Source organism: Coptis chinensis, chromosome 2 (genome assembly GCF_015680905.1).
Source record: "Coptis chinensis isolate HL-2020 chromosome 2, ASM1568090v1, whole genome shotgun sequence".
In the NCBI taxonomy this organism is placed as follows: domain Eukaryota; kingdom Viridiplantae; phylum Streptophyta; class Magnoliopsida; order Ranunculales; family Ranunculaceae; genus Coptis; species Coptis chinensis.
In genome coordinates, this window is record NC_141457.1 from 44,449,481 (window position 1) to 44,510,428 (window position 60,948).

Genomic DNA, 60,948 nt, shown 5'->3' on the forward strand with positions numbered 1-60,948 from the left:
CCTCTTCTACATGGAGATCTTTTAAAATCTGACTTGGACTTGCATTCTTCTTCTCTTGATTCTCTTTAAGTAATATAGCATTCTGTTTTTCCACTTCCCCCAACCGCTTCAAGACTTCTTGAAGTGAAACTTCTACTTCAATGTTTTCCTCCTGATATTTCTTACTTACTGAAGCTCTTGTATTCCTTGTTTGCGATTGATTATCATTATCCACTCACTTTCTATTTGCTCTTTTCTTTGGAGCCATTATGATTCAATTCTCAATTCACTACTCACTCTTCTTTCACTCAAACTCAGAAAAACTATAGATTCGAAATCAAAGAAAAAGAAAACTTCAAATTTTCTTGTTCTCGACCCACAGATGGCGTCAATGTGATGTGTAAGAACAACTTTACTTAATTGTTCTAAGATCACTAAGATTCAGTAATGGTTTGAATGAATAAATGAAATGAACTGAAGTGAAATGAAGCTTTTTATTTATCAATAATGGAATTTTTACAATTGCTCTGTTTCTCTCTTTCTCTTTCTTGTTTTCTAACATTTTTTGTGGGAATGATCGAATGAATCTTTTTTCTACTCCTTCAGTCTTTATATAGTATCTTCAATTAGCTTTGACCAAATCAACTTATGACATGTGTCCATTGTCTTCCTCCTTCCTTTCCCGCTCAATACCTGCAAATGTTTAAAATAACCACCAAACATACCGAGATATTGATCCTTATGTCAATATCTCGAGTTTTGAAATGTCAGATAAAATATCTAAAGGTACGATATTTGCCCACTACAATAACTATGTATTAAAATCAAAAAGACGTACAGAATAGTCAAGGAGGGTGGTAACAAAAGTGTAGTCTTCTTCGTAACTTCATTCTGTAAAGTGCAAGCAGTCATTTTGCAGTAAATTGTCTCTGAAAATTGCCCTTCATTTTTGCTTGATGGTGCAACTGGGAAAAATTGAACTTGCAAAAATTCATTTAAAATAAAAACTAAAAAATTTCAGTATGAGTTGTTAGAATAGTAACTGCAATTGGCATCTTAAATATCATTCTGTGTTTGGTTAGAAACTTGATGACTTTGTCCTCATAAAGCATTAAGACAATTACAAAAAAGAATGCTCAAAACTTAGACTTTCCCAAAATGCACCTAAAAAATTGCTCACGCTATCTGTTATGTCATAAGCAACACCCTTTAGATTATACCAATTACATAACATGAAAAATGAGGAAACCCCCTCAATAACATATGAAATGAAATACATCAGTCAATGATACTGAGATAGCACTAAGTCTCACTAAAACTATACGCCTTCAGCTTAGCTTAGCGGTTGAATGATTTAAATTAATTTTTCATATATTGTTCTTACGTTAACATTAACTTCTTGTAGCACTGGATGGTTGAGATTCTCCGGGAGTGTTACACCTTTATTAATCACGGTCGCTGATAAACCGTAAAAACACAATACTAGATTTCTCTAACTTATTCTTACGTTATCAATTATTTATTTCCTACTCTCACATATATATTCATGCAATATATATAGTACGGAATCGTTCCACTCTTAACTCTCTAGACTTAACGAATTCAACTAATCAAACACAAGGAAACAATGGTAAGAGCAATATTTATAGATGTGAATTTATACTACGAAACTAAATATATTAATTTAAATTATAATAATTTAATTAAAACAATTGAATATGACTTGAATAAAATATAGAGAAGAATAGAAAGAGATTAAAATCCACTTTTTAATTTCTTAACATGCTAGCATAGATTTGTATAGAAAACCCTAGTCTAGATATTCTCACACAAGGTTAAAATATAAATAGTAGACATTTAATGATCCCTAATTACTTTATATTATCTCTTGTGATAAACTAATTAGCATGAGAGAAAGCTTGTTCCCATTCTCATGGAAAACTCATTATTCTCTAGTTTAAGTTAAACTCTTTTTATCTCTAAGTCAAGAAAAACCTAAACTTGAAACCCTAAACAACAATCTATACTAACAAATCAAGTCCTCTTAAAGCTTCATTCAAACTCCCTCTAATGGGAGTTTAGCTTTGATTCATGGGACTATCATGAATAAAAGAATGAGAAGAAGACATAATAGAAAGAAAATCAATTGAATTAAATAATAATAATAACTTGAAGGTATTTTAATGGAGGTTTTATGGTAGCTACAATTATAAACTCTAATTACTTAAACTATATTAAACTAAAGAAAGGGGAGAGAGAGAGAGAGAGCTAAATTATTCTAACTAATGGAAGGGAGAGAGAGATTAGAGTTTTGACTTCATCCTCTTTATATAGGAGAGGGTTAGGTTTACAATTTCATGTATGGGCCTTGGAGCTGTGTTTTGGGCCACTAAATCAAGCCCAAAACCTAATTACTTAAGTCCAAAAAGGGTTTCTCTGTGAGAATTTAATGCAATACCATTTTTGTCCACCTTTACTGCCCTGATTGGATCAAGACTTGAACTATTAGAAAGATCTTTCTGAGCCGGTGGTTTTGACATATAATAGGCTCAATTTTGAGGTCTGAGTCCAAAGATATGGCCGGCGGAAGTTTTGTTAACTTTTCTACTCTTTTTTTACCCACATTGACTAGGCTTTAAAAAGGCTTTTTTTCCTTGAAACTTGGGTTTTAATCATATAATTTCTCTAGCAAGCAATGTGACTTCTTTCTCTTGCAAAAGTGACGTATTTCTTCACATAATTTATTCTAAGACCTAAAATACACAAAAACATGTAAACATTACTAACTCTTATTTATTATAAACATAATTAGCTTAAATATAATACTATTAAGGGGTTGAAACTACAGTTTTGGGCTCTTATCAGTCTCCTTTATCAATCATTGGACATTTGCCAAGGATATTCATCTAAGTATCAATCACGATTCATTACATCTAATGCCATGTTCTTCCTATGGTCTCTGCAAAAGACCAAGAAAAACTTGCTTAATATGTACCACGCACATACTGGACACAGCTATACAAAAAAGAACAAAAAAAGTTTCTTACATGGGAGGTTCAACCTAATAAGAGTGTCCAAACTCCAGAGTGATACAATAGCAGTTATACCGGTGCTATGGTCTAAGTCATTTTTTGTTTAGTAAATCCTCTAGAGATCAACCCATTTTATCATTATTCAATCAAATGTTACCATGGCACAAAAGGAGCCTGTAAGAATAAGTACAATAACAATAATGAATTTGTTTAGTAAGAACACAGATGCTTATTATTGCAGGCCACTGATTGTTCGTTCGATTAAGCATGTCTTCAGTGGGAAAAACAAATCTTTAAATTATCTCATCTAGGTATTTGACAAACTTTGACCTCAAATTCTTGTTATCTATATAGTAACAAGGCTATGACAGAACATGCTTGACAATTGTTGAGAAGCTCACCTCTCGATCATTGAAAAACAAAGAAAATACGAACATTATTATCAGTAAGAGACTATATAATAAACAACAAAATTTAGAAAGAATTTAATTGTTGTTTCTTAAATCCTTCTTAATTAACTGATCATAAATTTCACACATTGGTTATTTACCACAACAAAAAAAGTAGACATATTCCTACAATGACATCTTGGATTGAATAACTTTCAACGCTACCTGCAAAAATAATAATACACGTGATGCCAATAGGACCTTGTTAATAGCACTTTGAACCAAGTTCAGTGAAAGAACTAACCATTTCCTGTCAATATCCTTGAAATGTGCAACTACCTTATAATGCTCACCTGGAAGCCGGTAAAGGGCTTTATATATTGTTCCAATTCAATCAAAAGATTTGTGTATAACATATAGAAAGATAAGAATCAGTTCACTTCTTTAAATGAGTCCAAAACTTTATTTTCCATGGAATACTGGAGTGACATGCATACATAACACAATCTTGCTATTTTCTGTAATATGCAGTGCTAGGGAACACGTTGTATCCTAAAATCCACTAAAGGCAATGTTGCACTATTAGGATTTATTGGATAACAACTTTCAAATCTATGTCCAGTCTTACATGCTGACATGCCTAGTTGGCTAATATCTAATATCTTTGTATAGAAAACCAATGCTACTATGAGTCTATGACATTAAGGAGATGACTCTGCATTTTCCGCATCAAGGATGTGTATACATAAAGAGATGCTTAAATTCAATCACTAACTAAGTATCCACAACATAAAGCTTTATTTCGTTATTACTTACCTTAAATTCTTTATTAACAAAACAACCTAATTCAACGTCTTCAGTATCTTAATTACTATCCAGCAAGTAAAATTAAATTCACAGTGAATTGTTAAAAAACTCGAACATGCATGGATAAAACAAAAATAAGCTATTAAACATTATACCGAAATAAGAAAAGGCGTATGCGTACCTTAATGAGTATGCATGTTCCACTGCATCTCCAAATATTTTTTTAATATACATAACACTATCCAAAGCTAATCCCCTCCTTCACCGACAACGAAAATTATTTTTTAACATTGTCATGTTCTTCCTATATAATTGTAATTCTATCATTGCACCTATGAACCATTATTGAAAATTCAAGAGCAATAGACTACTCATTCAAATGACATTTGCTCATAAAAGAAATCAGCACTAAGTTGATTATGAAGTAGAATGTACAAAATAATTGTATTGATCACCTGTTATAATGCATCTATATCATTGAAATTCCTAAAGGTTGTGTACCAGATGACCAAAACAGTATAAGAGGATCATCTTAGTCTTATCTCAGCAGAAGAGATACAATCCAGAGCAAAGACTAGAGAAAGGAACTTTGATGAATGATTGGAGTCATGAACCTTATATATATATATATATATATATATATATATATATATATATATATATATATATATATATATATATATATATGCTAATCTAATGATACTAAAATAACTCCCATTTGCGTATGAGATATTGATCATTTTCTTACATAACAATGATGAATTCACTATAATAATGAAATTTAAAAAGAATTTTAACTCACAAAGACTTCTGAAAAGGAAGTGATAGAGAAGTAAAAATGAGACATAGTGTAAGAGATGAAAGAAGTTAAGTTTACATGTGCGTTGGTGCTCCGACTTCCTGCCTTTCAACTTCATATTAAAATTAAGGAGAAACGAACCGATGGAATACCAATAACTAACGCTTTAATTAGTTAATCCTCTCAAGATATAAATATTGGCCTTATCAGGTTTGCTATCAATCAAGAAGAAAAATGAAAAAACCCCATGGAAAAGTGAGAGCGTAGTACCTAGATCTTTAAAGGAGTTAAGGAGATCGAGAGAGTCAACAATCTATGTTAATTAAGGAAGAAGTGGAGGAGTCACGACACAACACTAATTGGAAGAGAAAATGATAGAATATAGAGAAGAGGCCGAAGAGGAGACCGAAAGGGCTTCATTCGTGCGGTTTCCATAATTAAGACTGCCATCCAGCATAAAACTAGGTTCAAAACCCTGATTCTGGTCTTTATTAGCCTAAAACCCGTTGACTTTATGAATTACGTCTAAAGCCCATCCGATTTTTAAAAGTGCAAAATAAAGGTTTCATTTTCGGTAAGTCACGAGAAAAAACCAACCGTACCATATTTGTTTTTTCAAAATGTCGTATATACCCTTTTATAGTATTTCTTATTCATTTCTTCAAAATCCCAAAATTGAACACATTAAACTTCAATTCCAATGACAGAAAACGAAAGAAGAAGAAAAAAAAAGTGTCATCCAATTAGACAAAGAAGTAAAGGAAGGAGACTTCAAAGAATTAGAAGACTTGTTTTTCAAAAAAAATGGTCATTCCATTCCTTTAAAACCTCAACCTTTCACTTTCGATCTTCAAAACCCACCAACACATCCATTAGCAGTATCAGAAAACCCTCCAGCTCTATTTCTCGCTCATTCTCAAGGTAAAACTTTTTATTTATTGTGAATTAGGGTTTTATCTTATTAATTGAATTGTAATTTTCTAGGGTTTTATGTGGCGAGAACTAAGGATGTTATCGAAGGGGCGAAAGAGAAAAAGGGTTGTTGTATTAAGGAGATGAGTGTTGGTGATGTACAAATTGGTAGAATTCATATTATAGTTGTGTCCAGAGATTGTTCGATATTGGCGGCTTATGTTGGTACGAAGATTTACTTCTTCGAGATTGAGTCGCTTTTGAATAAGGTATAATGTTGTTGAAATTTTGAATTTGTTGTTATTGTTTTGGATTTTGTGGTAATTATTTTCCTGTATTTGTGACATATATTAGATTGGAAAATTGGGCAAATGCATACTTCCGCGGTGCTAGATACAGTGAGATGTGCTCGACACTAGCTGAATATTTCAATGCATAGATCACTAAGGAGCGTTTCCTGTCTATTACTCCTATACTTTTTGGAATCATGGAAAAGATTATGGAAATGAGTTGGAACAGATTGGAGGAGTCTATAAAATGGAATTCCATTTTATGTCCAAAAATGGAGATAGTATTGGCTAACAAGGTTGAAGCTGCAAAGACTTTGAGGGTGGTTAGATCTAATGAAAATCAGTTTCTAGTTCATAGCGACGCTATTCATTCAGACTTGGGATATTTTTCTCGGCAATGACTTTCGTGGTAGTGGAGCTTTTCAAAGTTCAGGGGGTGCGACCTCTCCCACACGCACCCCCCTAGTTCCATATATGCATTTAGTTGATTTAATGAATAGAACATGTACTTGTAACTATTGGCGTATTGATAATTTTCCTTGCATACATGTTATCGCCTGTATTGGTAGTAAAGGTGATGAAGAATATACGATGATTGCATTTAGGCAATGTTATGGCTACATTGATGAAGGATATACGGTGATCACGTTTAGACAATGTTACTCACATTCTATCAAGCTAGTTCCGAATGGTTCTATGCCAAGACGTATGCTTGATTCTCCTGTGGTTTATCCGTGTAGTCCGAAGATCGATCTTGGTAGACCCAAGAAGAAAATAATTGAAAGCGCCGGTGTGATTCGTTAGTCTGTGATCAGTTTTGATGTTCTCAGCAAACCATATTTTTTTTGTTATCTTAATTGAGATTTTTAAGTTTGCTTTTCTAACATTTGTTAATGAGAAATTGATACTCATTGTCTACTTTTATTGAATGTTGATACTCATTTGAGATTATTTGCTAGTCAGTTTGTTTTATTTTACATTTGTTATAATGGAATTTCATAGTCTGTGAAATGATTCATGTTGTAGTCGTCATTGACAGTGCAACATTCATGTTGTAGTCGTAATTGACAGTGCAACATCCATGTTGCAGTCGTAATTGACACTGCAACATTCATGTTACTGTAGGAGTTGAGAGTGTAACATCTATATTGCAGTCGTCATTGAAATTGCAACATTATTTATTCATGTTGCAGTCGTAATTGATAGTGTAACATTCACGTTGTTGTAGAAGTTGAGAGTGCAACATCCATATTGCAGTCATCATTGACAATGCAACATTCATGTTGTAGTCGTAATTAACAGTGAAACATTCATGTTGCTGTAGGAGTTAAGAGTGCAACACCTATCCATGTTGCAGTGGGATATTGCACAAGAACCATGTGTGAGACTTACTTTGTTTGAACCCATCTCTTTTAAAGGAGACTTCTCCTTTTAAACTTACTTTGGAATCATGTACTTATAATGCAGACAAAGCTAAACCCATTTGTTGGAAACTTGGAATTTAGAAAGCAACTGGCTGAGGTATTTAACATGAACAAACATAGGATACTAGCATTTAAGAACAAGCCACCACCAGCTGCTTGTGATCGTCAATAATTGTAAACGTCGACAATTGGGAGATTTTTTTAAAAATATGGATGCTACACAATTGTAAGCACACAGTATACTTGATAAACGATATTACAAAAATAATACTATATACACATATAAAAGAATCTTGGTGGATTTGAACCACCATTTTCTTGGGATTCTTCTCCTAAGTGCTCTACCTTTTTGAGCTAAAGATTCATTCTTTTTATGTTAACTTCATCACGACAATACTTAGAGTACATTTGAATCAAAAGTAATAAGTGCACTTTCTATTGTGTATATATAGCCACTAAGTTCTTTAACATTCAATTCGTTTATGAGTGCACGTAATCTCAATTATTTGATGTCAATATAACAGTGCAACATCCATCTTGCAGTAGAAGTGACAGTGTAACATCTATGTTGTAGTGGTAATTGACAGTACAACATTTATGTTGCAATGGGAGTTGACAATGGTTGTTACAGTAGTAATTGACTAGTAATTGATAGTGAAACATCAATATTGTAGTAAGAGTTGACAGTGGTTATTAGAATGGTAATTGACTGTGCTTCATCCATGTTGATAATTGACAGTAAAATACCCATATTGTAGTGGGAGTTGAGAGTTGAAAACAACGTGTAAAATCAAATAACAAGCATCAACAGTTAAATTTCATGTTGAATAACGAAAGCACAAAATAAAACTGAAATTAAACATTCATATCTATATAGATATAGGGAGAGAGAGAGATAGATTTTAAATTTAGTTTCTCAACTTTGTAGTAGTTGGTAATTGACAAGATTATTGGGTTGAACTCGACAAGAAAGGAGGCGGTTTACTCCGGTCTACCCTCGATGCAAAAGTAGCCAACGATCGATTCAATCGCAATTCAAACGAAGTTATGAGTCCATGAAGGCTGAAGTTTTGTTGGACTCCTCTGGTGATGATACTGATAATATTGTTGATGATTATATGATTGCGCTGTATCAGTTTGCTCATGCTTTATATTGCCTCGAAGATATCATTACTGCCTTCGAGAAACTTGACAACATCTGTTTTGACTTTTACCGCGTAGCTTCTGAGCCTGCTAAATACTGGGACAAAGGATTCGATTCTCTCATCTACGTATCTAAGTTTAGAACCACGTTTTCCTACTGAGACTGGGCGACAACTTTTTGGATTAGCGCAGGAGGTATTGAAGCTAGATACGGCTGAGCGTTCTCAAATACTCAGTAAGGCAGACATTGCCATCGAACAGCATACTAAATGGACTGATAGCACCAACTATTTTGATTCGGCGCTGCTTCACGAGCCCACTATTGTTGTTGATGACTTTTACAACCACCTTCTCCTGTCACAAGAAAATGACCAACGTAATAATAATATTAAGTTCAACTGGATTTTGCTCTTCCTGGAGCAAATTATGTTACTAGCTTAATGTGATATCGTTCGTAGTGCTTATTTTGGTCCCTTTCCAAGATTTGTAGACAGGGACAGGGCCACTGGAACTACTGGTGCAGACCACGATGCCAGGACATCCAACTTGTTGCTGCTTCGGCTAGTTGCCTCTTTAAGACAACTGAAGAAAGAGGCAAAGTTTTTCATTCGCCGCTCCTCTGCCCATCTTGATTATACTTTTCTGGTGGGATAAAAAGACTCTACAGTGTTTGAACATGTTCAACTTTTTTCTAAGATGAGATATCAGTTGGTAGAGGGCTTGATTTCGGATTTGGATTTCTGTCACCAATACTTTGCTCGCCTCTCCAAACCAGTAAACATGGCGTTCAAATTGTTGATCCAGGAGCTTGATACAAATGAGTTCCGTGATATTCGTTATGGCGACGACATGTAATGACTATGCTTTTCGTTTGCCTTTAGTAGCTTAGTAGAAGGGTGCTTGGTGTTCTTGAATAACCCCTTTCCTACTTATCCTTATTGTAAAATAAAAAAGAATCTTTGGATTCTTTTGTGAAAACCTTCATGTTGGTTCAGAATATTTTTATGTTCTATTTATTCTGGAATCTAATGATTTGTTTTATGCATTTTGTCAACGTTGTAACCGTGTTTGGACCTCTTTGCTAGATTTTTAGGCTAATAATTGTTCAAGCTATGAATTTGAAGGGAAAACCAGCTTAAGATTTCGGCACTACACAAGTATGACATTAATTTTCTCAATTAAGTAATCCGGATTTGTTTAAATTGGTTAAAGGCCTGAATAAAGCAGTTCTGTATTTGAGCTGTCACTTTGGTTAGTTGTTGTTTATATTTGCTCTCCTTTTATGACATCACCTCAATGATTTCCAATACTCAATACTCGTAAAATATTTATGTTGGGGACTTGGCTTTTGAGGAGAATGCAAGCAGGTACAAGTGTTTGCTTCTTCTTTTCTTTCGTCATGAATGATGGAATGCATACTTACACATATATTGTTATTGAATATATTGCAACTGTTGGCTACAGGGAGGATCTTACGGTGGAACAGATGATTTATGGTGATACTAATGATTTAGGATCTTATGCTGGGGACTTGGCTTTTGAGGAGAATGCAAGCATGTACAAGTGTTTGCTTATTCTTTTCTTTCTTCATGAGTGATGCAATGCACTGTTGCTTGGCAGTTGCACTGTTCATCCAACGTATGTACATTGGTAGATGCATATAGTTGCATTTTTTATTAAATAGGGGATTCAAGTTCTTGGGCCAACCTCCCAAGTCTTGACCAGTAGGCCACTGGACTTCACTTGAAAATAGGGGATTAGGGAATAAAAGTTTTAACCGTCAAAAAAAGAAAGATGGTAATAATAATTATAATATAACAATAATAAATAATAATAAAAATAATAATGATAATGCTTAAATCCCTTAATGGGATTCATTATCTTCCCAGTTTTGGTACTGTATTCAGTGTATATTTGCATATATTGTTCAATGGGGCAAACAATGATTTGCATGTGTAAGTGATATTGGGCTTGGGGTATAGCCTATGCTATAACTTGAGGTTTTCCATCTTGGTTGATGAATTTTTTATCCAGACAGTAATTTTCGAATTGGTAAGCACAATTTACACTCTAGAGTGCATGTAATTTTAGAACATGTAATGCTACTCTCTTGTATTTATTCCTGGGTGGTGTAGTAGCAAGAGTTTCCTTTTCTTATTTTTCTAGGCGTATAATTGTTCATCTCATGATATTCTTTGTTGTTGATTTTATACTCAATATAGTATCGTCTTGTTGTATAGTGATGATGTATCACTCGATGGATTACAACAGGAGTTGGAGGAACATGGAAGCTATGATGTGAGTGATTTCATGATTTCTCCTCTCATTTTTCCTTTTGTTACATCTATAGTGACATTCTGAAACTTGAATTAAGTTTTAGTAAACCTCAATCTGAACTGTTGAGGTGAAGTTCTTAAACGAAAATCTCGTAATGTCTGATTCCTTCCCGAAGGTGAACTAAAGGTATAGTTTTGTTTGGTTAGTATGGAACCTAAATTTCACACTGAAAAAGTTCTGTTTGGTTGTTTTGAATTTCGAAGTTTCTTGTCTGTACATTGAATACATGAATGCGTGGTGTTTGTCATGAGTTTCATACACTTTTGTCTTTTGTTATCTTTCTTGTGACATTTTTGCTTCTCATATTCTCATCTGGAATGGACATTCCTCCAGATACTATTTTAGGGGCTAATTTAAATTCAATGCCCTTCCTTGGATCAAGATCCCTGGTCTGTATGATGTGTTTTAGCTTATTTTTCAGTTGGATACTCATCTTACCTTGAAATCCTTCTCAGCGAAACCTGTCCCTTTTGAAATTAATGATCCCAATTAATTTTGGCTAACACTTCCATAGAGATAAGCTCAAGATTGTTATTTCACTGAAGTGATAATTATAAAATTTTGGCCCAAGTCATTTGGGGTCTTTCACCGTATGGTCGGAGAGAACGTACACCATACTTTAACAGTGCAACGTGTAAACAAATTGATTTGTTACATTCACTGTATAATACTCATGGTAACAAGTGATGTTATTAATGATGATAAAGTTTCATGTGGGCAAGTTGGATAGTGACAAGTTCAATTCTAAGAACATTATGCGTTTGGTTTAGAACTTCAAAGGCAACAGTGATTGAAGGCAGCGATTGATATTGTTATTGATTGTATGTGTGGTACTTGGAGCATGTGATCCAAGATTTCCTCAAGAAAGATTGGTATTATATATTTTAGAAGCAAGATTTTAGAATATTTGCAGTTATTCACTTTTCTAGTAAGAGTAAATTAAGACACTTGATTAGCAAAGTGATATATGTGTGGTATTTGGAGCAAGCGATTAGAGATTTCCTCTTAATAGGTAACTGGATATATGTAAAATATTTTTGATGTCCTACTTGTAAAATAAATAGTAAATCTTTCTCGAGGAAATCTCTGCATGTGCTCAAAATACCAAATATACATAAAAAATTGTGAATCCCTTAAATTTATTATATTAGATGAATTTGTAAAAAAAAAAAAAAAAAAAAAAAAAAAAAAAAAAAATATATATATATATATATATATATATATATATATATATATATATTAGATGAAATAGTTTCTGAATGGTTGATTGTGATTTGTTTCTCATTCTGTAGGTATCTATTCTGTGATGATTTATTTGGAGAACTGGTTAGGTACCCTAAGAAGCAAGAGTGGTTTATTGCATTGTCATATGCTCCCGTCATCACTGAAATTTAACTTTACCAACCAGGAAAGGAAAAAAAAAGAATAGCGAGGCAGGTCATTTCTCTTCAATCAAACTGGGGATGGTCTCTCTCTGAAACAATTTTATACCAATTCTGTTTCAAAATCTGATATCTAGTAATAATGGATGCTTTTGGTCTGTTGCTTTGGTACGATTTCGTTCTCCTCAGCATTGACATTTTAGTGCTTATTTATGTCTATTATTTAGTTTACTTTATGTTATTGCTGTTTCCTCTCTTGAAGCACCTGGCTTTTATCTTTTCTCATTATATTGCTTTGCTAGTAGATCACCTTGTTATATCCTGAAAACTATAGTAGGTAGACCATGGCATGCTCTTTCTGATACAGGAGAGAAGTGTTATAGCTCGATGTCGTAATATGTATTCCTTAGAGAGAGAACTATTATTTGGCCAGAGGAAGTGTATGACTGTATGGTCCACTTGTGTTAGAAGTTCATGCTAATGAATGGCTTTAAGATATTTCTGAGAACACTGAGGACAGGTTCCAATAATTCATCGCTAGAGTAATTTGTTCTTTTTTGCAGGTTCTGAGTGCACGTTTCTATGATTACATACAAGCACTGGAAAAATCAGAGCTGGTTATAGCAACATCAAGTGATCTGATTGGAGTTGAGATCAGGAGTACCGGCCGTTTCTCAAAAGAAAAAGAGAAAAAACGATCTGCTGGTTTTGCTTTGGGGGAGAGGATAAACATTCTCAAGGTAATTTGGTTCTACCAGTTAAACTGCGGATATCAGAATAGCAGATAACTTTTCTTGTCATCTGATATTATAAATAAAAGAAGCCTTTATATTTAGATAGTTTAAAATTTTACACTAGGTTTTGAGAAAACAAAAATAAAAATGCATGTACTTTAGTTGTTGGCCTGTGTATTTGCGAAAGAAAAAGCCTTTCAAGAGAAGGTGAAATCATATTTCTCATATCAGGAATGTTTCAACCTTTAGAATCTCTCTTATTCAGTTATGCAAAGTATGTAATCAATGAATTGTAAAATATTTACTGTAAAGTACGCATGACACGATTGGAGAAATAAATTACTTATACTACGAACAACCAAATAAAGATATCTACATTTGTTATTTTCTATATATGGAGAGAGATAACTCCTCTATAACTGGGTTGGGTTAAGGGATTAAATCCTTGCAACTGTTCTACTCTACTGGCAGAAGAGAAGAATGAAAGAAGAAAACAGATGTGTGTAGTGCATATCTCGATGCACGTGGATGACACTGTTGTAGGGGTTTAATTCCTCGACCCAGTTTTAGTGGAGCTGAATTGTTGTTGAGATATTGGATTTTTGAGAAAAAAATCATTTTAGTACGGAAAATTGAAACCTTTTGATTTTTCAATCTTGTGCTGTTTCAGGAAATCAATCAGCCTGCTTTGATTCCACATATAGCTGAAGCTAGCTCCCTCAAGTATCCTTGCGAAGTTCTCTTCAGGCGCTTGCACAAACTTCTGATGGATGCTTGCTATTTCGGAGTACTGAAAAAAATTGTGAATCCCTTAAATTTATTATATTAGATGAAATAGTTTCTGAATAGTTGATTGTGATCGATTTGTTTCTCCTTCTGTAGGTATCTATTCTGTGATGATTTATTTGGAGAAAAGTCCATGTTTATTGACATATTTGCAGGTAATAACAGTACATGTGCGTGAATTTCTCCATTGAATTATTTTAGTATTTTGTTCTCTGTGTTGGATTCACACTGATAGCTTCTTTAATTATGTGATTGTCCAATGTCATTTTGACGTTCTTGTTTATAACTGCCTTCTTATATTACTTTGTTTCATTCCAGTTCCATAACGCTAAACTATTTTATTATTTTCTAAGAAGCTTTTGTAAAAGGAAGAAGTTGGATATTTTCCCCCCTCATCTTGTTTCTAGTACTAGGAACCTCTACTGCATGGACATTTCAAATTAGAATGTCATTTCTGGGCTGTGCCATGTAACATTGGCTAAGAACATGTACATCGGTGTATTTTAATTTGATGTGGTTTTTTCAGGTCCATTCTCAGTCATTGATGAGCATTTCCGTTAAAAACTTCCTAATGTTTATGATGCTATTGGCCTAATGATTATGATTCGAATAATACACCAACACCGGGTAAGGTTCCTCAAGTGTTAACTGTTAACTGTCAAAGTTGGTGGTGAACATTTTATTTATTGTGACAATTTGTATTGCTTTTTAATTAAATTTTGAATGGTTGCACCACCAACCTAGTGTTCTGATATACACTTGCTACGTCACAGTTTCTGGTAACGTATACCTGGTCATATTTTGTTTGCCTCAGTTTCGTTGTATATGCTCGTCACTAGCCTCAGAGGTTGGGCCCAAGGTCTTGGGTTCGATTCCCACCTTCATGGGGCTGTTTGTTTTTTGCTACTTATAATTGCTTACTACTTAAGTGCTTGCTACTTAAAAGTTTATGTAAGTCAAGTTTTCCTACTTACACTTTTGGCATTTATAAGTAGCAAAATATACCAAAAAAAGAGAGCCTACCGCTTGTGAGTAGTTGAAAAACAAACACGCAAAAAAAAGTAGTCCACCACTGACGGGTTAGAATAAGTGGCAAGCACTTACAAGTACTCAAAACAAACACCCACAGTGATTAGGGAATGAAGTTTAACTATATATTAAAAAAAAACAAAAAAAAAGATTGCTCCTCACTAGCTTGTTGTTAAGTGTGCGATTACTCAAATAAATTAATGACACGGATTGTTTATCATTCTCAGATACTTGTGGAGATATTGAACTGAAATTTTTAGGATAAAAAACCCTTTTTGGATTTGGTGTAGTTTTACGAATTCCAGCAATTTTGTGGTGATTATATCCTTTTCATTCGTCTTGATCTGCATCAATTGATTTGAACCATGAATGTACGTGTGATTTCTTGTGCCAGCAGTATAGAGAGCTGTGAGCTTTCCTGTGCCAATGTTGTTTTCTTGTCAGATTTTAACAATTCATTTTGTAAATTACTCTAGTATTTATTTGCTTTTCAGTTCATTATGTCTCAGAAGCAGATCCCTTGCTTGGATTCGTATTGGAAAATGGTATGCAATTTTACTTTGACCTCATCTATCTTCGGCCACCTGTTATTTGCCTGCATACATGCATGAGTGTTTATAGGGAATACATTACAGTACTAACCAACTCAACCCGTCATGTACATCCAATAGTGGACCTCTATCGTTTTAGCGATCTATATTGGGAAGGCCAAACGGGGATTGAATAATGTCCATGGATTTTTGGACATGCAATATGCAGCATAAAATTTGTATGACAGATACAAATTTAAGTCATTTGAGAGCGTGTTTTTGTTTTACGGAAGACTATCATATCAGTGTATTAGATGATTGGAACACTGTTTTCCCCCTCTTTCTCTCTTCTTTTTAATTTTAGCGAGACTCATCCTATGAGAATTCACTAAACTCGAAAAAGTATGAGAAATAGCTGAGCTGAAAAAACAGCTATATGTTTTTACAGTTTAAGTTGCAGTACACTTAGATGAGAAACAATGAGAGTTTGAGAGTTCACATGCAACTACTGTAGGCATTCCTTTAAGTGCAAGATCTTCATTACTTGTAAAGTTATGGTAACTTGCACCTCATTCCAAATTTTAGAGGGAATTGCAATATTAGTCTCATTCTACTTTGGTGATACAAAATTCTCTCAAGGATTGGGTGAACATAAACAATTGCTTAAAGAATTTAGGGATTCATAAGAATTAATCTCATATGATCTCATTCTACTTTGGTGATACAAAATTCTCTCAAGGATTGGGTGAACATAAACAATTGCTTAAAGAATTTAGGGATTCATAAGAATTAATCTCATATGAAGGAACTAAGAGCATCATGTAGATCATTGAGATAGAAGGGCACCTTTGATGGTTTGACCACGGCAGTGAATACAGTCACAGGCGTGCATGTAGGAATTTTTATATTTTCCGTTGTGGCATGTCATTGTAGTATTGTACCGAGTCGAGGGAAAGAAAGTTTATGCTCTACTCCTTTCTACTTGTGGAACTTATTCCAGCTTACAGCAACTAACTAAGTTCCTCCTATACATATAAGGTATAAGACAAAAGGTTGAAATGATATAGGATAAAGTTTTTTTTTTTAAAAAAAAGGAAAATTCTCTTGTATCATTTGCAACCTTTTGTCTTGTGCCCTTTTAATTTGGTGTTGTCATTAGAGTTAATCTTCAGATTGCTTTGTAATTGGATAACATCTTCATGTTCGAATTGCGCAGATAAATATTTTGTTATGGACTCACTTAAAGCTGGTGTTGGACATGCATCTCAATAGCTTGTGTACTGCTAATGTGGAAACATTATGGGAAGATGATGTTCATCCTCACTATGTTATGAGGCGTTATGCTGAATTTACAGCCTCACTTATTCACCTGAGTTTTGAATATGGTGATGGTCAGGTTAGCCAGACGTAAAATTATAAGTCCCGTAGATGTTAGTTTGTGCCATGGGACTAACATATTGGGTTTTCTCCAGCTTGAACTGAACTTGGAACGGCTGTGAATTTCAGCTCATGATTTGCTTAATAGACTCACTGAAATGTTCCAAAAGCCAAAGTTGCGAATGGTGTTTCTTATTAATAATTGTTGTATGATTGTTTCTGTTATTAAGGTAAGATTCCAGTTGTGGAACTCGCTATTTTATTCACTCGAAGGGATTTAAACTACATCAAACTTCATCTGTTTGGAGATTTTAATTGCATCAGTTCACATGGTCATTAATTAGGAAATATCAAGGAATTTTAATAACTTATTTAGTCATACATTCATGTTAATTTCTGTCAATTTCATCCACTGCATCTTTAGCTCGCAGATGTATAAGTTAGTCGTTTATAGTATTTATATAGTTTTTTGGCTTAATCTATAAACTTCATGTGTTTGTGTAGGCATTGTTTTCACTTGTTTTTATTTTCTAAATGAAATTATATTAGTTTATTGATTGTTGTTTTCTTTCATATCTTTAAGTATTTCATACACGTAGTGACGTAATTGGTTGGGCAACTGCTCGGGGAAAACAATGTAATGTGGTTGTGGTAATTGGGAAGTCGCAGAATGCTAACGGGAACCGAAAGTACCAAGGCCGGATTTAGATTTGCGAGAGTTAGTGTATCGTTCACACAAAAAAGCAGATAAAGCTAATAAGAGAAATACGGGAACCAAGAAACGTGGATGTCCATTTAAGTTAAGATGTATTTTTCAACGCGGCACTGTCGATAGTTGGAAAATTGTCGTTCTTAATGGTATTCACAACCATCCATTGGCGAAGACCCTTGAAGGACATGCATTTGCTACTCGACTGACTATTCCACAATTCGAGTTCTTATCAGAGATGACTCAAAATGGAGTTAAGTCTAAAGAAATTTTGAAGTCCATCAGACATAGGTTTCCTGATAACCTATCTAGCATATATCAAGTCTACAATGTCAGGCACAAGGTGAGGACATTGGATATGAACGATCGCTCGCAAATGCAGAGATTGCATGAGTTGTTAGCAGAAAACCATTATTTCGAGGAGGTAAGAGAGGATATGAATACGGATGACATAACGAGATTGTTATGGGCCCATCCGGACGGTGTTAAAATGGCTCGGACTTTTCCAAAAGTTTTCATCATAGACGCAACCTACAAAACCAATAAATATCGGTGGCCTTTTGTACAGTTTGTGGGGGTGACTTCAACCTGGAAGTCTTTCACGGTCTGTCAAGTGTTGCTCCAGTCCGAAACAGCGATAGACTATGAGTGGGCTTTGTGTCAGTTTAACGGTTTGCTGGGTGAAGAAAGGTCATTTGTGATTGTGTCTGACAGGGACTTGGCCTTGATGAGCGTCGTTGATATTGTGTTTCCTGACGCGCACAAGCATCTCTGTAGATGGCATATCTCTATGTCGTCGCCCTTCGAAATGCAATGATTTTTTCCCACCACGAGAACTTGTAGATAAAAGGCGGTTCGTGGAACACTGTAGTAAAATCGAGGACTGAGGATATCTTCAACCGTAGAATTGCTGCTTTAGAAAAACACTATAGGGTTGAGTACTCCAATTTTATTAGTTATCTGCAAGAGACTTGGTTGCCTTACAAGGATCGATTCGTATGTTGTTGAACAGATCAACACATTCACTTTGGGAGTACAACGATCAATAGAGTCGAAGGGTCTCATGCTCAAATGAAACGTGTTCTAGGAAACACAAACAGACATGATTTTCTAAGTATGTTTTACTTGATCCATCCGATTTTAGAGATCCAGCTGTCTGAGATTAGAGGTACGTTCGAGAAGAGTCTGATTGTAATCCAGCACCACCACCGGATTCTTTTATTTCGTGAACTCAGAAATCTGGTCTCAAGAAAATGTTTGGACTTGCTTTATGAAGAACTAAATACCCGTGTAAGTAGTGCTGCTAAGGACTCTAAGTTCATTTGTGGGTGTTATTTGCGCACCAGTCATGGATTGTCATGTGCTCACGGAATCATTGAACTTCAAAAGCAAGAACGTTCCATTTCTTTGAGTGCTATTGATCCCTTTTGGAAAACTTTGTCTATTTTTTCAAGTGTGTCGGTGGGTGTTGGTCCCGATTGTAGACCTTCGATAGATATGTTTATGAAAATGTATGAAATGGCTTCTGAAGAAGAGCAGAGGGTTATGGTTAGAAAACTTATGGAGATTGATATGCCAGAAAGTACATGGCTAAAACCACCTCATGAGGAGGCGAAAACCAAAGGTCGGCCTAAGGGTAGCTGCAAGAGAAAGCTTCCAACTGAGGATGAGAACTCTTCAAAGCGAGATTCATCTGGTTTTGAACATTTTCAACGTGAGCATGAAGAGTAGGTCTCGTCGCAACAATCGGAATGTACGCCAAATTCTAAGTCTTCTCATAAAACACCTACACCATCGAAATACGCTACTCCAAACCCACCTGCAGAGAAGTCTTCTCCGAAACCACATTTGCCACCAAAAAAAAACCACACCACAGAATAACTCTTCTCAAAAATCACCTTTACCACCTAAAACAACCACACCACGAAATAACTCTTCTAAAAAATTACCTCAAAAGTTAGACATTGGCATCCTGAGGGGGCCGAGACATTACGGTTTAAACATTCCAAAAGAACTACACAAATATATTGTTAAAGTGGATGACCCTGTGGGTGATGGCAATTGCGGGTATAGAGCAATGTGCATTGCACTAGGAAGAAGTCAAGAAGAGTGGCCGTGGATGAGAAATGAGTTATTACAAGAACTTAATGACAACCTCCCCCTATACTGTACATTGTACACTCACAGTGAGATTAGGTACGTGAAACCTACAATTTCCCATGAATGCGGTTGGGCACCCCCTGGTAAGTGGATGAGCATGCCCTTTGCTGGATATCTATTTGCTTCGAGATTTAATGTCGTCCTCGTACATTTAGAAAGTATGTACTGCAATCTTATTTTGCCACTGAGAACCCAAGCAAATCTTGAGAGAGTAAAGAAAGTGTTGGGTACCGCTTACGTACAGGGATGTCATTTTGTCCATGTTGAACTTGTTGATGATTGTTCGGTTCCAAAACCGATGCGAAGATGGCGTAGAGCTCGACACTTAATTGCAGATAGTTGGGATACTGCATTACAAACAAGACAAGCGCAATTTACGGCATTAAACATTCCCAATTTAGTATTGGAAGACGAGCACACTAATGATGGGTCCGAAATACCAATAATAGATGTTGACTAGGAATAAGTCTATGTAATTAATGTTCATGTGGTTGAATTGTAATTTGGTTTTTTATACAATTTTCTTAAATTTGATGGTATTTTTTTGTCGAATTAATTGTGTGGATGTATGTATGTTTGTTTGATTTTGGAAAAAATGACTTTTGGGATTTGAACTTGGAAAAAACGATTTGTTTGTTTTTTTGCCACTTGAACGGTGTGGCCACACCGTTTGGAGTTAGTCTGAAATGACATGGCCACACCGTTTGGACTAGGTCCCAAACGGTGTGGCCATGTCGTTTGAGATTTGAACTTGGAAAAAACGATTTGTCTGTTTTTTTGCTATTTGAACGGTGTGGCCACACCGTTTGGAGTTAGTCTAAAACGACATGGCCACACCGTTCAAGAGGCAAAAAAATAGAGAAGTCATTTTGTTTCGTGTTTTGGCAAAAAAATAGATGTTTCGTGTTTTAGCAATTTGTCAATGTTTTATACATGGCATAAGAGAAATGAGAGTGGAGAAAGTGAAGAAGATATTCCAAAAGTTTGACAAGAACAAAGACGGAGGACTCAACACAAAAGAAATGTCATCTCTGGTAATCTCTGTAAACCCAAGAGTTCAATTCAATGATGAACAAATCACTGCCATCCTTGAAGAAGTTTTCAGAACTCTATGAGGAAACTAAACACTAGCATGCACACATAAGATTGAGAACTGACAAACAAACCATTCACATAAATAACCAGTAAATAATTAGAACTTAGTTTAACATAACCAGCAAGAGTAAGTTACATCATTCTCTTCCAACACAAGATAAAAATAGGTAAGCTACAGAATATAAAAGATTGGCTCTATAACACATTTCCAACAAAACTTCCAACAAGACTGTCAATGCTAAACACACTAAACCCTAAACTAACCAAACTCAACATTGCTAAATCCAATGCTCCTTAACGATATCGTCCGCCAATGAACTTGCACCGGGTCAAATTATATGCCTCCATGAACTCATTCCGTGCATCGTCTGGAATCGCAGTCCCACCCAATTGCAGGCCTTGATTGAGCAAACGAGAAATTTCATCGACGATAGGGTGCTATCAAAATTAAAACGAAAAACTACATTAGTATATACATTTACATTTATTTAAAAAAAAAAAAAAAAAAAAAAAACTAACGTTGTAAAGTATTAACTCACCAGATTATGATATGGAAGACTTTGTAGGGAGTAGTGATTAAGATGATCAGGGTTTATTATTCGAATATGACTATTGTTTTCGTACCAACTCATGTATCTACTAACACACTCCCATGGATAAAATGGAATGGGTCCTCGATGTTCAAGTTGTATCAAGTGATTCTGCCATTTACTCCAATAGAAAGACACAATATTAAATTTCACATCGTACCTGCGTCCGGAAGTAGTTCGCGTCGAGGTCTTTGGTCTTGGGGGATCTGAAGGTACAAACTATATATGACCCAACTGACGCACAACCCTCGAAACATTGTACTGCTCGACATTATCAAGAAAGCATATAAATCCCTCGAAAAATGCTATTTCATCCACCGGCCGTATAGCTCGGACTTCAGCATAGAGATATCATTCAACCTGTCAAATAGCATATGATCGAGGAAATTAATCATTAACCACATACTAATAATATCAATTAATAAATAAAACTATTTACATACAAAAATGCTTACATCGATACAAGTCATATTATCAATCATCGCCGGGTATGCTTCAATGCAATTTGTTGTGCTAGCATAAAAAATCGAATGGCGAGTACTTATGAGTACGCGACATGCTCAACTGATAGTCATCGTTTGGGAATGGCCTGAACACCAGGAAGTACTCATAAATCTATGCCTAGATTAATATAGACACCCAGTTAATATTGTAATAGATAGATAAAATTGACATTGAAAAGAAAAACAAAAAAACTAATACCTGTAGGAGAGTGAAATAACCTGAAACACCCTTCACCTTGGCACTTGTGGCAGTCCCAAGACCCCTATACAAGTAAGCCAGTAAGGCTGCACCCCACGCGTAGTCTCTGATCTCGGCAAATTTCATAAGCAGTCTCAGATAACAAACGGGAACTGCAGTTCCAGACGTGTCGGTGAAGGCGGTACATCCAAAGAAAAACAACAAATAAGCTCTCACAGCAAACCGCAACTCTTTTTGGGTTGACGCCTTCTTCACAACAACCCCATTTTCATCCCGTAAATCTTCATCCGTTACCTTCCCAACAAACTGCTTCATCAAGAAATCCATCCTAACTTTGGAAGTGAACTTATTGGATTTCATCTCCGCATCTATCTTGTCCATGGGTATGCCAAGACTTTGGTGGAGGAGTCTTTTTGTCTGTTTCAGGGTCAAATCAGTGTTCCCAGTCACTGCTTTGCCTCTGATCGAAACTCCTAAGAGTTGGGAAACATCGTCCAACGTGATTGTCATCTCGCCCCACGGCATATGAAACGTGTTGGTCTCTGGATGCCACCTCTTCACAAACGCAGAGACCAACACAAGATCCTGATGCCTATATACACCTAAGACCAGAGCACATAAGCCGGTCCTTTGAACCTCCACATGAAAATTAGAACAATCTAAACACTCTCCGACGATATCCCATTGTACCAACTTGTTTAGGTGCCCATGACACTTCAACACCCCTCGCTCCGCCTAAAACAACAAAAACTCAGTATTAATGTATGCACAAGGTTTCGTAATACAAAATTTAAATACTAATAGACAATATATCACCACCAAAAATTTGATATAATTCGATGGCTAAAAGTTGTCACTAAAAGGCTTTCGTGATAATTATGGTTGTCAGAAAAGTCGTTGGCGAAGGTGGTGTCACAAATGCATCATTGACGGGTTAAAATTGCCACTACAACCGTTGGCAATGCTTCCACATCCGCGACACCTATGCGATTGTTTGCAACCATGACCTAGAACGACAACTAAGGCTTGTCAAGAATCCCAACAATTAGCGTGATGACCCAAAATTGTCGGCTTAAACAAGATATTTCAATGGTTTAAAATCATCAGAGTTGCCAACAGCTAATTTCTTTCGCAAATACTGACAACTATCTCGACGACTCAAAATGGTCAATATAGCCAATTTTTCCTAACGGCTTTAAATTCTCAGAATGGCCTACACTTATAAATTATTCTTGAGAATCGTCATTAATTCTCAACAATGACGAGCTTTTCTTTGTTGAAAACGGCATAAACCAATACTAAAGCATAGTCGCTAAAGATTATAATATAAAACAATTAGGTACACCACAAAACCACCTCAAACAAAATTCCATAACCAATACCCTTTTTTATTAAAAATCAATATACATGACATAGAAGTACAAAACATTTACAATTTTTTATACTACATTACAGAATGTTTAGCTCCCGAAATCAATGGATTATCAGCAACTCATCTCGCTTAGTGAGTCCAAAAGAATTGTCGAAAGTAATGGCCTACATTGCAACAAATAGCCACCATATCCAGCTCAAGAAGAAATTTCCTGGTTACTGGAGACAGTTCCGAAAAAATCTAATTGCCTATGAAGCCAAAGGAATTTCCAAAAAATATAAGAAAAATGTTTCACTTCTATGAAGGGATTGATAATTGGAGCATAAGATGCCTTGGAAATACTTTGATGCATACCTGCAAGGCAAACATGATGTCTAATTCATCAACTTTTAGTGTTACTCTTTTTGATCTATCATCCCGAGATTGGCCCATTTTGAAAATTCCCTGCATACCAAACAGCCTGGGATTTGTTAGTTTTCTCTTGTAATATAGGGTCGCACCCAACTCAACAAGGCACGACATGACTATGTAATTGAGTCATGCACACAAATTGAATCTGATTGCAATACGAATATCGGTGTTTTTAGAAGATGAGAAAAATCATTAGGTTGATGGTGTTCCAAGCACTGGTCACCGAAAGCACTCTACACATATTTGAAAATTCCAGGAAGCCGGCGGGAGGAATTTGTGCTGATTTGCTCAAGTCAATGTAACTTAATGACCAAAAAACGTTCGCATTCCCTAAATAGTCTCCATCATACAATATGCCATCAACTTTCCCTATCACGTTCATAATTTCCGATTCTGAAGGACAATATGATAATTGAGACATGTCAATATTGAGGAAACAGGGTTAAGCAAAGCGGGACAAAATTGTATTAGCAAAGTATAAGATCATATTACGTAGTTAATCCAGAATCTTAAGGTGACAGCCTTATGCATACCTCTGGATTGAGTATTGAGATGCATTACATAGCATGCATTTACAAATATAATAATTAATGGCTAAATTCATCCGTTGCTTATTGATATCAATGTCTAATGATACGATGGATATAATTCATCTTGATGTTTCTTTTCTCTCTTTTTTTCGAGTCTAAGTGTGAGGTCATCACTATAAATCGTACTCAATCACTCTTACATGGAGAGACCATAATATGAAACGGAGTTATAACTAATGAATCAACTGAAAATAATGATCGAGCAAAAGTACGGGTAAATGTGAACATAAAAATTACCATCGGGATCAAATTCACGGTCATAAAGAGATATGTTCAAATCGGGGAAGTACTACTGCAAATAAGAGACACTGGATTAAAACTCAAAAGAAACCAAAAATACCAATATATATAATTATATATACAACTACAAGCCTAAAAGATATGGAAAGATACAAATCAAACAAAGAGTTTGTAGCTGTATACTGTTGGAGTTTTACTTAGAGGTGGACTATCCGCCTATGGAAATACACATGCTCATAATGGTAAAGAAGGTCCTTGTAATATTTCCTCAGCCCATATGAACCATTTGTTGCGTTTTGCGGGAAAGTTGAAAACTCGCTTAATTCTCCATATATGAATAATCACGGACGATGCCCTTGTAAACAAGGATAGGGAATGGAACTTAATTTGTGTTATCAGCTGCACAAAAAAATAGGCAATGAGTATCTTAATGGCCACTTCAAACTCTAAAAATGAATCTAAGGAAAGAGAGCACACCTCTCCAACGGTAGTATCCTTCTTAGTTCCACGGAAAAGCTTCACCATATAGCAAAGTCACGATCTGCGTTGACAAATGTATGAGTAACTCACAAACAAAACCTGAATGTTATAATGTGAAAGCACAGGAAGGGCTAATTAAAGTTTTTCAAGTACCGGTTACCAAGAACCATGAAACCATCAATGAGTATTTGATGACTAAAAACTGGGCAAAACTGAATTCCTTTTATAATATAGAAGTTTGTTTCCTTACAAACTTTAAGACGAAAGCAAGAACTTGGTTACAAGTTTTTCGAGCTAATAAATTTTACAAGTGAACTTATGTTGCAAGGATATAATTACGAGGGGCTATAAATGTGTAAAATTTAGGTTTTGCAATTACATTTTAGTTGACTGATGAAAACAATACATATAGTGTATGACACGAGTTATAACTAGATGGAAACTAAAGCGAGAACCGACTGTTGATGTTGAGGCGTTGGATGTATGGTATCCACTATAGTCGATTTAAACGTCCTTGACAAAGCTAAAGTCATATGCACAACCCTTACCTGCAAATGAAGTCAAAACCTTCATAGTCAGAAAAGGAGAAGGATGACTACTTTGGATGATTATGTACTGAACTTGGACTTAACAATGTTCTGCTAAAAGAGATTACAATGTTAGTTTCCTGCTTAAGCAAGCAGTCAATTAAAGGAGGTTTAAATAGATCCGATGATGCATTCTCTAGCTGTGACAGATTCATTGTGCTGCTAGAATCTCTTAATTCTGCCTCTACCATCTCAATGGCACTCCTGCAATGAATAGAATGTAGTGGTGTAAACATGTGTTCATTAAGGGAAAAAAATGTAGACTTGAAAATTTCAAATAATTATTGGTTTTAGTTCCCTACAGAAAAAACAAATAACGAATAAAAAGACTATGAATCACCACAGAAATATTTTTTCTTCTAGGACAAGGAAACAGATACCAATAGTTTGTTTCTTCAATGCAGATCTTGTAATAGACTGTGACCTCAATGCAGCTTACTTGATTATTAGCCATGTCTTTTGGCCCAATCTCAATCCTTAAAGGAACACCTTTCATTTCCCACTGTGAGTATTTCCAACTAGGTGAATCCTCTTCTATATCTTTCTCAGCACGGACACCGGCATTGCTCAATGTTTCCACAGTGGCAGAGCACACATCAAAGATGACTTGCATATCAGCGTCTTCGTAAGGAACAGGAACCACAATAACTTGGATGGATGCCACTTTAGGTGGAAGAACCAAACCTTTGTCATCACCATGAACCATCACCATGACTCCAATCTGTAGAAGTAAGAGAATGAAACGAAGTACATTATACTACTTTCTTTGGCTGGCAGATAGCGACAAGGACTTGCCAAGCAAATTTATGTTTTTCAGATTTGTCAAATGCACATCTCGTCTCTTCATACACAAGAATGAACAGTCCTACAAATAGCTAAGTGAACAGGAGATATAAATTACTTTCGGAATGAATCGACTTCTATAAGTTCTATATTAAATGAACTCTTGATCCGGCAAAGAGTCTATTGGTTTTCACACTCAAATTTTAACTATTCTAGGACGGTTGGAAAATATCGGTAGAAGTGCTTCTCATCCAATACCTTTATAAAATTTCACGAGAGATGGTTAACTTCAAGATTTGTTAAGTACCTAAGCAATTATGTGAAATAAAAAATAACAAAAGAAATTGTGTGAGAGTTCTTTCGAGTGTGTATGCGCCGAGGAATTACCCGCCGGACCATAGCCTTCTCTTGCATCTCATTCTCGAAGGTTATCTCGAACATCTTGGCAAAATTCTGACCGAGGCAATGGGATGTTGCACCTTGTATGCCATGACCAGTATTTGGAATAAATGCACGCCAAAATATAATCGAACGAGATCTTTGAAAGCTCATAGTTTATAGTAATCACTTAAACAAGTAGATGAGTTTGCACGAAACTATCACGAGTCACCTCAACAGGTTGTTGTATAACTCATGAAAGGACCCATATCTTGTCCTTCATTAACAATCTTAGAGTGGACTCGAGAAAATGGCAAAGGAAGAAGAGAAATACAAAGGTTTTTGGGGATGGGGAAGCTCATGAAGACTTAGATGTTCACATGTCCGTCTCGCAAAGTATCTTCTTATTTCTGCATTCCTTGCTTTGATGCAACCTTGTTTGATTCAGCCGGAGGTGGTGATAATAGAAAGCGTAGGAGGAAGTATGTGCGCTCTCTCTCTCTCTTTATTTTTATTTTTTATTTATTTATAAAGGGAACAATTGGGTTGGAGTTGGTTCATCTGATATTTCTATTGAGTTGTTATACTAACCTGCAACTCCTTTAAACTGTATGTTTTTCTGCTTAGGACAAGTGAAACATCCACACAGCAGAAGGAAAATGCGGAGCAAGAATTGCTTATGAAAGGACTAGGAAACTTTTCAAGCTCACTTGCCCCCTTTTACAACTGGGATTGCTAGATACTCCTCATATATCCTTCTATAGAGCTCCAATATTTCACGAACCTGATAAATATTATCACATAAAGGAAAATAGAATGACCACGTATCCAAAAATATATGCAACATGCAACAGAATATCTTCTGGTTGTTAGATAAGAGATAACAGCATCTACACTAGAGTCTAAGACACATAGCCGCAACTACAAAAGCTAATCCTGAATATACCATCATCTAGAATCCAATACTTCATAGAGTTGCTAATAAAGTTTTAATTGCACTGAACTAGTTAACAGATTGGCTCAGTTTTCCAAATTAATCAGGTAGTACACCTTGTTGCAGAAAAGTTTACTTGTTAAAGTGTTATAGTTTCATTTTTCCTCTGTTTTCTGTGAAATAATAATATTCCAGTATCACTAATTTCTTTGTAGAATATATATGACCTCTATAATCAAAATAAATACTCCAATATATGTGGTATATTTCAGGCTACCAGTAGATATGTTATCAACTTATTACTTTTACAAATGACAATCAAATTAAAACCAGTGACAAATCGTCGACATGGATTGTGGAATTTTCAACACAACCAAGTTTCAAAACTTCAAACATGTTACGTTTGTTTTGTCGTCTCTTGATTTATGCATAAAGCGTTTATTGATATTAAGAGATAGGAATAACAGGAAAAGGGTAAATAATGAAAGAAGAAACAAGGTCAATACACATGTACATGAATAACATAATCCTATATGTCAGGTATTGAGGCCAACGATTTTAAAGTATCACAGGGCTCCTTAGCAAAAAAAAAATTAACTCACCTAAAGCAAAACAGTTGAACATTTTATATTAGCTCAAGTAGAATAGAACAGCTTGGCATAAGCAAATCAGCTCAAGTGAAATGCTACGCAACAAACACCACTGCCCAAAAACTTGCGATTATTTAATATAATTAAACGATTTCAAACTATGTGTATCGTAGAGTGTTATACAAGTCTGAGAAATATAAATACTCTGAAGTCTGAACCATTAGCTTATCTCCATAAGAAACAAAAAAAAAAAAAATGAAGAAGAAGAAAGCACCTACTAATTAATTAAGAAGTGAAACCGATGTTCATGAAGGGACCAAAGTCAAGTCCAAATTGAACTCTTGCACTGAAGCAAAACAAACGGCATTCCCTCTCTTTTGCAAGTGTCCGTGCAAAAGTGTTTTTACTGTTCGGAGGACCGAGAGAGAAGAACACCTGCAGACACCAAAGAGCTACATCAAAATCTACCAATAGAAACTAAGCTTATTCCAAAAGAATAAGATATTGCCGATTAAAAAATAGTGCGTAATAAATAAATAAAGAATTAGAAAAATTATCCGAACAAACTACACTTCTCTCTCAGAAATCGCATAGGGTTTCCCATATAAATCATTAACTTCGTCAAGAAGATCCCAAACATCACCGCCCTAAAACTACTTCTTTGTACATGGATTTTGTTTCACCAAAGATCTCCAACAGTTGTGTAAAGATTGATATCAATGTATGCGCAATGGATTTATAACAAGCGAAGTTCCAAAAAGTATGTGAAACAAAAATAAATCATTGATTTGATCCAAGATGATGAATACAGGTTCTAATCACAACTCCTCAAGCCTTAAGGGATATTAAGTGATTCACTGAAAAATAGAAGTTATAGACTACAAAATAGAAGGTATAGATAGAAAAATGGAAGGTACAAACATTTGTACATTTAGATTCCTTAGTAAAGTATGACATCGATCGAGCTTAAGAATATTACTTTTTTCCTAAGTAGTCTAATTTAGTTTGACCTTTCATGGTACTAATGGTAGATACTTTTATATTCCAAAAAGGGCGGAGCTAAAAAAACAAACTAACAAAAAAGAAATCATTCGTTCATGTAAAAGAGTGGAAAGTAAACAACCTTAAAAATAATACCTTACCAATAAAAGTTGATGAGCCACCAAGTCGTACGATCCCAACATTAACAATTCAACATTAACAGGTGCACCTCCTGGAGCCTTTTTAAATGTGGGGGATTCAACCAATGAAATCCCACTAATAGTTGGGACAAAATCAATTAGCTTTTCCCGAAGCAAATGTCATATGCAGAAGCCATTCTTTCCTCTAAGCTAGTATTTAAGAAAGGAAACAAAGCTACATTCCAACATCTTAAGTAAAACAGCAATAAATAAAGAAGATAGTAAAATCTCAAGAAGAGTTTATCAAATAATTACCTCCTAATAAGAGAGAGCTGAGATGATACCTGGTAAGACCACCATGTTCCATTATTAAAGATTAAACCTACCTTTTTCCCTCCTCTTTTATCCGGGTTTGGGACCGGCAATGCTAAGCAAAAACTTGGCATTGGCGGAGTTTAAAGGTTTACCTAGAAGATGGTAATTTAAAATTCACTAGCACCACATAATACATTCAAAAAGACAAACTATCAATTGTCAAATAATATACAATTCAAATGACTTTCTTAGCCACCAAAAGGGTACCACATAAACAACTACAAATAATAATACCTAACGCTTCCTCGACCCAGCTTTTATTATATTAGTCTTCTCAACAACCACTACATTTTTTCGGGATCATTATAGATCAGCTCATCATCCATTGCTTTGTTCACTATTCTTTGGTTCCAACTTCAAAGACCGGTTACGACCGATTCATTGGGAAGAATACAAGTTTTATCTTCATAATATGCCTTTCTTTGGAACCTCTAGTACAACATGCCATTCCGGCTCCTTGGGATCTTTAGAGTAAAACACCTGGTTAGCATCTTGTGCAAAAATGAATGGTTCGTCACCTAATTGATTAGAACTAGCAAAGTTTGACAAATTTACTAATCTTAGATTCGCTTCCTTATCACATCTAACACCATGGTGAGTCACTTTAACCCAATCACACTTAAAGAGGACAGGCTTGTACCCTTCTCGATACTCTAGCTGGATGATATCTTTGAGAACTCCATAGTACATCAATGATTCATCTACTGGAGTCTTGTCTTTAGCACTAGATCGACAAGCGGTTATACAATCTGTGCTAACCCCACTGTTTTGGTACCTTTTAGTTTTCTCATGGTCCTTGGTAACATAGAGGAAGCCGTTTATGTAGTACTTCTTGTAGCACGTAGCAATCGACAAAGGTCTTTTAATAATATCTAAGAAATCAACATCCGTAGAGTCAACGATCTCTGTCTGTAAATATTAACAACAAAGAATTAGATTTGATCAATCAAAAGCAGGCAAATATTAAGTTATTTTCTAGTACCTGCTGTTGCAACCAGGGCAAAAACTCTTCTTCGCTAGGTACCTTATAGTGTCCAGATTTCTTTCCTAAAGTTGCCTTACGATTGTAAGAATTTAGTGTATTTCCTTAAAGCAAAAGGGGGAACATTTAAGCTTACATAAGATGCACGATGATAATTTAATATATAGGGTTACAATAACGCATACCTTTGCCATGTTTCATAATTAGGATGATAGTTGAGTACCCAATGGCGAGCTTGTTCATATTCAATACCATGGATGACAAAGGTCGACCCTACGCCTAACCTGGTCCAACCTCACCATTGTCATCAATATCATCTAAAGATTTAGCAAGAGTCATCCATTTTCTCCTCCAGTTCTTTCAAAATACTTGTTTTACCTTTTCCTTTGTAACTTGATTGCAATATATTATTGCCTCCTCATCAAGGTATCTCTCGCCACACAACCCTCGTATGAGCTTTGTTTGCAACATAGCCTTTAAAAGTCTTCATAAACCTTCAATATTAACGGCGTGTTAAGTATAACATATTTCAAATAATATGTCTACAATGTAAATAATCAAAATTACACCATACCTTTCAAATGGATACATCCATCGATAATAAACAGGTCCACAAACCCGAGCCTCATAAGCCAAATGGATAGGCAGGTGCATCATGACAACAAACACTGACGGAGGGAAATACTTCTCAAGTTCACATAGTGTCCTTGCCATATCCTTCTCTAATATTAACAGTGAATCAACATCGATAATCTTAGAACATAGAGCATTAAAAAATGAAGAGAAACTTTTAATTAAAGGGCGAATTTCCTTCCTATCCTTAAATGCATGTTGGATCAACATAGGAAGCAAATGCTGCATCAAGATGTGATAGTCATGAGACTTCATATGTGCACCTTTTAAGTCCATACCATCTTCTGTGACAATATTCCTCCAATTGCTACTAAAACCAAAAGGGACACGTAAATCACGTAGTGTCTGGAGAAATAGCATTTTCTCTTCTTTCATGAGCCAATACCGACCAGGCCTCTGAATTTTCTTTCCATTCTGTTTTTGCAGCCATAGTCGCTTTTTGATTTTCAGCCGCTTCAAATCTCTACGTGCATTAGCATCATCTTTCGTTTTTCCTTTTGTGTTCAGCATCAATGCAATCAAGTTCTCACAAACATTTTTCTCGATATGCATAACATCCAAATTATGGTATACGGGGATATGCTCGATTACTTTCGAGAAACTTAAAGAAAATTGACTGTTTACAGAAGCAAGTTGATGCATCACCATCCGCATATTCATCATCTTCTCCCACTTTTTTTTTTTCTTTTTTTTAGTTTTCCCCCACACCACATCTAGTCCAGCAGTCATTTTTTTCACTGCTTCCCCACTCAAACGTATTGGTTGTCCACGAGACTCCTCTTTCTTATTAAAGTGTTAGCACTTGTGTCTTTTCTGCTTGTATCTGTAGCCGACAGCCACCTCCTGCTACCCATGAATGCATGTTTCATTCCATATCGAAGCCACATAGAATCTGTCTTTGGACCGCAACAAGGACAACCAAATGTACCTTCGTTCTACAACAGCCAGAAACATCCCCATATGCTGGAAAGTCATGTATTGTCCACAACAACATAGCACGAAGATTAAACTCGGTATTAGTGAACGCATCCAATATTGTGACCCCTTTCTCCCACAGAACTTTCAACTCCGCAACCAAAGGTAGCAAAAACACATCAATGTCCTTCCCTGGTTGGTTTGGGCCTTCAATGAGTAGTGTGAGCATTGTAAATTGTGGCTTCATGCATAAACCCGGTGGAAGGTTATAGGGTACACACAATACAGGCTAGCAACTGTGTGTTGTGCTAAACGTGCCAAAAGGATTAAATCCATCTGTGGATAATCCCAAGCGAACATTACGAGGATCAGATGAAAAATCTTTACACCTTCTATCCATGGACTTCCATGTGTTAGAGTCGTTGGGTGCCTCATCTTTCGGGTGTCATTCTTCGGTTGAATGCCAAGTCATCTCTTTAGCCACCCGGGGCATAATTGTACATTCTTTGCAGTCTTGGAGTTATTAGAAAATATCTCAATATCTTAGCAGGGACTCGTTGTTTTGTTCTTCCATCAAACTTGAACCTAGACACACCACATGTGTCACACTTGATCTTTTTGGAATTCTGTTTTCCCCAATACAACATACAATTATTTGGACAAGCATGAATCTTCTCGTATCCAAGTTTCACTTCTTTAATGACTTTCGACGCATAATGAGTATTTTTTGGGGTGTTGTTATCTGGAGGTAACGCATCATTTAGAAGTTGAAGGAGCTCAGTAAAACTTCTATTGCTCCATCCATGGCCCACTTTTAGGTTCAGCAGACTCCGTGTAAACTTGAGCACATTGTACTTACTACCATTGTACAAGGGGTTCAGATACTCTGGCATATTTCCTAACTCAGTAGGTGGTACCTCTCTGAATCTGTTCTCACCTTGAGTCCCTGTGTTTGGTTTATCTTGGACACAAGCATCTGGATTACCACCAGAATCTTGAGCCATTGAGTTTATGAGAAGCTCGTCAAAGTCATCCATGTATACATCTTCTTGGTGGTCATGGAATCTTGATTCATTATCGACGTGCTCAAATGTTTCACTCTCACCATGCAAGTACCAAATCTTATAAGCCGAGTTGAAACCATGTTTGAACAAATCTATCTTCACTTCTTCATAAGGAACTGGAATTCGTTGATTCTTGCACATATTACATGGGCATTGTGTCGTCTCTGTATCAGGAAAACGAACTTGCACGAATTTCACAAAGCTCGACACACCATCAATAAAACGTTGATCAGGAAAACTAAGATCAATCCAGGCCCTCATCATCTTTTGCGAGAGTCACCCATTTCCATTCTGCAACATGTTTAAAACAAGCATAATTTAGATAGGTAAAGGCATATATCTATGCAATTATAAACAATCCTCGGCAAGATAAAATATATATAAAAAACAAAGAGACAACTGAAAATAAGATTTAATATTGAAGAAAAGTGCTTACTTGATCAAAGAGAAAACCCTGGTTAATACTAATCGATGGAATTGGTAGAGAGTAACAAAAAAAGGGTGTGTTGAGGGAGAAGGAGGAAACAGAGAAAAGATTGATTGGAAGTTCGTATAACTGTTTTATGGGAACTTCCCATTTTAGTTGCTTTTCTTTAGACGTTGGAATTCAAATCGATATCCCTCGCTAAAACACATGTGCGTAGGGCAGGGAATCGGGTTGGGTAGACCCGAATCCGACCCGACCCAATTACCAAATACATCGGATTCGGGTCGATTCTCATATCCGTTTATGTATTCGGGTATGTCGGGTTCGGTCGGATACAGATATAATTTTTGGGATTTTTTTTAATTTTTAGTGTTATCCGATCGGGTTAGTCGGGTTTGGTTGGGTTCGGGTCGGATCCGGATATTAAATTTCACATATAATCGGGTTCGTGTTCGGATACTGTGAAATTATTCGGATTCGGATTCGGATATAGCCATATCCGACCCGATCCCTGCCCTACATGTGCGGCTTCACAAGCCATCAGTCGTTTCACATCGAGATGTATGTTGCTTCGTATCTCAACGGTGAGATCACATCTTATGGCAAGAGGCGAAACCTGAAATTGACTTTTATGAGAAATTTTCATTAACTATTAATCCACGTTCCTCTTCATTTTTAACAATTTTTCATTCTTAATAAACTTCAATTAATTGTCATAAACTCATTGGCAGTTTACCCAAACTTAAGGGTGTCTCTTTTTTTCGAAAATCCAATTTTTCCAAATTCCAATTCGATATTTTTCTGAATTTGGCCATAATATTTGTGTTCCGATATCCGAAATTCTGATATCCGATTTTTCCAAAAAATAATTAGATCGGAATTGGATGTGTTTTCAAAATCCGATCCAATCTGATTTCCGATTAATTTCCACATTTTTAACATATAACGGTTTATTTTATATAGTTATTACTAAATTAAAACTGCAGATAGTTTACAGACCAAATAAAATCCTTGAGAAGTAGAACATTGTCTCTCTCACACTTCCAAAAAATCAATATTGTCATTTTAGTACATATCTCAATTTCTCCTATCTTCCTATTTACTGAATTGAAAAAATTATTGATATGGGTACTGAACTATAGTGGATTTTACATTATGGGCACTGTATTATTATTTTTTTGCAAAATAGGGTACCGTAGATTTCAAATATTGCTAATATGGGTACCGTGATATTTTATCTTTGTAAAGTATGTATACGTATTTGATGATTTGGCAAACATAATGCATACAAATGGCAAGTCAATGTCCACGTAAGTTCAAAACACTAAAAGTTTGGCCTAGTTAGTGAATGACCACTGCCCACTAAGTCACTAGCCCACGCTTTTATGTTTTTTTTGCTTAAAACATTAAATGTTCTCACTAGCCCAACTAATTGGGCCCGAAACAAAAACAAAATCCGCTCGTCTTCTTCAATTCTTTTTCCAAATATTTTCGGTATTTCTCAAAAACAAAACAAAACGCCATCCAAAACTCATAGCCGGCCCTGATTGAATCAGAACCAATGGATTTAGAGTGGACCAATTTTCTCTGACAAACCTTTTGGTGGCGTCAACAGAGGGTTTTAATTACTTGAAAGGAAGGGAATGCCATGCACATGCTCTCAAGAATGGGTTTGGATCGAATATCGGTGTGAATAATGCGTTGATTGGGTTTTATAGTAAATGTGGTAGTGTGGACGATGTGGTTTCTATATTTGAAAGGATGCCAGCGAAAGATGTCATTACTTGGACATGAATGGTTATTGCGTTTATGAAATTTGGGATGGTGGAGTCAGCTTTGAAAGCCTTGTTCATATGCCAACAAAAAGTTGTATCTCTTATAATTAATGCTCTTTTATATGGATATATTAACTGGATAAAAAATGGTTATCCTAAGAGAGAATTTGATTATATAATTTAAATTTCCGATTTATTTCCGTATTTTGCGGATTCCGAAATTTCAGAAAATTTTTCGATTTTCCGAACTTTCCGAATTCGGAAAAAAAATTGTCATCCGAAAAAGAATTGGATCGGATTTGGAAAGGATATTGCCATCCGAAAAAAATTGGAAATTTTTCCGAAAGCCTTTTGTCCAATCCAATCCGAAGTCATCCCTAACCCAAACCAAATTCAATGATCCTCATTGGTAGTATTGTGTTTTAGTAGTGTCATAGCTGTAGTACTGTGTTACTCTTGTTTTAGTTAGATTGGAGATGGAACTTTGGATAGCTATTCGCTTATTGTATGACACTCATTTGAATAGCTATTAGCTTGGTTAAGAAGGAAGATTGAGCTCGGATAGCTCAATTACTAACTTGTAATTTGCATTGGTTCATAGTCTTCTTTTCTCTAATCCATCCTTTTCAGTTAGCATTTTCAGTTCTCCTTTCTATATTATCAACTTTTTGAGGTCTGGATTGTGTCTGGAATCCAAGGGACGCCTAGAGAGTAGTCATGGGTATTGGGCTATTGGTTCAATTTTTCCATCCAAAGTGGGAGCATGCGTGCCTGCATCATTTGTCTGAACAATATTGGAATTTCATTAGAAGTTCGCATCCAAGGTTGCGACTTCATAATGGTGGTAATGGGGTTCAGGGAACGCACCAATACTCCATTAGAAGTTCCAAGGTTTAGATCATATATAAATCTTTGTACTGTATTAGCAATTCAAAATCCGAAAAATACCACAATCTACTAATTACGAACCATTCATATATTATATAAGATATAGAATAGAATTAAGACCCACACCACTACATCTACTAAATAAAATACTACAATCCAGTTAGATTGTTTTAGTTATTGCACCCACACCACTGCATCACCCTAATTCTAACCCACCAACTAAAGGTTGGCAGCAGTGCAGCACCCACACCACTGTATCACCCTAATTCTAACCCACCAACTAAAGGTTGGCAGCAGCAGCACCCACACCACTGCATCACCCGCACCACTCACACCACTCAAACCACTGCAACACCCACCCACATCACACAACTCACACACTCACACTCTCACTTAGTTCCACCTGCACACACAGTGATCAAAGCAGAAGAAGACTACCCGCACCATCAGCATCACCCGCCACTCACATATTCACGAAAATATCTAAGTCACTAAATAGTGTGAGTGTGTGATGTTACAAACAAGTCGGCAGTGATAAGATATAATATATGAATGTGGGTGCTATTTAGGTGTGAATTACAATCTATAATGTCGGATAAGATATAATGTCGAGAGAACACATTCCTGAAAAGAACTTAGTTTCAACAGAGAATCTTCTAAACCATAATTTAGGTGTGATAAGATATAATGTCGGAGAAGAACGATTCCTACTTGATAACTTAGTTTCAGCAAGTAGAGTTGTAATTACACGTAAAATAATATAATAGCCTTTTATAAATGAGACAATAGAAGGTTTCCACGCACCAAGAAAACTAAAAACCCCGTCGTGAAAACATCATATCCACAAGTAGTCATTGCCAAAATGCCTTTAACTTGACCAACAGAAGTCGCGGACAAGTTGCAACACTTGCGCGCCAGGAGGTTGAGGTGCGAACCGGGTCGTGTATTCACAACATGGATGACGTGGTATAGAGAATAACTAAGGGAACAATGTTGTCAAGCTCCAACAGAGTAGTCCTAGCGTCATGGAGAACCAAGATGCACTCTTCCTCAGCAACATGAGTTCACCCAGGGTTGTTCTAGGGAAGGTCCAAAGGACCTCTGTGATGATTGGGGGGAAGAATTGTATATATGTTGCTAAAATCTCTTTACCTGACAAATGCAACAATTGGATGTGTACCGCAATGGTGTAGTACAAGTTCAGGTATACACGAACTTAGAAATGCATTAAGCTAGTCTTTATGGTAGGGGCCTATGTGGGCTAAACATATACCATACAATCTGAACTGCACAGATGGTGGACACTTCACTGAAGAGTGACGAAAAGTCATATGAATTGGCTACCTCAAAGCTCAGTGCTATGCAGAGATGAAAATCAAATAAAATGATCCCTCGGCATCAGAAGCTGCATATTTTGAACCCCTTACTGAACGAAATCCATTATTTGGGCTTGTGTACTTGGGGAGTCAATCCATGTCAGCCAACATACTCCCTATTTCATCATAGTTTCCCCACGGAGGACCATCAAGCACCGCTCAAGTAAAGCGGGTATCATCGGGGAGATTGAAAGAGTCGCTTTGCTCTTAATTCCAAGCACCTTGGTGGGGACTGGCACCAGATAATCGATCCCCGCAAAAGGTACAAAGAAATGTTCGGAGCCATCATAGGAATGATTGTCTTTTGATGAATCCATGTTGCAAGACTGCAGTGAGAGAGTAGCTTCCCGGACTGATCTCCTCAAGTTATGGACACCTCCTTCACAATTTCATCATACCTCGCCTTGGAGTACTTAGGTGTGGTGGCATCCATCTACAAACAAAACCAAAAGGAATAAACACAAATTTACAAGATAAGTAACAAAACTTCACACTAGCAAAAGTGATATGAACAAAAGAAAATACAAAAAAAGGTGAAGCCAATACCTTGTTACAAAGAGCGGATCATCTCCGCTTCACTCCCAGAGTGAATGCAAGCAAAGCATGCTCACGAAGTTTGTCCATCCTTGGAGATTCCAGCTTCAAAACCACCAAGTAGTTGAGTCAATGATCAAGACCGCACAATCAACCTAGGAAGTTCCGGTGATCATGTTCTTGATAAAGTCCGCGATGTCCGGGAGCATCAATGACGGTCGCGATGAGTACTTGGTTGTCTCGAACTTCCACAAGGCAATGTCGATGGTGATACCACATTCACGCTCAGCCTTAAGCTTGTCAAGAACCCATGCATACTTGAAAGACCTTTTGTTCATCTCAGCCACTTCTTTCTCAAAGCGCTCAATGACACGCTTGTCAATTCCACCGAGCTTGTAGATCAGGGCCCAGGGGTTGTGGACTTCCCAGAGTCGACATGACCAATAACAACAATGCTTATATGAACCTTTTCCTTACCTATGGCTGTAGTTAATAAAAGTGAAGGAAAAGAGACAATTGGGATATAGATCAGATACGTGCTAATTGCCAAAGGAAAACAAAATGCTGCAGACAAAATGAATCTAAAAGTCGCACGGATGGGCCTCACAAAGTTAACTAGAAGGGCAATATGATGTAAGATATATATTTGTTTGGGACTACTCAATTACATCATTATGAAAAGCTTGTGAGGAAGAATAGAACCAAGCTTTTGCAGCAAAAGAAATGAATGTACAAGGGAACCTTAGACAAACCTTGTGAATCATATCCACAAGTAGTCATTGCCAAACAACAAAGATAACGTATGTACAAATGGAGAAGTCTAAACGAATGTAGTCAAATAACATACTTACACAGCCACGCCCAAACAAAACTAGTAAAATAAACAACTTTTTTTTTTGGATGTTGTAACGATCCTACGCCTGGAGGCTTGGCACCCACGCCGGACAAAATAAACATTAAGCCGCCGTCCTTTGGAACTTGCAAAAAGTTTGTTGGCCAAGTGACATATCCATGCACACCCACTTCTCCAAGTGTACTAGCAAAATCATTTGGAAAGAACACGCCGGCCTCATTGTCAACCACCTCGAGTTAAGAGAATTTTGAAAACCCCTCTTCCATGGGCCTACCATGGACAATAGATTGTGGGTTTACTTGCAACAATCTCTCCACTAGCAACCTTTAAACCCCGACAAAATACAAATCTCTCATCTTGTTCATAAATGAATAATGCATCTGCATTAATTTTGAACTAACATAAATACCTTTTAAAGTAATACACCATAAAAATGCACCAATATATAAAACGATCCCAAAAAAAATATACCCGACTAGGTCGCTTTAATGGAACTTCTACAAGAGGTGTTTTAAAAAACAGGATTTCTTTGAGTTTGGGATGCAGGCTAAATGTAGACAAACCACATGTTAGCAACTAAGGAAAACCAGAAACAACACCACTCTAAAGTTCAACAATCCTACCACATGTACCTGTGATGCCACTATCATGTCCTTCACCATTTGAAGCTCTGTTTCTAACCTGTCCAACTTTGAATTTGTAGTAGTGTTTTCACATCTCAACTCTTCATTTTTCTTCAGAACCAGAGCAGTTTTTTTCACCATGGTACTACTAACACCAGCACCCATACCTCTCATACATCCACTTTTGTCTTTTCCAAGTACCTGTAGACTAATCCGATTTACACATAAAAAACAGATGGAAAAAATATATAAAGATATATACCAATTCATTAAATATTACTTGCCTGTGCAAGTGCATCATCAACACTCAAAATGTTGGACGAAGGATCAGAATTCACAATTCCTTGAATTTTTTCCTAAAACATTTTTAATTAGTTAGCAATATAAACTAATAAGCTTTGTAAAACTATGAGTGACTGAAGAATAAAATGTAGTCAATTTTTAGCACTTTGGCCGATCTCGGGACACTTGAATGGTTTTTTGTCTTTCTTAGTATGGGCTCGAATGTATACCTCGCCCTCCCAACCTCCAAGTCGGACTTGAACTTGTTTTCCGAGCCTTAAAATATAGGTGTATGTGAGTATAAAAACAACTATGTTAATTTAATCTTCTAATTCCTTTATTGCATCTTTAAAAAAAATAAAACATGCCTAATTATCACACTCCACAAAAAAGAATTGAACCATACTCACAATGACATGCCGTGGTGGCAGCCATGCTCCTCCCCGCCAAGTGTATTTGGTGCTCACGAAGTTTTGAACGGTTAGCCTTGTTTCTTTTGCTTCCAGCCTAAGTTAATCCAACAAAAAAAAAATCATTAACTCATTACTAATTAAAGTCGTCAAATACTTAATCAAAGAGGAGTCAAAGAAAAAAAACAGGATTATGTAATTGAGACACGAAACTTCTCACTCTTTGTGTATTCCGTAAACCAATACCATCGCTCTCTCGTTCAAAAAAAAAAGGGGTGGAGCTGCTCTCACCGATGCCCAACTTTTACCTTTGATATGGCACTTATACAAGTTATGCCTGTGATTTCTCCAAGCTTGATCCATACTCTCTCTGAGGTACTCTAGTGAAACGTCATCAAAATCAAAATTGTCCTAATATGCATGTAAAAGTAACATTGATTAGTACACATTGTAGTATGTCTTAAAGCAATAAATTCATACTTAAATTTAATAAACATAGTTAAAAGATAATATACCTCCAGAACACTCAAAACTCTTTTTTTATAGTCAATTGGCACTACATGAAAGTTCTGGTATGTTATTGGAACATATTTCCTAGTGTTCACTCCTAACCCGGTAATAAATGCCCGGTATCCAGATCTAACCCATTGGCTGTCCTAGCTCATTAGTACTAACTTTCCTTTTCTTCCCATCGTAATGCTTTAGGGCCTTTTGAGGGTCCTCTCTTGGTAGAAGAAGTCACCGCAGGTGTCCCTCCTACATGTGTCGGAAATAATAAATATGGTAACACCATAAAATAAAATGTTATAAAACAAGAATGTTTAGGGTACACAGTATATTACCACCTATCTCATTGTCACCCAAATCAGCACCTTGCAAATTGCTACGGTCATGTCCATCACCTTGCGAATTGCTACCATCTTGTTCGTCCAAAGGATCCATAAGTCTATACAGATGAAAAATCCAAGACACCAGTTAGAGTGACAAAAACCAAAGTCCCAAACTAAAACTAACAATTAAAGAAGTAACAAGTAAAGATTCTAATAAGGCAGAATAACTATTTCACAGAGTAAAAGTTTCCATACCAAACTCTTTGGAAGAAAGCTCTGGATTTGTGAAAAACGACATGGGCTGAACCACATATATATAAGCACCTGGATTGTGGAGAAGATGGAGGAAAACTAACTTGCACGACCATGGGAGTGTGGGTTTCGTGCAATCTTTCTAGAGGGAGTTAGTTATTTCGCGGGTGTTTTAGAAGAAATTCGATGGTTTGGCGCTTCGATATGCGCGGGAATTCAGGGAGAAATAACCATTCTCATTTGTTATCATCCACGACTTAGGTCAGTCACATTTGATCATGCTTTTTGGGGTATGATTCTTGTCACTTATTTTAACCAAGTCCATGGGCAAAAACCATGTTAACCCATTTTCAGAGGCCCACTTGTTTTCTTTTCATTTTACTATAGTCAACAGTCTATGTAATTGTGCATGTGTGCATGTATGCGGTTCAGTGGGGTGAAACCATGCTAAACTTTTTTTGTGTGTGTGTGTGTGTGTGTGTGTGGGGAATCGAGTCGGGTTTGACCCAAATCCGAATAGTTCGGGTTTGGGTCGATTTTCATATCCGTTTATTTATTTGCGTCGGGTTCGGATTCGGGTTTGGATATATTTTTTGGGCTTTTTTTGCATTTTTAGTGTTATCCGATCGGGTTGGTCGGGTTCGGATATAAGATTTCAATTTTATTTGGATTCGGATATAGCCATATCCAACCCGAACCCAACCCGTTCCCTGCCCTAGTAGGGGCCGTGGGTGGGGGTGTAAACATGTTTAGCTAACTGGGGGGGGGGGGGGGTTCAAATTATACTCCAATTTCACACTAATGTATAAATTATAACTATCTACACCCTATAGTTCCCCGCCAATGGATTGAGAGACGCTAAAAAAACAGGATTTTAAACTTCGACGTCACTTGGAGCGACAACCTTAATTAATTACAAATCAACACTTTAGAACTAAAGAGGGATGTGATGCTCATGCCTTTTAACAACTTGTAGGTTAATATATATTGCGCGCATATATAGTTTAAACTTTGTATAGTTGATGTTTGAACTCTTCACATTGCTTCGTCCTATATATTGATTAATTAGATTATAATATTAAACTTAATTTTAAACTGTACCTAACTGCATATAATTAATTAACAATAATAATAATATCATCACTTCTTGATTTTAATTATCTCGAAGTTTGTAACTAGCTAGATGATTATCACTAATTTTTAAAGTTTAATTCGATAAGTATATAAGTGAATCATGCATGTTTCTTGAATGGAACAAATTAATATTGGTGTTCTATTGGAATTTGAACAAAAACTTGGCTGAATATATTTAAAAGAGTCTAAAGTTGTATTTGTATGTAGTCTCAATATATATATATATATATATATATATATCATCTTAAACCTCATTCCATATTCAAAATTATTACAATTATGCTTCTTCTATTCGAAAAACAATAAAAAATATTAATATTAATGTAAAAGGTTTTAATTTCAGTTAAAAGAAATTAAGAGAAGTCAACAATGATAATAGAAGATTTTGTGATAGTTTCTGCAACAATTTGGAAAAATTACTACTTCCAACGGCTAAATTACATCGAGCAAATTTAAAAAAACTATCGAGGATAACAATGCGACGGTTTTTCTTACCGACATCTATGATGTGACACATTTCCCAACAAAAAATGAGTATCAAATAGTTGCAATTATAAAATATGACGAACTCGAAAAATTTGTGACGGTCATTTACTAGTACTTGCAGTCTTAAACCGTTGCTAGGTAACGACAATTGATGAGTATCGAGGAAGCTCTTGCTCGACTGTTGGGGAAAATCAAATTTTTGGTAGTGTATAATAATATTACCTGCCCCTCCCAAATATCGTGAGCCACGTGCACCGCATAGTCATACAACAGATGTGACACACGAGGGCCACCTCCATAAACACCTCTCTAGAACTCCAAGTTATTGTTGGACTTTCTCACAATATTCACTGGAGGTACAGGTACAGGGACTTCAGGGACTTCCTCATCATCCTCCTCCTCCTCATCCTCCGCGTCCTCCTCTTCTGCATCATCAACACCCTCTTCGTCATCTTCTTCACTATCATCTTCTTCACTGTCACCTACAGCTACACTCTTCCTACGATCCATATTTACATCATCTACATCTACATCTTCATCTAAATCTAAATCTACATCTACATCTACATCTACATCTACATCTACATCACTCAGAATTGTCTGCTTTCTTCTCTTTTGATTTCCTAACTCTACACCACTTACTACATTACTGGGATCATCCGCTTTCCGATCCCCTCTACGGACTGATGCCGAGGTGGTTGTTGCCCTTTCTCTCTTTTTCTCAGGCTCCTTACGACCCGAACTACTACTCCCCCCACCTAACAACTTCTTAGCACCCATGAAAACACTTTTTGCTACATTCTTCACATTCACATTCTTTGTTCGAGGCATTACTACAAAATAAATAGGAGTTAAAAATAAGACATTCAACTAATTCAAATTGTTGCAATACCAACGTGAAAAAACAAAGAACGAAATAAGGCGGTGTGCATGCCAATCTATATCTAAGGTGTGCATGCTATCTAGGAAAACTAATTCAACCAATATAAGTGTTTGTTCACTATACTTATTTGTTCCATAATTTCATATAGCTGGTAAGCCGGCACCAAGCATGGAAGCACAATTGTGACAACAATATCCCTCTCATGCATGCATGCATGATGATGGCTTCACGATTAAGAGGAATTCTTAAACAAAAAGAAAAATTCAAAGGGAACCTACTTTTAGGAGATTCTTGGCAAGGTCTACTACAGATATAAGAGCAGCACTACAGCCCATCCCACCAAGATTATAGCTCAAAACATTAATCCTGAAATTGTAGTGATTTATTATCATAGAACACAGGGAAGGAGTAGGAGTAAATAGGCTGCTATTCACTACTAGAATCCCAATTTCGCTAGCCTTCACTCTTGTTTTTGTCAAAAGTTCATCTATGACTCCAAATAAAACAGTTTTTGCTTCTTTTCTTGCCTCTTCCATGCATGGATATGGATTTGGTGGTGACCTCATGAATTCCTAAGGTAAGTATGTTGACTCTCCCAACCCAGGTTTATTCAAGATATTCTTCTTAAACCGCAAACTTTCTTCTGAAAATACCCCCAACAGTTTTAATTGATTCATGAAGGTCTCGTAGCTACATTTCAATGCATCTCTAGGTTTGTAGCATGCGAAATCAACTAGGAAAACTTTGCGAGAACGACTCATATAAAATTTTAAACCCGCCATGGAGATAATGAACATCGAAAAAAGAAGCACATTTGTAAAACGAAAATAGTCGACGCGGCATAAGAGAAAGACAATATAAGAGCTGAAGCTCGATGGGGAAAATGAAAGGGCCATAAACAACTGCAGAACCACCCATGCAAGTAAATGATTCTCACAGTCACACATACATAATCATACGAAAAACTACTCCATATCAGAAACCCAAACAAAACGTCAGAGTAGAAACTAAAAATATCAAACAGAACGCAAGTGGAATATATTGCACTCCATTTCTAAGTTGCAACAAAATCATAATTTCACAAAGCAAATATGGAAAAGCCAACACGCTTATATTCCATAACAACAAATTATAGCACTTAACCATTTGGGGCAAGGAAGAAGCTAAGACTGAAAAATGGGGAGGTACATGATATGACAAAACGTTTAATGAATTTTGGTACCAACTTCTGAACCACCTCGAAAAGAAAACAAAGGTTTTAAAAAGGAAAATACGAAGTAGTAAAATTTCAAGTCAAAAAGAATAGTGCATAAATCCCAGAGTATGTTGTGTATTCAATCAGAAGAACTAATTAAATAGGGAAAGGGGAAAACCATACCCCCCCCCAAAACAAAGGACTGAAAACACTTACCAAGTTTACGCGTCACAAACACGTACCAAGAAAGCACACCCAAAAACCAAGAAACAAAAGCCTCATGGCCCCATATATGTATGCTATCCACCTCTACAAATCTAAAAAGAACGTGATAGCAAACACAGTTTCTCTACGCACGGTGTTTTCACAGTTCAGCTCTTATGGTGGTTAAAGGTTGCAATAAAATTAAAAATTCACAGCAAACAACAAACAAGAAAACTTATTTATAACATTGATCCTAAGCACATTCTAAGCATGGTTAAAGTTTGCAAAATATGGTTAACAACAAATGGCCCAATTAAAAAACAAAAGTAATAATCAAGTGTATAATAGCAACTAACAAGGAAGAAGGAAATTTGTAATAAACTGACCTTATATATAATATAATTGATCGAGTGATGTTAAGCTAAGCACTAGTTCGAGATCGACCAAACTAAGCAGACCGCCACAAAGAAATTATGGAAATCTCTCTTTGCTGTTTGTATATGATAAAGGTGATGAAATGAAAGAAGCCCCAATTACTGCTCCAAGAATCTCCAACCCTGTCATTACAACATATTAGTTGTTTAAAAAAATCCCTACACCAAACATAATTAATAATACAAACTTTGAATAAAAATTGAATTTTAATCAAGTATCATTTGCGAATTAGTGACACTTTGCAGTTTAACTCCAAGATGAACACATCACATTGTTAAATACAATCCCAACCTAACTTCATACTATTACTAAACAAAGAGCTATACAGAGGTTAGTGGGGAGCGAGTACAATGGTGTCACTAAAGAAAAACAAACCTTTAACAAATGTAAACAACATTAAAAATTAAGAATAATAGAATGAAAAGTTACAAATTTGATCTAGAGCACAAATCTGATTGAAAGCATAAATCGATCAAGCGATATTGATGGAGGTGAAGGGCTGTTTTTTATGGACATGAATATGGGCAATAGTGATGGACACAAAGGGCTGTTATGGGCGATAGTGATGGAGACGAAGGGCTGGAAACGAAGCTGGTTTTTTATGTAACTGGTATTTGCCGGTTACACAGTTTAGGGGTATTTTGGTTGGGGGTGTATGGAGTCAAGTTGTGCCCAACACAAATCAGGGTCTCAGGACCCTTTTATTTTTTAGTTCAACCGGTATACTGCATAAACATACCATCAATGAAACCTGAAGCACACTAATTTGTCTAATCAACCTTACTTAAATGAGTTGCTCAGCATGATAAATTTACTGAAATATGTAGAAGCTAATAAAATATGGATTTTGGAGCTAATTTCATTTATATTTATTGATAACGAGTTCCCAAATTTTATTTGGCGGAGAGAGAGAGAGAGGAGGAACACCTTCCAACTATTTTTAGCTTTGCCAGTCGTATGCATATATATATGATTATTTACATTATTCAAGATATTAAGTGTTTTCCCTCACCGACATGGTTACATACACTAGAAGTCTAGAACTGTAATGCTATGAATCATGAAGTATTTATTTGATATGTATTCCCTTTATCTTTTCATGTTTTCCAAATGCTCTGTGTTGAATATTGTTGACAGTTTTAGACCATTTAGCCTTTTTAATACCATATGCTTTCCTTGCAGGAAGAACTATTGACAGAGCATTTCGGTGATATAATCAAGCTTGTTAAGACTCGGGCTTGTAAGTACCTGAATGCAACTTCATCTTGACGTCGTACAATTAAAATGTCTGGGGAGTTACTAAATCACCGTGTCATGTTTGTTTCAGCCGATGACCCTAGTTCTGGCCCAGAGAAGCCTGTAACTGTTACTGACGTGGAACCTCTTGTCATGGACTTTGCAAGTAGTAGATGGGAGGCTGCAATTCGGCTGATGTGCGATTCTGTTTTCCAATTTTTTAGCTATTATAGCTGTGCTGAGGAAATCGTAAGAGCTGCATTGGCTCAGTTGCTGCTGTATTACTCCAGGCTTTCATGTTGTGTTGTGCCTGTGTGTGATGGATCTGCAGTGTACGAAGATCTAGACTCTGTATCTTCAATAGAGTGTCAAATCAACAAAGCACTTGTTTTTGTTTGAGATTGTAACCATTTTGTGTTGGATCTCTCTACCTTGTTACAAATAGAATTACGAGTTTATGCAAGCTAAATTTTCATGACCAACTCCTGATTCTTATGTTATACTTTTGTGGCAACAATATAAACTATGCTGCTGTTATTCAAAACTTTTATAGTTAACGTTCGAGTAAGAGCAAGTCCAATGGGTGTTATATAGGCTACTAAAGGCCAATATAGCAGTATAGCACCCCAAAAACCAAATAATCATGAGTAGTGCTAGCGGGACAGCTACTGTCTTGTATCTGGCTAACTGCCCAATACCACATCACACGAGAAACTTGCTACTCATTCAGTCTAATTTACATTTTAGCTTATACAAAAAAAATGGAAAAAAAGTAATTAAGATAAGGAAACCAAGGAATTCATCTTGTTCACCTGTACCAGCCATGGTTGTGTCTCTTTGTCTTCGACTCGAACGGCAATGGTAGCCCAAAAACAGTCATGACTTTCACCACTACTAAAGAAATGCATATTTAGAAAAAAAAAAAAAAAAAAAAAAAAAACCAAATAAATGCATAATTTTAAAAATATCTCAAATAACAAATCACCTAGAGAAAGCATTCTTACAGTATGCATGCAAGATCGCTCATTTTCTAGATGAAATCCAAATGATTGTATTATTTTCAACAGAAAAACAGGATTTTATTTGAAAAATACAACTTTAATTTGTATTGTTGCCAGTTGGTTTTCATTGTATTAGTGTTCTTTTCTTATATTAATGACTTGACTAAGCAAAATTGAAAGGGATAAGTGGTTTTCTACTAACAATAGTGGGAAGAAGAGAATCAATGTTTGTGCTTTTCTTTTTGTTTTATTTTTATTTGTTTTTCTTAACTTTCTTTAACTAAAAAAAAAAGAGAAAAAGAGATAACCGGATGAAAGAGTAGCAAGTTTTTCATCTCCCGCTAGCATTTTCGTTTTCCTATATAGTACTTTTTCTCTTAAAGTTTCTCTTTATCACTTGTTTTCATTTCCGTACAAACCTTTAAGTTACTTGCATGCTCTCAACCAACATCATTATAGTGGCTAGATCTCTCCCTTTCTCTTTCACTCTAAGAAAGTGGAAGTGAAACAAATGAAAAGGAAGTGGGGTTGGTACATCTAAATTGGTAAGCCCTCCTCCCCTAGACAAAACTAGGATTTTAAGGCTGGGTGCGAGATTATATGCACACCCTACCCCACCAAAAAAAATATATATGTAATTTTTTTTTTTTTTTTGTCAGAAAGTTTAAACAATAAAGATCAACAAAATTATGTATTTATTTCAATTCACAAAACTAAATATTTAAACAGTTAAGCTATTAATTGATACTACTACGTCTATAAATATCTACATAATCTAGTCTACAAGTCTACAACAATTCAACAAATTGTTAACTTTCTATAATATTATAATTCTATATAACTCTACTATCACGTGGAGAAAACTATAAAAAATTAAAATTGAAAGTAAAAAATATCTACACTGCGTTAGATGTACCGAAAGTTTTGCCCACAATTTTTAGCCACACAATGGGAGGGTAGAACCGGAAGAAAAAAAATTTAAAATATAGCATCATAATTTTGTCCACAATGGAAACGAAAAATGGTTTCACCTCCTCTAAAACTGAACCTCAACGAAACTACTCCCAACTCCACAATATTGTAAAACCAACTGCTTCTTCTTCTTCACCTTCAAATGGTTCTTCAATATCTAATGAGCTTTTTGGAGCAAAGGGTGGTTCTTCTTCTTCAAAGAATAACTCTTCAACTGGGATTTTCGACTCTGTTTTCGCACACCCATCAACGGTACTCTTGAACAAATGATTCTATTTTCTAGGGAGTTTTTGTCTTAGATCATACATTCTGTTACTGGCAAATTTTATCCTTGACGGCCCACTGCAATCTCTTCTTGAACAACCACTGTTCAGCTTCTTGGTGTCCCTTCATACAGAAGAGTTTCAGAAAAGGTTTTTTTTAAACTAAATACTAATATGCTACTAGAAATTTTGGTACTTGTTCCTTGTGTTTCTTTCTTTCCCATGTTCGCGGCTTTTCAAACTTGAAATTTATGGTTGGTTGTTGCTCATTTTTGCAGGATACTCGGCTAGTATACAAGCATTATGCAACGCTATACTTTGTCTTTGTATTTGATGATTCAGAAAATGAACTGGCTATGCTTGATCTTATCCAAGGTATATTCCTTAATTCTTTGTCGACATTGAAACTTCATTTCCCATCTACACACTCTGATGCATTGAATCTTGATACTTGTTTGTTAGTAAACATGAGTTGCAGAGACTGGTGTGGTCGTTGAGGGTGTATTAGTTGCCATGTGAACCTAGTTTTCCATGAACTTTGCACCGTCCATACTATTTTCACTATTACATGTCCCCCATGTGCATTTAACATTTCACTCCCGTGTATTTAGTGCCTTAACAGCTGTCCATTTCTCGTGTTATCATCCTATACAATTTTTCGTAATCTTCTGTGTGCCTTCAACACTATTCCAGTCTAGTAGACTTGCCTTTTGAACATCTCATGCCTTCGACATTCATGGTGGGAATATCCCTAGTCAAACCAACTTTCATAAACATATTACCCTGTCTGCGTAACATTCCATTGCAATCCACATGTCTTCAACAAATCCATTCCGCATCAGTTCCCATGCCTTTGCCATTCACATACTTTGAGTACGACACTTGCTATGAAATATGCCTACCCAAACAAGTACCCAATTACTCGGTGTGCCTTCAACACCATAACTGACTAGCTGTAGTTAGCATGACTTTCAAAAAAAAAAAGGAGAGAGAGAGAGAGAGAGACAGATAAAATAATGGACAATAAAGGTTTGGGCTGAACATCAGAATTACTGGAGATTCCTATTGAAGGGCAGCCCACAACTTGAAGCTCCATGATGCCATTATTTGTGTATTTTTCACTTTTATGAAAAAATAATTGTAATGGTTTTTGACTTCCTTAGTTAACTGACATGCTACTTTGTTCATATGATATCTTGCTTTCAGTTTTTGTGGAGACATTAGTTAAATGCTTCAGAAATGTGTGCGAGCTTGATATCATTTTCAATTTTAGCAAGGTTTGGATCTTCTCCTCTTGCCTTTTGAACTTTATTGCTCATTTGTTAATGCCAAATGAGGAAAAGTGTTTGAAAAGAGATCTAGAGAAAGTATATCCTTTGCTATGACTGATAAAAATAAAGGTAATTGATCACTTTTCGTATTCCTTAGTTACGTTACACTTTCTGTTTGTTGGAAAAGATGTGCCTAGAATCCTAGATCCATGTCTAGGCGCTTATAGAGATCTAGCTGAACACTCTGCTCTGACAGGAAAATAATTTAATAAACTATTATTAGTTGAATCAGCCATGTAATGTCAGGTTTGTGTTCTCAGTTCTGTAATAGGAATGTTAAACATAAAAGTGGAATTATTTCCATTTTTTCCTTCTGAATTCTTGTGATTCCCCATGAGTGCTAAAAAATCTAAGTCAAACTCAAATTTGTTTCCCACTTTATTTCGAGCCACTCTTTTGCATGAGACATTCAGTGCTATTGCCGGAATCCTTTAATTGACATGCTTCACACTCTCTCACTTTATTGATTATTATTTCTTCTTCATTCTTTAATGGGCATGCAGTGTTTTTGAGTCTTTTTAGTAAGCAAATATTACGTACTTATAGTTTTGCTTATCTCAGATGCATATGGTTCTCAATGAAATCATATTTGGAGGTCAAGTGCTTGAAACAAGTTCAACAGAAGTTATGAAGGCTGTTGAAGAGAATACAAATTGCGCTCTTCTCTTTCCTTCAACCCTTCCACATGTTTGTATGTTTTTTATTAATCAATTTATCATTTGGTTATACTATTTGTTTAAACAGGTTGGAGAAGGCCTCAAATGCAATCTCTCTAGTCCCCAGATCTGTTTCGAGTAGGCAGAGTTGATAAAAGATGTTCTTTCTCAAATCAGAGAACAGTGTTCTTACATTACTTATTGTCATCAGCTGTTTCGTGTTTGAGATGTACATGGATCATGTGTATCAATTTTGCTGAGCTGGGATTATCCCACAACTGAAATGTGATGCTCTTTGTCAAGTCAATGGTGAGTGCTTTGTGCTTTCAGACTTAGCAATTCCCTGAATCAAATTCACTTGTCATTCTTCTAAAGTGATAAAATTGCATCAAGTACTCATAGATTTTTTCAGTTTATCCAATCAATCCATTGCGGGGTAATATTCAACTATACTATGTGCTAGTTAGGTGTTGCAGATTTTTTGTTTCATGTGGTTGGTAGATTAGAAGATGCATTGTGAAACTACCTCATATTTGAGATGAAATTGGAGATTGAAACACGCAAATTGGACTCATTGCATCGTGATTAAAGACAGCTAATGGTTGAAAATGGATGAGCTGATTGCTCTATGTCCGAAGGGCCAGAAAAACAAGGATGTGGTTCGGTTATCCCGCGGTAAATATTTCGAAGTATTGAGACAGGATTGCTAGTGCAGTATAGATTTTCCATAAGTGAGGTACAGATGGTAGTACCCTAGGATTCAATTCAACCAACACTTGGTCTTGATTGAAAAATGGTAACTTGGACTATATTTTACTTTTTTGGTTAGTTTTGTTATTATTTGAGTTGAACTTTACACCATGGAAACTAAAAAGAACTAGAGTTGAATCCATTTTTTTTTTTTTTTTCTGTATGTGTCTTTGGGTTTCAGTATTCACGCTCTGATGTGATTGGGTCATAGAGAAAGCAGGATTCAGGGAATCAGGGGTGGAACAAACAAGATTCTACAGGTTTGTGAATCTTAGGCAGTTAATTGGCCTAGTAATGGCTAGTGGTTAAAAATGGTACTTAATTATATACATTCATATTTATGAAATATGATTCTTTGACAACATTTAAACATAAGATCATGTGTATTAATTTTAATTGATGTTAATGTAGCATGAGATTGTATTTATGTTTGTCGGAATCTCGTTCTTCAAATTTCTATGTCTAGAATCTATGAAAACTGAAGCCAAGTATAGACAATAATAATCGTAAGAGGAATTAAAAGAATTATTAGAGTGAGTACTTGTAGTGCTAGAAGAAACTCTTGCTCGAGCTCCCCCAATGATTTCTTATGTTTCTCAATGCTACAATATGGCATGATGTTACTGTCTAAACCCTCATCTTCTTTTAGTTGTCAATTTTATCAGTAATGAGATAATTGAACTTGTACCAGTTGACCAAATGCATTTAAGGATTGAAGTTCTCTTTAGGATTTTATTTACATAATCTTGTTTGGTGTTTGATTGTTTATATTTCCCTACCATGTTTGTTTGTTTGTTTGTTTGTTTAGTCTTGATAGATTGTAGTTGGGTTGAGAAATAAGTCTTGATGGATTGTATTTGGATTCAAGTTAAGTGTTCGGGATGCTAAACTTGAGGGGATGAAAGATTGTGGCAGTTGGCAATCATGCTAGTATTGGGCAGTAGAAAGTGTGTTTACTCTTTTTCGTTAACTCTAGCATTTGCCCGTTATAGTGTCATTTGTTTTATGCCTTAAATGGATCTCGGCTCATCTATCTATTCCTCAAATGGTTTTAGTCTACCTTCTTTGTTGAAAAGTTAGGCGTGCAAGTTTTTGTTGGGGAAATAAGACAACCTGTCCTATTCTATAAAGTTTTCCAAAATCTGATATTAAGCCTTATTTACAAATCTAAACCAATTAAGGTATGCCCTTATAGGTATCTTGAGATTAAACATGTTATGATGTCGTTGGTTGTGTTATTTGTGTTTTGTGTTGGTTGAGAATTTGATATGATGGTGTGGTGAAGTTTGGGGGAGGACAATGTTGAGCATTAAAGCAACGACACATCTTATATACTTGTACAACCTAAAATATACGATGGCCGTGGGTTTTGAATTTTAGTTCTTAAGTTTTTCTTTGTTACCATCCCCGACCATTTGTGGCAGGGGCGGATGCAGGATTCAACAATAGGGGGGCTACTAACACTAATTCTCACTACTTTTTTTTTTTTTTTTTTTTTTTTTTTTTTTTTTTTTTTTGAGTGAATAGTTACCCCTGTACTTTTGGGTTTTGAGCAAAGTTATGGGGGGCTACAGCCCTGGTCAGCCAACTCATAGATCCGCCCCTGATTTGTGGTGTTTCACTGTGTAAGTCGCGGCCTGCTGAGATCAGAATTACATGTTAGTACTTGGTATGGTTTTGTTTGTTGCTAGTGAAATAACTAGTTTGATCTTTTATTTCTCTTCTAGTGTTTGCATGAACTTGAATTTTATTAGTATTAGTTTTAAGAATGTGCTTCCATATATTTGCTACATAACACTTTTATATTTAAATTAGCATTTGCATATATTCGTGTAATTAGTATGAATGTCTTTAAAATTCTTTTAATGACTTAGATTTTCTGGAGCATGGACCTTTTCTACATCTTTAACGTGCTAATCTCTCTTTATTAAATTGTGAATTTCAGGACTACTACCTTTAGTGAGATGATACAGAAACGCTAAAGTCGCTTAATACATAATTTTTACCTCACATGTTAATGTTAATTAGTTAAATGCGCGGGGAATGCGTTTGTATATGATTTAAATGGAGAATAAATAAAGTGTATCTATTTTGATCATGTTTTACAAATGGATTTTGGTATGTGATTCGACATATACTATGTTCTTCACATCATGTATATTAAGATTGGAACAGATTACAACTTATGTATAACTTTTCGTGTAGTTTCTATATGTAATAACGTCTTCTTGGTGAATATTGTTATTTTCTTTGTAAACTATTATGGTTTTTTTGTTGGATTGATTGAAAAATGGTTGGATTTGGATGAAAGTGCATTATGACAGGTTTCTCGTTCTTGAAAACGCTAAAAGTACAAAGGAGGTTATGTCGAAATTTTGAAAGGAATGATTTGTTTTGAGATGTAATATTCGTTTAATATGATTTGTTTCGAGATACTTTTCATTTAGAGTTTATCTCATTCAAATAACTCTTTACTTTCCACTGATTATCCTCTCCTTGTAAAAATCTGAAACTGAGTTAATTAACGAGGGAATAGGCTGAGTCATCAATGAATTGGCATTATCATTTGTTCTTATATAAGGTGTTAGAAAGATTCACCTACTAATCCTTTAAGCAATAAAAGTTTGGAGGCTCATGAAGGCGGATCTTGGCTTCTCATTGCATGCAACTTCAATATTTATAATCATCCCCAACCAAGGGGGATTGAGAATCTTCTTAACCTAATAATTATTATTATGTGGTTATGCGGAATATATAGGTTTATGATTACAACTAGTGGTTTTTCGTTCAAATATATAATTATATTAGGATTTATACATTTATTGATTTTATTATTGCCCGTATCTTAACATATCAATTGAATCATATTAGCAATACAATTTGATCAAATTTAAGCACATTGGGAATTGTCATATGATCTAAGGAAATAGAATAATGGATTGTCTATGTGTTGTTATGCATGTGCATAGAGAGGGAGAATAAAATTGATGGGTTGTTTATGCAATCAAGGTTTTGTTGATGTTTATATAGTTTGAAAAGAGATTAATAATCTCAATATGGTAATGGTGAAGATAGCAACACCAGTTCGGTGCATGTGATGTGGTTTATTGCATCTAACTTAAAGTTTGTGGCTATCTCTAGATAAATATTGCTTTGCTAACCCCCACGTTTTACATACTTTATAACTGAGGAATCAAAATTCAAATAAAATACATAAGTCAATGTGAGGTTATACTTATTACACTTTGAGATAGCGTCATGTATTTCAATGCAAACCTAATCTTTTTGTCATGTTTAATTATCTAAAAACCACATAATATCATTTTCATATAGACCAAGTTGGCAAAAATGTTGAGATCCACATCGATTATAATATGACCATCAAGTCTCTCAACTTAGCAGACCATTTGACAATCTTGAAGCTATTTTTTGCCAAACCATAATTTTTACATAAAACTCAAGACTTCGAACAAAGTGTAAGTGTGTAGGAATAGTAGCCTTTATTTGATCTAGTAGGAGTGTTGAGTGTTGTGCCGCTCATATAGGGTTGGTCATCAAGCTACTCGCGTCGAGTACTAGGGTGCTCAAGCTCGGCTCATGTATCTCTCGAGTCGAGCTCAAATTTTGTTCGAGCTTTATTTTGCGCTCAAGCTCGACTTATCTAATATTCGAGTAGCTCAATGAGTCTAGATTCCTATTCTTCTAGACTACAAATTTGAATTCGATCATAGGCTCTAAAGTTTGATTTGACTTGTATTATGTATATGCTCGACTTCAACCACAAACTATAGATAATTAAGCACAAATAGACTCTAAATTTTACCTCAAGACCAAAATAACTTGCTAAACTCATCTAAATAAAATACTAAAATGCAACTACAATTTACTAATACCATAATAACCATTATCAAACAACTATTTCAAGGTGTGCACATTATAAATACAACTAATATGTGTTGAGTAATTATAATCCAACACACTAACATAAATAACTATCCCAAATAAGTGTTAACATAATAACTATGTAAAGTGCGAACTACGACTACCTCGCGAGCATCTCGATCAAGTTTTAAAATGTGTTCAAACTCGACTCATATTATTGAATGAGCGAGTTTGAGTCAAGCCTTCGACAAGGCAAGCTCGAGTTACTCACGAACAACTCGACTCGATGACCAGCTCTATCGCCTCATACATTGTTTCCAAGAGTGGCGTGGCATGGGTCGGTTCGGTTCAATTTTGGGTTGAAACCATTATTTGAACCGCCCTAATCGGTTTAGGTATTACAAGATATATCTTACGGCTAATGGTTAACAGACCCGCAACCAAACCAACACCTTATCGTTAACAACTAAACCAAAAATTAACCCGAACTAATAATTTATGGTTAATTGTCTTTAACCGTAACCAAACTAACATTATGGAAGAATAATCAAATAGCTTGTAAATATATATATATATATATATAAACTTTTAGTAATTTTGGTAGTAATATGGTTCAGTTAGGTTATTTTCGATTTATAATTCTAAAAACCATTAACCGAACCGACTCAACTCATGCGGTTCGGTTTGGTCCGTTTAAATGGTTTTGTGACACCCCCTAGTTTCCAAAGTCATTGTTGCCAACTAATTTTTTCCCGCTGGTATCTCGGTGAAAATTTTAAGAATGCCGCCCAAATTCCAGTTTCCCACTCAAAATTTAGAGACCGGGTCATTATGTTTCAGGGCATAGGGTACGGTTAACCTTAACTCTCTCTCTCTCTCTCTAGTACAAAGACTCAGATAGACCAAATATTGAAGAGTACTTAACTACTGATTATATTCACAAGCCTCACGAGAAGCTTCTCTTGTAAGCCCTTCACTTCTATGTGTTTTCAGTTCGAGGACACAATTGGGATTGTACTAATTTTTATTTATTTTTTAATTAAAAATATCTGTTTAGGCGTGATTTACTCGACATTTCACCTACGTTAACTGAAGCTGCTGGTGCTATTATAGATGTAAGTAATTCTATTAAAAGGGTTATTTATATTAGTGATACTCGAATTTGCTTTGTGCAGGATTCGTTTACACCCCAGAGCCTTGGAATTGGAATGTGTACTTGTTTCCATTGTGGTGTTTTGGTGTGCTGGTACTCATGAAAAATGTTGTGTTCATTGACGACAAGACTTCTTCTAAAGCATCATTCAACTCTCAACAAGCTCGAACTATCAAGGTATTAATTGATTATTTTTTGTGTAATTAGTTGATTTTATTAATTAATAGAAACATTGTAGGTACTTGAACAAAGGGTGGGTGGAGAGTTTAGAATGAGAGCTTGATGCTTGTGCTCGGTCTGACAAACAACAAGCTGAAGCAGCACAAAGAGCTGTTGAATTAAATGCACTTGAAGTAGGACTTTGTTTCAACTGTCAACCTTGACTAATGATATTTATCTTATTTTTTAAGAATGATTACTTCCGTGTCTATGTATATGTCTTGTACGATCTGATTATAGAAGTTGTTCCTAGAAAAAAGGTGATATGAAAATTTTAATATCAGGCATCTAAGACATACTTTACTAATGTTTGGAGGTAATTTTGTGGTCTCAAGAATGTCAATTTGATACTGACTTTATACATAGTTGGAGTGGTAATTGATATGGCCATACGAGGGCGTTAGCAGTGGTTTTCAGTTTCAAAGTTCAAGTCTTACTCTCATAGCAGTGAGAATTGAAATGCAGCATCATATCTTGTTGAATGGATATTTTTCGCTCTCTAGCTATATTAAGTAATGGCACGATTGATATTTTGTTAAGAACATGCACCATGAGTCCATGATGTATAGGCTATCATTTATATAGAATTATAGATGATATATGCAGATATTTAGGAATAAAATATGTTTATGCATGCTTTCATCATAGTGATGGAGATGGTTTTTTTAGAGAGTTGGAAGCCATAGATTGTGGAAACAAATTCTTTTGGACGATGTGCTGCATAGACTTACCCATCATACGACAGAGATTGTATGGTTTTTTCCCTTTAAAGAAGGTAAGTTATTCTTCTACACCTTTTAATAAATTTTGTTTATTTCCTCCAATGAAGTTTTTAAAAATTGTTTTTGAATTGGGTTGGATATTTGGTAAAAGGAAAACATATTTCTTTTGGTATGCAACAAACTTGAGAAATGTGATAGATAGTACTCATGATTAGAATCCCAGGAGTCAAATGAGTGTTATGGGAGACAAGAAGCTTGGTTGAGGCCTCCCAAGGGCTTAAAATTCAAGGTGGGTGGTTCAGAGATTGAAATTCAGATTTTCAAAAATCACATGGTGGGGATTGATTGTTTTTGTTCCTTTCAACTTCTGGTAGAAAAAGGTTATTGCATGTGTATCAAAACTCCATTTCTGACGTTTGCACTTTGCACCATAAGGGTCCTTCAAATGATTGATAGTTTCTTGAAAGTGAGAATTGTTCGTAGCCTGAGAGGTTTGAGTTTTCGGGAGGTTCTTCTTGGAATCCAGAAAATTCCAACCAGTCCGTGATGTGGAGATGGGAATTTGCTGCAGGCCAGTCACTTCATGGATGACTCTATCCTACTTGTAGGAGGGTGAAGTCAGATCCCACAGTAGCTCTGGAGGGGTTCCACTTGGTCATTTGCATTCTCTTGGTGGCCATCACAACTAAGAGGACTGATTTTTTGTTCTCCTTTTCTTTATACTGCATTTGACTCTTTTATTAGGTCTTCTTGTCCTATTGTAAAGTAGTTTACAAATGCCTGTACCTATTTTGACTTTTTCTCGTGTTTTCTGTTGCTTCAGAGCACAAATATGAAATCGTTAAACGTTTGCAAGCTAGAAAACATATATGTGGAATGACTAATGATGGAGTCGATGATGCTCCTGCTCTTAAGAAGGCAGACATTGGAATAGCTGTTGCTGATGCAACTGATGCAGCTCGCAGTGCTTCTGACATTGTACTAACAGAACCTGGCCTTAGCGTTATCATAAGTGCAGTATTGACCAGCCGAGCAATCTTTCAAAGGATGAAAAACTATACGGTACATGCCAATTAGATCGCAACCATCGTGTTTAACAAAAAAGAAGCTCCTTTTTAGTATCCAAGCTGTTCTATATAAAGAATCCTTTTTATTTTTTATTTTTTTTTGGTTTTGCAGATTTATGCAGTTTCTATTACAATTCGTATTGTGGTAAGTTCTATTTTAGCTTTAGTGATTCTTTATAGCGATAAACTATTGTAACTGTAACCTGGATAAAACATAGGTGACAGGGGTTCATGCGTCAGGCTATACCCAACAGATGCCTGAGTGTGACATACGATTTCGTCACTGTTTTATTTAGAAGAATTTTATTGTGTGTAATGCAAAAAAGATTGTTGTTTTGTTTGTTAAATGTCTCCCTGACTACTCTTGCTATATGACTGACTTTAGGTAAGTCATGGTTAAGCATAACAATGTTATCCCTAATGGTCACTTCAAGAAGCACTGGCAGAACTATGTAATTTTCTTTATATACTTGGTCCTTATCTTCATACACATATCTCAAATTGATTACTCATGTATTATAGTGAACATTTTGGTTTATAAAGTCGAGACTAATGAAGCATATGTTAAGCTTGGTAGGTGACTAGGCGCTGTTGGAGTGGTAAATCTTTAATTATTATATCTCCGGTTTATGTCTTTCTCGTTATTTCTAAACAGAGAAAATAAAAACAAGTTAGTGGTGGTCTATGACATAATTCCATAATGCATTTTACATACTATTTTATGAACAGTCAGTCACCTCTTCTCATTGGAGTGATGTTTAGAACTTGAAAAAGAAAATCTTAGAGATACTTTATATAAGGAGCCATAGTTGTTATCTGAGGTGAGTTGTGGTATATGGGCTTTAATTTGTCACATTTTTTTTTATAGTTTTTGTAGATATTAATTTATACATTCTGTGGTTTGGGCTGGACTACTCTTTAACTGTAAGAATATCCTCCTTTTTACCTGAGGTCCTCAGTATTCTGCCACGACGTTACTTCTCTCAATGACAAGCAAGTTATGATCTTTAGGGTGGTGATGTAATTGACTAATTGAGTGATTTTTGCAGAAAGGAGCAAAGATAAGATCAGACCAATTATGATAGAGCCCAGTTACATATAGTCCATGTTGGTTTGTTATATTTAATACGTATTTGGTGCAAATATATTTGTCAATCTGTCTTCACAAATGGATTCATAAGCTCAAAATGGTTAGAGCGCTCGTAATTGATAGGTTGGTGGTTCAAATCCATCTGAATCCAACTAAGAAAGGATATACTGTTGACAAAGTTAGTAGACACGTAGAAAAGTGGGCTTTCTGCTGTTGTTTTGGTAACTCTTCTTCACCTTATATCTTTTCGAAGATTTTGTTATTTTCTTATTTTACGAAGTTAGGGTTGATAGAATGACTGATGATTCTTATTTTTCTGTTCTTATTTGTCTTCTTCTTCAGGAGCGACTAGAGGAAG

At 35.7% G+C, this 60,948-nt stretch overlaps 3 protein-coding genes, 1 long non-coding RNA gene and 1 pseudogene across 23 annotated transcripts; 3 read left to right on the top strand and 2 right to left on the bottom strand.

Moving 5' to 3' along the window:
• The first annotated feature begins 9,943 nt into the window (after nucleotides 1-9,943).
• Nucleotides 9,944-47,966, top strand: LOC147516168 (vacuolar protein sorting-associated protein 52 A-like). 16 transcript variants are annotated; one of them, XM_086588828.1, is made up of 12 exons: nucleotides 10,479-10,827; nucleotides 11,016-11,073; nucleotides 12,405-12,662; nucleotides 13,058-13,234; nucleotides 13,899-14,015; nucleotides 14,111-14,169; nucleotides 14,541-14,641; nucleotides 15,538-15,588; nucleotides 16,790-16,969; nucleotides 17,046-17,180; nucleotides 47,431-47,488; nucleotides 47,576-47,966. In XM_086588828.1, exons 10-12 carry the CDS (start codon nucleotides 17,109-17,111, stop codon nucleotides 47,881-47,883), a joined length of 438 nt encoding a protein of 145 aa, XP_086444954.1. In that variant the 5' UTR covers nucleotides 10,479-10,827; nucleotides 11,016-11,073; nucleotides 12,405-12,662; nucleotides 13,058-13,234; nucleotides 13,899-14,015; nucleotides 14,111-14,169; nucleotides 14,541-14,641; nucleotides 15,538-15,588; nucleotides 16,790-16,969; nucleotides 17,046-17,108; the 3' UTR covers nucleotides 47,884-47,966. The 16 variants fall into 16 exon arrangements, 13 of the variants coding, with proteins under 13 accessions (XP_086444962.1, XP_086444964.1, XP_086444963.1 ...); XM_086588838.1 differs by lacking the exon at nucleotides 14,541-14,641 and having other exon boundaries at nucleotides 10,469-10,827; XM_086588830.1 differs by having other exon boundaries at nucleotides 10,470-10,827; nucleotides 16,790-17,180.
• On the bottom strand, nucleotides 38,436-40,302 carry LOC147516169 (elongation factor 1-alpha-like; annotated as a pseudogene).
• On the bottom strand, nucleotides 41,671-46,861 carry LOC147516170 (uncharacterized). Its single transcript, XR_015213606.1, has 3 exons — nucleotides 46,678-46,861; nucleotides 46,200-46,370; nucleotides 41,671-41,775 (listed from the first exon to the last, which is right to left on the bottom strand). It is a non-coding gene; the product is annotated as an uncharacterized LOC147516170 (long non-coding RNA).
• Nucleotides 47,967-49,493: 1,527 nt separating the features above from the next.
• On the top strand, nucleotides 49,494-54,661 carry LOC147516171 (uncharacterized). Its single transcript, XM_086593181.1, has 7 exons — nucleotides 49,494-49,709; nucleotides 49,999-50,095; nucleotides 50,927-50,997; nucleotides 51,613-52,016; nucleotides 52,175-52,503; nucleotides 52,639-52,717; nucleotides 54,403-54,661. Exons 1-4 carry the CDS (start codon nucleotides 49,494-49,496, stop codon nucleotides 51,847-51,849), a joined length of 621 nt encoding a protein of 206 aa, XP_086449307.1. The 3' UTR covers nucleotides 51,850-52,016; nucleotides 52,175-52,503; nucleotides 52,639-52,717; nucleotides 54,403-54,661.
• Nucleotides 54,662-57,158: 2,497 nt separating this feature from the next.
• Nucleotides 57,159-60,725, top strand: LOC147516172 (plasma membrane ATPase 2-like). Of its 5 annotated transcripts, XM_086588843.1 has the most exons (7): nucleotides 57,164-57,303; nucleotides 57,397-57,454; nucleotides 57,515-57,669; nucleotides 58,381-58,486; nucleotides 59,257-59,495; nucleotides 59,613-59,645; nucleotides 60,550-60,725. In XM_086588843.1, exons 3-7 carry the CDS (start codon nucleotides 57,592-57,594, stop codon nucleotides 60,580-60,582), a joined length of 489 nt encoding a protein of 162 aa, XP_086444969.1. In that variant the 5' UTR covers nucleotides 57,164-57,303; nucleotides 57,397-57,454; nucleotides 57,515-57,591; the 3' UTR covers nucleotides 60,583-60,725. The 5 variants fall into 5 exon arrangements, 3 of the variants coding, with proteins under 3 accessions (XP_086444968.1, XP_086444969.1, XP_086444967.1); XM_086588841.1 differs by lacking the exon at nucleotides 60,550-60,725 and having other exon boundaries at nucleotides 59,613-59,849; XM_086588842.1 differs by lacking the exons at nucleotides 57,397-57,454; nucleotides 60,550-60,725 and having other exon boundaries at nucleotides 57,163-57,303; nucleotides 59,613-59,849.
• The last annotated feature ends 223 nt before the right edge of the window (nucleotides 60,726-60,948 follow it).

Excerpts from the sequence above, each read along its gene's own strand:
- LOC147516168 (XM_086588836.1), top strand. The coding sequence starts at position 17,109 with ATGTTCCAAAAGCCAAAGTTGCGAATGGTGTTTCTTATTAATAATTGT. Across the intron at positions 17,181-47,430 it reads TGATTGTTTCTGTTATTAAG|GAAGAACTATTGACAGAGCA; the intron begins GTAAGATTCCAG and ends CTTTCCTTGCAG. Across the intron at positions 47,489-47,575 it reads GCTTGTTAAGACTCGGGCTT|CCGATGACCCTAGTTCTGGC; the intron begins GTAAGTACCTGA and ends TGTTTGTTTCAG.
- LOC147516171 (XM_086593181.1), top strand. The coding sequence starts at position 49,494 with ATGGAAACGAAAAATGGTTTCACCTCCTCTAAAACTGAACCTCAACGA. Across the intron at positions 50,096-50,926 it reads TATGCTTGATCTTATCCAAG|TTTTTGTGGAGACATTAGTT; the intron begins GTATATTCCTTA and ends TCTTGCTTTCAG. Across the intron at positions 50,998-51,612 it reads TCATTTTCAATTTTAGCAAG|ATGCATATGGTTCTCAATGA; the intron begins GTTTGGATCTTC and ends TGCTTATCTCAG.
- LOC147516172 (XM_086588842.1), top strand. The coding sequence starts at position 57,592 with ATGAAAAATGTTGTGTTCATTGACGACAAGACTTCTTCTAAAGCATCA. Across the intron at positions 58,487-59,256 it reads GTTTTTTCCCTTTAAAGAAG|AGCACAAATATGAAATCGTT; the intron begins GTAAGTTATTCT and ends CTGTTGCTTCAG. Across the intron at positions 59,496-59,612 it reads AAAGGATGAAAAACTATACG|ATTTATGCAGTTTCTATTAC; the intron begins GTACATGCCAAT and ends TTGGTTTTGCAG.